This window comes from Cryptomeria japonica, chromosome 11, assembly GCF_030272615.1.
Source record: "Cryptomeria japonica chromosome 11, Sugi_1.0, whole genome shotgun sequence".
NCBI lineage: Eukaryota > Viridiplantae > Streptophyta > Pinopsida > Cupressales > Cupressaceae > Cryptomeria > Cryptomeria japonica.
Genome location: NC_081415.1, coordinates 235,047,594 through 235,119,682, shown reverse-complemented (window position 1 = coordinate 235,119,682; position 72,089 = coordinate 235,047,594). Strand labels below are relative to the sequence as shown.

At 36.1% G+C, this 72,089-nt stretch overlaps 2 protein-coding genes and 1 pseudogene across 2 annotated transcripts; 1 reads left to right on the top strand and 2 right to left on the bottom strand.

Moving 5' to 3' along the window:
• Positions 1 to 43,701: 43,701 nt before the first annotated feature.
• On the bottom strand, positions 43,702 to 45,621 carry LOC131063929 (uncharacterized; annotated as a pseudogene).
• Positions 45,622 to 53,697: 8,076 nt separating this feature from the next.
• On the bottom strand, positions 53,698 to 54,829 carry LOC131063972 (protein EXORDIUM-like 2). Its single transcript, XM_057997978.2, has one exon. The coding sequence runs from the start codon at positions 54,732 to 54,734 to the stop codon at positions 53,787 to 53,789; it is 948 nt and encodes a 315-aa protein (XP_057853961.2). The 5' UTR covers positions 54,735 to 54,829; the 3' UTR covers positions 53,698 to 53,786.
• Positions 54,830 to 61,111: 6,282 nt separating this feature from the next.
• Positions 61,112 to 62,331, top strand: LOC131063971 (protein EXORDIUM-like 2). Its single transcript, XM_057997976.2, is given in 2 exon segments — positions 61,112 to 61,641; positions 61,643 to 62,331. Coding segments are annotated over 2 exon segments (966 nt in total). The 5' UTR covers positions 61,112 to 61,233; the 3' UTR covers positions 62,201 to 62,331.
• Positions 62,332 to 72,089: the final 9,758 nt, after the last annotated feature.

Below are 72,089 nucleotides of genomic sequence, written 5' to 3'. Positions count from 1 at the left end.
TGTAAAGATTGATGGTCATCACCATCATTATTTTCATTAATATTATCCTGGAGAGATGCATGATTCACTTGGTAATTGGCAGTCACATAATCAGCATAACCGGCATACAAATCAAATGGTACATATCCCTTGTATATATCTGTCTCTGTATCAACATTTTCACAATGCTTCCCACTAATCATTCCATCACTACTGCAAGAGACAATTGGCATTAATGACAAAGGTTCTTGACTCTCATTTAACTCTGAAACACATGCATCAACAAAACCATTCGGAACTGCAGAGCTTGATGCACCTAGACACGGAATGATTTGCTGAGACTCACATGGTATTTTACCATTGAAGGTTCTTTGACAAGAAACAATAGGAGACATGAATCTCTTCGAGATTCCAAACTTCAAGTTATTTTCCATATCCCTAACTGTGTTAAAGGCTTCATACAAGGTTTTGGGTTCTTTGTTTCTCAATAGGAAACCCATCTTCTCATCAAATGCACTCATGTAAACATCTAGACATACTTTATCATCGAGTTTATACTTTCTAGAAATTTTGGACAAAGCTTGTGAAAATCTGATGTTAAATGTGGGTACCAATTCATCTTCCCTGATTTGTATATAAGTGAACTCTTTCAGTAAGTCAGAATCACTCACCTTCTCATCGAATTGATCCATGAAATCTGAAATCAATTCTTCCCATGAGGTAATAGAATTCACTGGTAAAAAAGAGAACCAATCTCTTGCATCCTCTTTCAATGACTGAATAAACAATTTCATGCATACATCTTCTTGGCAAATTTCAAACTCTCCTATCAAATCTGAAAATCTTTTAACATGTTGACATGCTGATTCTGATTTCTTCCCACGGAAAATTGGCAAATACTTTCTAATTTCTATAGGTATGGGATTTGGGTAACCCGGAATATCTCTGAAATTTAGAGCAGCATAATGGTTCATGATGAAACTTCTCCTATTATACGGTTGTGACACTTCACTAGGCATGGCTCTATATGGAAATACACAAGACTGAAAATCTTTATTGCTCATTTTTCCTACTCCCACAAATGATTATAAAATCTTGGATAGAAAACTTCAAGCAAGTATCCTTATACTGATCTATTCATAACACTACTTGACATAAAGTTCTTCCACATTTGCATACTACGGAGGATAACATACACTGAATATTTTAGCAACATAGATATGCAAATCAATTTTGAGATCCTCTCTTTCCCTCTAAACTAGTGTTGCTCACTAAATGGGAAAACGACATTACACATTCAAACTTTCAGAAGAGATCTCTTGCATTTGAAACCTCTGAAAAATACCTGGAGATTTGCAGCTATAAGACTTGTAGATCTGGAGATTTACTTCACACTTTAGCACTATCTTTTACATCAGAGTCGCCACCTCTTGCATAGAGGATATTTTGAACAGTAGAACCATTCAATCACAAATTTAATTCTCTTTACTCCTTTGATCTCACTACAACAAACACTCTTCCAAGTTGTTCAATACTGGTATGAACCACAGAGTCGCCACCCAATAAGGAATTGGGGAAAAATTTGCATACAGCTGAAAGAACTTCTTACAACTTTCAACCATGCATTCATTGTTACTCCTTCATAAAATATGATATGAAACACATATCATTCTGCAGATCCAGAACAAGGAACACTTTCTAACTCATAAATTCACTTTCACACTTTGTGCATACATAATGGACAGACTGGCTGGATATGAAATTGATAGAACCAAGGATACACTCAACTTCTGACCTCATCAATCAAACATTTAGATCCATGAACTCCCCAGCAGAGTCACCATTTTTGTTGTTCACCAAAAGTGATAACCCAAGACACCTGCAAATCTATCTATGAGATAGCCAATCTCAATCAATGAAACACTTCAGGGCTGGGACAACATAACATAGGATCCTAATGATCCTCCTGCATTTCAGGTTCTGCTAGACCTAGGGGGGGACACCCTTTTGATGCATTGAATACAACAATCACAAACATAAGACTGCATCAACAATGAGCAGACAAACCATTCCACAAGCTCACAAAATTAGGTAACATGTACAGATGGGCTGGATCTTATACAAATAATAGGTGAAATAAAGCTTTGGAAGGATAGAACATTAACCCCTAAACATAAAGGGAAATAGATTTGTCTTTTAAAATGTATATCTGAGACCATTCCCAAATTTGTCAAAGACTAGTGCCTTGTTCATTAGGCAACAGAGTCACTCACAGAACTACAAATATGAATCATAGATGCAAGTTTGTTTTCCTTAAACAAGATATTCATGCATCAATACCTTATATTAATGCACTATTCAATCCATTCATAAAATTATCAGATCTGGGACACATTCCATTGTTTATGACTGATTATAGAATTTAAACTCTTCATTGAAGAATGCCTACAAACAATCATACAATCTCCTTGAGATGACAAATTATAAGCCTCCTTGAGGATTCAATTCATAACAATTAAATGCATACACAGAGACAATATCATGGGAAGTTACTCATGCCTGACACAAGCAAGACCTGCAACTAAGATCACATTTACAACAATGCATTGCAATCCTCTGTACCCTGAAACAAACCAAAAGCATTTACAAATTTGGGTCCTGAAATTCAGAAAGTGGAAACCATCAAATCTGGAGCATTTTCCAAATTTCTGGAACCCTTACAACTGAGAAGAATTTGGAATAAGAAGGAGAGGGAAGAGAGTCAAATCTACAACTGAAAATTGCCAAGTGTCTCCTCTCTAACTGAATTTTGTTCCCATGGAAACTGCCTCCAAAATATCCCACATTTGTCAAAATTAACCTCATAATCCGATTCCTCACTCCGAGAGCTTTCCGGCGATATATAATACTTTATATTTTGGCCAAAAATTGAGTCCTAGGCGAATTAATTCCCCAATGTGCACCATCATTTAAATTTTTCATTTATTAATATAGTTTAAACTATATAATAAACAATTTTAATTTTAATTTTTGCCTCCATTTGTGCTCTGATGCCTTGCCACGTGGCGACCTCCGATTGGTCAATGGGGTTGACCGGACGCCACCTGGGATGACACCTCATCACTGCCACGTCATCTGCTTTGTCACTGCCAGTTGGCCGCCATGTGTACACCACCTCAGCGCCACATCATCACCACTGGACTGCCACCTATCACGACACGTGGACGGCTCTCATTCACTTTCGCTATTTCACGGGGTTTAAACTACGTGCATCTTCCCTTCGCGAAATAGCGCGCACCGTTGATCCATCTCGAACCTACTCACTCGTTAAGCCGGCCTTCCTCTACAAAATTTTGCCTGTCTGCCTCAGGAAGCATGCCTGCATGGAGTCCACCTAGTCGCCATCCAGTCAACTCCTTTGTCACCTCGATTATGCCTGGGAATGCATTTTTGAAGCATTGTCTGAGACTTTTAATGGCGTTTTCTGTCATTGCTTGGAAATCAATGGTCTTTCCAACCATGCCACACTGCAAGGGAGGATGCTGGAGGTTTCATTGTTGAAGCTTTGTTTTATTTTATTTTTTTTAAAACCTTCATTACCATCCTCAACATGTCTGCCACGCAAAGGGATTAAAACAATAGTCATAGCATTTTTTTTTAAACTTGCCAAAATGCATTTGTTCAAGGACTCATTAAGTTTCCTTTACTTGCCACAGAGGGAGGAGAACCATACACCATTAAGTTGTAATGGCTGAAAGTTTTGTTTTATAACTTAAACGCATTTCCCCATTTACCATGCTGCTTGCTGCACATTGCCATGTTTCAGATGCCTTATGTTTTAAACACTTTGAAAACTTCCATATTCCTTCTCCACCATCCACGCAGGGGGGAGACTTGTGTTTGCATCTGGAGTTTTGCATTCCTTTTCACATGCCACGGTGACTGCGTAGGGAGAAGAAGACTGATATTTTATTTTATTAATGTTTTGAAGCCTTCCAAACTCCTCCAGACATATTCTACGCAGGGAGAGACTTTGGATTTGCTGTAGAAGTCTAATGCATTTCTTATGCCACATTGCCATCAATTTCATGTTACCAGCAAAATGACTGCTGCATAGGAATGGATACTTCATTTTCATGGTTTCTAATCTGCTTCAATAACCGTGCTGAATTCGAAAACACCATCTGTATCTTGGTTGAGTCTAGAATTATGTCCCCATTGAAATCTTGCGGCTTCATTGGCATAGTCTGGGATGCTTCAGTTTTCTACACATCTCACTCTCCACGCAACAGGCAAGGATGAGATTTTGGGAGATTGGAGGGGTGACTGGCAGAGGGGGAAACAATTCTACAATGTTACATTTGTTGTAGAAGATGCTTCCAATGCCTTTTACATGCCACGCTGCCACTCCACACACAGCAAGAATAAATTTGGTATTTTCAGCTTGGAAGTATTTAAATGCCCACTCCAACTCACAGCATAATAGGAATTGAAGATTGATTGTTGCTGGTAATTATACGGTCTGTGTTTTTTCTTTTTCAATTGCCAATGCATAAGTTTTATTCTGAAAATTGTCTATTGCCAGAGTAGAAAAGGACTTCTCTACTCTCTAAAATATACTCTTTCCGAATTGGGAATTGTCTCATTGACCATGCCAATCTCTTCCTCTCCCATACCAAGACTAGAATATTCAACAAGAATTTATAGTAACATTACTATGCACTTCCGTATATTTATGCATCATGAAGTTATGCACTAAGAACATTGTCGCCATAAAAATAAAATGCACAGGCATGAGCCAGGTCGGGCCCCAAAGTGGGTCCGACTAATTTTTTTTTTGTTTTCATGCAACTGACCCCTGGAATGCTTCACGGACCTCAAACACACCTCTGGAATCGATCGGCACCATTTTCGGATCATAAAATTGCATTTTACATCCTTCAGGCAATTACGCCACAATTTTCGCATTTAATCGCGAAGACGTAATTTTCAAACCTGTCAAAACACCTTTCTGGAGCTCGCCATCTGAATGGCATGTACTTTGATATACAAGGATGACATCTACCAAACGGTTTCTCAAGACGAGTCCCGAGCGAAGAGATATTAATTTTTGAAAACGGCCAACTGGCTTTGTCGACACTGCGGACCTGATGAAGTCAATGTTCTGGCAACACATGATGTCTTTCTCAAAAATATCAAATGACCTCCGTAGGCTCTCAAATTCAAAACATAGGTACCTTTAAGTACATATTAAATCTTTGAATTCTGAGTTCGATCACCCGACTGATAGGATGCAAACGGCGCGCTCACCAAAATGGCTACATTAACTGATATAACACTGGAAGTGCGGATAACTGAATTTGATGGCAAAATGAGCTCTTTTGAAAACCGATCAAACAGATTGGTAGAGCCTTGAAATTTGAAACGTAGCTCACCATTTATACCAACATTAGCCCGGAACAAACATTCTGACATGACGCTCACAGGACATTTTTACACTTGTGCAAGCATCACAAACTACAAACGGATTGAGCTTTGAAAACTAAGCAAATGGATTCATAAGGACTTGAAATTTTGCATGTTGACTCACATTTATGCATTAAATTCAATCCATTTTGAAATTATTCATGATAATAAACATGGAAAAAGATATAAACACCCAAAGTAGGCTACTTAATAAAATTTGCACTTGTGCCTAGAATGCACTTTCAGCTCACCCCTCAAAATGGGTACTTGATAAACTTCTCCAAACTGAATTCTGAAAGTTGCAACACACTAAATAGGCCAAATGAAAGGTGTGGGACATGAATCCCGAGGCTTACCCTCTGAAAATCAACTGGCTCCATTTTACCCCCTTTCGAACTAGGCTATTCAAACTAACTTATTTTAATCATTCGGAAATGCCGGGCAAATTTTTGAAATGGGCCTATAAACTTGACTCAGTTTTAATTATTCCCAACACACGGAAGGGGAAAAGAAAAGCCATATCAAAAAAGGGTGAACCACAATCAAAAAAGGATCGGGAGTGGGATATGTCAGTGAGGAATTCTCAAATTAATTGGGCATCAAAGTATCCATTCATTGAACCAGTGGAGAATCCAATTGAAAGCGAGCCTCCAATAGAATGCAGGTGTAAGATTTTCACTTGGAAACATAACAAATAAATTAGGTTGCAACTAAAATTTGACTCCATAGAAAAGCATATGGGTAAAGTTTATGAAAAACAAATGATAGATGGGATTGAAAAATCAGTGATAAGATGGAAAACAAAGGATGAATGTAAGCATGTGAGGAATGCCAAAGAGTATTATTTTCATGAGAAATTACAGATAAAGCCTTCTGAAGTTAAAGGTTCTATTGAAGTTGTTTTTGGAAAAGCAATGCAAATAGAACAACTGGGAAAAGTTGTTCAGTTAAGCGTTGTTTTTCATATTTTGAGCAGAGGGCGTGCTATGACAAATTCCCCATCAATTAGTGGTTTATTACATTTTTTGAAAGTTCCTAACTATCCTAATAGACATTGGTCAGTAAACAGTGGATGGGAATGGGAAAGTTGTCTTGCTGAGGTTGAAAAAGAAGATGTATAGGAAAAAATAAGAGAGTCAAATTTCATTGCATTTTCTTTAGATGAAGTTACGACAGTAGACAATACTTCATGGGTATGCATGCATGTTTATACTATAGAGAATCATACCCGCCAACCTCATCTACTATCTGTTGCTAAAATGAAGGAGAGTGCGACAGCGGAAAATTTATTTCAACTAGTAAAGAGAAGTTTAACTGAATATGGAGGTATGGATGACATGACGGTAGCCAAAAAATTGGTTTGTGTTGGAGCAGATGGAGCTTCAGTAATGCAAGGTCATAGGAACGGTCTTTGTACAAAGATTGAAACTTCATTTGCACCGTACATTATTGCAATTCACTGCATGACTCACAGAATGAATCTAGCTTTTGGAATTGTGAGCAAGTTTTTTTTGGTTTAGAAAATTGAAATTTTAATCAGAGAGCTCTACTCACACTTCTATCGAAGTCCCAAGCGATTTATGGAATTTCAACACTTTGCTGATGGATTACCTGATGGGAACAAGCTTCTCAAGGATAATGATACCAGATGGATCTCTTTGGATGGTCCAGCGCATCGAGTATTTTCAGAATATCCATCCTTGATTTGACTATTTCACACAACTCGCGACGAATCAGATCGACCGAAATTTCTTGAACTTCTTGGTAGGTTAAGTAATTTAGAGACACTCTTAACTTTAGCAGCTCTTCTGCCCATGCTAGAGGAAATGAGGAATATTATGAAGGCTGCCCAAAATAGAGCTCTGTATATTGTAGAATATGCTACGTTGCGTAAGATGACATGCATGACCCTCAACAATCTCTATCGAAATCAACCAACATTATCTAATGAAATTTTTTTTAAGTGGCGGAAACTCACAGATTTGAACAATCCTGATAACTTTTTACAAATCGGTGCAGACGGGGAGGTATGTGCCAATGTACGAGGAGTTGAGATACCAATGCACTTCTATGCCACGGTCGACCCCAAGGAACCAGGAAAGCACCCCAGGAAGAAACTAGCAAGAGTTACAAAGGAAGATTTTGACAAGATTGTTGAGACTATAACTAAATCTGTGAAGAAAATTGCATATGATCTTTCCTCACAAATTAGAAGCAGATTCCCTCTTGACAACCTACTCAAAGCCATGTCTATTGTGTTTCCTCATTATTGGAGCCTCAACAGTGCATCTGATTTTCAAAGTAAGCTACTAACTTTGGTAAAAGAATTTTGCATATCCAAAGAATTTAATGGAGTAAATATAAATGGAATATTAGACAAAAATCATCTTCGAGAGCAATCATCTCATTTTGCATACACTATGAAAGAACAATATGCCAAAATGGAGAACCCCCGTGAAGAGGGATCAATAACAAGGCTTTAGAAATATATAGTTGAGAATGCATCCTTGCGTGATTCAATGCCAGAATATGTGAAGCTTGCTGATTTATGTCTTACCATGATATTGGGTTTGATGGAAGATGAGAGAGTGTTCAGTGCTTTGGGGTTCTTAAAATCAAAGCTAAGAAATAAACTAGACAAAAATTTGGAAAATTGCTTGAGGCTCTATACATCTAGGTATGATGTCCACACTTTCCCTTATGATAGGGCACTGCAAATCTGGAGGTCCAAATGTGAAAGAAGAGGTTTGGGAAACACTTCAAACCAAAGTGTGAGTGGGACTACTAGACCTACTAGCAGCATTGAGATGTAGTTCGACGAAGATATGCAGACTCAGACTCAGAGTGAAGAAACCACAGATGAGAATCAAGAAAGCACTGAATTTAATGAGGATGAATGGCAACTGTAAGAGATTGGTATTTTTTAATCTTATTATTGTATCTCATCATTCATATTACAAAAGCATATTATTTTTTGCAATTAGAATTTAATATTGATTTGTAATTGTATTTTTCAACTTTCTATTTCCAAATTTAAAATAGCATAATAAAAAAAAAAAACATAATGTGTTTATTGATATAGAAATGTTTATTGTTTATTTATACATGTTTGAGTCTCAAATCTGTGTGATACATTTCAGAACCATATGATACAATTCATTCAATAGTAATACACATGTTGAGAACTTAGATTTTCATTAATTATTTCAAAATATAGCCATATGATACAATTCATTCAATAGTAATACACCAATTTGTGTGGTTCTCCATGCCAATTGCAAAAGTGAATACAAAGTTTCAGAACCCTTTGCAAATGACCCTGAATTCCCTTTTATAGAAACAAGAAAGCAACAACAACTCCTATGTGATTCTCCAATGTCCATGCAAAAGTGAATACAAAGTTTTATAACCCTTTGCAAAATTGCAAATGACCCTGAATTCCCTTTTATAGAAACAAGGGAGCAACAACAGCTTCAGGTCTAATTGCAAGTTTGCAACATGTGAACACTGAACATCAAAATCACAAACTCGGCACATATTTATATGGCCATCATAGGTCGTATTAGCAATTTAACATCTGCTACATGTTTGATGTCTCATGTTCAAAAAACAAAGTTCAAAATTAAATATTAATTCACACCATGACAAATTAAACATAGATAATAGCAGTGCCTAAAACCTACTAATCAGAAATAGAGAAATGCATAAATGTTAAAGCAAGGGAGAATTTCAGAAGACAAATTGACAGGCTGAAGTTTTGCAATGTGCATCATAGATTCATAGGCTGGATTAGCAAAATAGCAATAGCGAGTGTTGTTTTTTTCCTATTCATAAAATAGATTAATAGGCTGGATTAGCAAAATAGCAATAGCGAGTGCATCATAGATTCATAGGATGGATTAGCAAAATAGCAAACAGAAAAAACATAAAACCTTGAAATTAAGAATAAAAGAAGAAAATTGTGCAATACATACTATGATTCTTAAGAATTATATGCTAGTTTTTGTAGGGTGCTCCACTCTTCATCTGATGGAAGGTCAATATTCTGTAAACTATGGAAATTCAACTCCAACTTCGTCAACATTTCATATTTAGAAGATTTACGTGACATCACTGTTTCATCCAATACCAAATTTAGAGTTGTAAGTGGTTGGATGAATTCCAAAAAGCTTTTGGGAGCTGTGTCCTTTGGAAGCAAGTCTAAATCAGACTTCATTTTTATCTCCATGATTTTTTTGTAAGCTTCTTCTCCAATGAATTTATTTGATGTGTCAACAGGCTTAGGCAAACTGAGTTTAATCAAATTATTATTTTTTTCTTGCAGCTTCACTATCTTTTTTCCACAACTATCCATAACTTCTGATGTTTCCCTTAGCTTCTGGCATTTTTGAATGATAGATGATGTCTTAACTGTGGCATCAATACAGCTCTTAATTCCCTTGGATGGCAAGTAGTTGTCACTGGAACTATAGACTACTTTCAGAATATTTTTTGCCATTTCCTCTTTTGAATAAACATGTGTGCTCTTCTCATGGTGCTCTTTGATTTTTATAAAAAATTGTCTCATACTTTCAGTCAATTGAAACCATTCACACAACTTCTCACTCCTCTGCATTATTTGCCGCCAAATGTTTTCTTGTATATACTTCGTTGTATTTTTCATATTATCTTTCAATCTATCCTCCAAAGTTTTTATTTTATCATTTGCATTGTGCAGTTTTTCTTTCATTTGTGCACATTTTTTTCTTTCTTCCTCTACTTCCTCTTGCAAATGTTTTTCTTTTTCCTTCCCATGATCCAATAGGTCCTATAATTTTCTCATTTTGGCGGCAGCAGACTCATAACTTTTGTATAATTTTTTAAAACTGGCTTTTTCCTCAACAATTGTTTTACTACTTTTAGCCAGTTTTTCTGTCAGGTCCTTCAATTCTACATCCTTCTTCTCCTACTCTGCAATTTCTACTGCAGAGCCCAAATTTTTTATCCTTTTCTATAAATCATTGCACTTGTTATCTGCTACTTTCCTCCTTGATTTTTTGTTTTCCAAGTCTGCCTGTAACTTTTCTATTTGTTTCTCCAGTTTATTATTTTCTCTCTCCACCTTTAGCAGTGAAGTGTAGACCACTTCATTAGTCCTTTTTGACACACTAATTTTGTCCACATTATGTACTTTGGAAAAATTCACTTGGAGGGTGCTAACTTGAAATTGAGAGGGATCTATCTGACTGTGTGGTGGGTTTTTATCTTTAGATGGGCCCAGGGGCATAACAACCATGAACTCCATCATATCTTTCTGTGGGTCATATGTTGGAAATACCCTATTCCTTGCAGGTTGTTCGTTTACAACTTCAGACATGGAATTCCTATGAAATGCTTTCTTTTTTTCTTTATTTATTTTTGTTGTGTGTTCATATTTTTCATAGTAATCACGAAACTGAAAATATGGGCTTGCTGAAGCAATTGAATGTTTGAAAGGTGATATAGGAATACCATAGGCTCCAGTTCCACTTATTCCTGTGGTTTTAACTAATGCTTGACTAGGATTATCAACAACAGTTCCTAATGCTGTCCCACTCCCACTGACACTTTCATGTGTAGTTTTCATAGTCTTTTGAGGTGTGTGGTCTGAAGCTACAAATGATTGATTTGAAGTGTTAGTGGCACTTGATATAGGATTCTCAATAGTATGAGATTGAGTATCTACCTCTAGTGGCCTCTTGCGAGAGATATTTTGTTGTTTCCCTTGTCCAACACCAAGACAACTAGTATCAGTAGTAGTACCCATGCCAACCCCACCAATCATAGAGGCACTTGATTGAACAATAATAGGAATATTATCCCCAGATTCCCCACCAATGGCAGTGGCACTTGATTCACCACCAATGGGAATACCATGATGTGGTGGTGGTTGTGGATTTGACCTTGAAACAAATGTAGGTGGACCCTAAGGGTAATTAGTAGTACCTATCCGTGATGAATATGAAGAATCAAGTCCAATGACTGGTTTAAGATGACCTTTTAATTTTGACTGTTATGGAAGTTGTACGTGAAGTGGATACCAAATTCCATCTCCTCTGGCACCTAGACCACCACCTTCAAAATCCATTTTTTCCACAAGGTTTGCCCCTTTGCTATATTTTTCTTTCATGGACTCACTGACTCCACCTAATATTTTCAGGATTGTAGTAGTTGTTGGATGGGGCTCAATGGCAACCTCATGCTCATCATCATCACCTTCAATCTTGCCATGCTCCATATCCCACAATTTGCTAAACTTTGCATCCTCGTCGATGCTCTCAAATTCTGCTTGTCTTTGGTTCACCGAGATTCCTCCTCATAGTCCAAAAATCATATATTTTGGTTTGAGTGAAATAATTCTCTTTACATTCATGCAGAATTGTTTTGGGAATAGATTTGTTAGATGGAGTAGCAGATTTTAGGTAGAATTGTAGGACCTCGTATTTTGGATGCCCTGGCCCTCCTCTGTTGTCCTCTCTGTGTGCATTTGCAATGCCATAATTTGTGATGATATTTCTTCAGTTGAAATGCTTTTGTCAGCTGCAATTTTCTCCATCTCTTTTTTAACCTCATCCCATGAGTCCATGTTTCTAGGCTTTTCTAGCAATGGTTTACTTTCATGTTGACATAACGCTGAAGAGTTCCCATTTTTCTTAAGCCTTGCTTGAACTACACTGATTGGATCATACTACCAGAGACCCTCATCACCAAAGTTAAAAACTGTCAAAAAATCATGTGCCACATTGAATGCTTTTCTCTCAAATGTGAACCCTCCACATGAGAAAGGCAAGGAAAGAAATATGCTCTTCTTTTGCTGACCATGGAAGTGCCTATCTATGCTCTCCAATTTCCGTACATACTCTAATGCAAATACCCTGTCTGTCACATGTATTGGAAGTCTGTATGGTTTTACTACCGATCCATAAAACCTTAACATAGTGAATTCTTCCATGAAGAACCAGTCAGCCAATTCTATTTGACTTCTAAGTTGAATGCAATCTCTACAAGACACAGGCAACCTAGGCATTGGAGTGCTTGTAATTTCATTATACATTGGTGCCAAAAAAAAGTCTACAAAATGGTTGTAGTTTTTTCTATTATGACGCATCCTTATCTTTGGGGTCCAATCATATATTGGATACTCTATTCTCTTCCCAGTCTTCTCATCAATCTTATAGCTCACAATTTGAAGCTTGTTGGTCTCGAATATTGCATGATACTTGGATAGGAGGAGATATCACAAGAAGGATGAGAACCTAAATGTCATACAGGAACCTTTTTTGATCATCAATAATTGTTTTTGCATGGATTTTATAATGTGCTCATTAAAATTATCTTACTAGTTGACTTGCACAATGGATATTATAAATCAATTCAAGAAGGCTTGCACCCACTTCCCTATCATTTTCCAATCCCAGGCAAAACGACAGCAAGGAAATAGTATCCCCAACCCATGGAACAAAAATGTTAGAATCATAAGGAGGCCTATGATTCTGATCCAACACAATACCAGTACCAATCTTTATTAGAGCTTTGATAAATGAATCTCTGCGACTTGGATCGAGACTCTCATAATTCCCTGCCAGCTTTTCAAGGTCAATTTGGACGTTTGAGTTTTGGGCTTCAAATCCTAGGTTCAACAAACGAGCAAATTCTCCCTCGTTTATGGATAGAATTTCCTCTTTTGTATTTTTATTGACAATTGCTTTTTTATCTTCATCATAATTTTTGGTGCAGACCATGACAAAATCAGGGCAAGGGAATTCTTGAGGTAACACCATGCTTCCCAATCCAACATCCCACAATGCGATTTTATTTGGTTTTTGTTTTAACATTGGGTTGAAAACAATAAATTTTGCCCTGGATGCATCTGTCACCTTACTAGACAATGTATATCTAATATCTATGATACACTTTTCACCATGGATAGTAGGGTCATAAATATCATGGTATTCATCAGTGAAACCTGGTGCTTTAACCAGTTCGGTTAGGTGCATTTTGTTTTTCACTTGGCTTCTTGTTGAACTACTGCTTCCTGTTTTCCCCATTATTATTCTTCTTAATAATTTAAAATAATGCTAGATAAAAACCTGAAAATGCTAACCCTCAAATTGGACCATGAGATTACCAAAAGCAAAAAAGGTGGGATGTAGGTGTTCTAGAATTTACCCAAAAATTGGAATTTCTAGTTCACTAGATTGGCGCAGATAGTCTCTGTTGCAACTTGCATTCCTCAATCTAGTAGTTGTTTTTGAATCTCCCTCAATTTACAGGTTTGTCCAAGAAATGAAAGACAATTATGATTTGCGAGTCTCTTATTTTGAAAACTCTGAAAAGTAGAAAAGTAAAACCTAAAGGGCAAAATATCTAGAATCATGTTGTAATTTTATTAGTTACTATTAATAACTATTCGATGCCAAAGGAAAAAAAATACATTAATTCAGTATAAATTTCCAGGACATTAAGAATCATGTTGTAATTTTATTAATTATTATTAATAACTATGTTGGGTGAATATTTTGTCACCAGCGTACTAATCACAAAACATAAAATTCACACAATGCTATGCTAAGAAATTAATCTCTCCTCTCATCAAGGGGAGGTTCCCTAAGAAATTTCTCCTCTAATTAACAAGAAATTAAATTGGTGGGTTGGCATTGGGCATATAACTCTCTTTTTTCAAAGTTTATGTATTCTCCCTTCCCCTAGTTACAGTTTCTCTACCTCTTCAGATATTCAAAGAAAAGAACTATTAATCTAATAAACTATATTAAGAGTTACTTTTAAGCAGCACAAAGTCTCCTTTATGGTAACACTGATTTACACTGATCGTTACAAATTAAACAAGTAGAAACTTAGCTTAAAACTCAAAGTCTTTAAGCGTAAATTTCTAATCAATTAAACTACTAATAACCGTAGCAATACAAAGCTTACTACAAGTTACTTCCTTTATCAGCAGATTTCTCAAGCATGCTAAGAGCACAAAGTCTATTGGCAGGATTTGAGAGCTCTTTAACCATGTAGCAATATCTTAAGATCAAATACGTAAAGATAATATGTATTCAATGGACATAGGAACATTAAATAATATAAACAAATTTATTGATACAACACAAAGTTTACAATCAACAAAACCATTTTCTTTATTCATTTGATTGAATTCTTATCACAAAAGATCAAAGTCTAAATTGGGATAAAAATCCAGTAGAGTTTTGCTAAGCATGAAAAAGATGAAAATATTTACAAAAAGGTCCTCCTTATATAGGAAAAGAAGTTGAGAAAAAGGTGGGCACAGTTGACTTATTCAACCGCACAGTCCCATTTTACTACAACTACTACATAAAGAAAACGTGCAGCTGCATAAAAATTTACAACATCTATTGGTGTAGCTGCATGAAGGAAGAGTGTCAAAAGGGGGAACTTCATTCTTGATTCTCTTCTTCGTTGGATTTATGAAAACCTTCGAACTTGGCGAGGATAGCTTTGACCTCTGCTTCGTTTGGCATCAAGGTAGAACTTGTGATGATTTGAACGTGGGATATCACATCTTGGATCTTCACGTGCTTCTTCTTAACATCCTTTAGCATGGATGCGATTACTTCAAAGTTGACTTGAATTTCTAACAATTTATCAAATGTATCAAGCGAGAAGTCTTGTCCTGTGCATTGGTCCATCAAGGAAAGAAATTCTTGGGTGACGACCTCAGCAGTGACGAGATTTTGATCACCATCATACAAATAGAAAGGGAGATCACCTACTTTAGAAAAAATAAGGTCAACCTCATCATCACCTTCTTTCTTTTTGCAATCTAACTTTGCAATCATTAATTTCATTGTCTCTTGTTTATGAGACAATAATGACAAGATCTGAATATACTTCTCTTTTGTGGGAATTGCCTTGTTCTGAACCAAGACATCTATCCTAAAATCCTCCATTTTGCTCCAAAGGGTAGTGCTTTTCACGACTTCCTCAATTTCCTGGGATAAAGAGGTTTTGAGTCCTTGCATCCGACTCTAGACCACTTCATAATCAGACAATAGCTCCACCATTGAACTCAGGAGATGAGAGCCTTCTTACCTTAGCCGCAAGATCCATTTGTCCATTACTCGACCCTTAGCTCCTACTTACTCAATCTTCTTGATAGCTTCAATGTCTATTGATGATCCTATAGGTTCAACCTCCTGAGAAGATTGTGTTACCTTTAAGAGGATGTTGGTTAACTGCTCACACTTCTACTTTAGGATATTTTTCTCATCCCTCTCCTGATCTAGTCTTCTTAACAAAGAATTAAGGGCTATCTGAGAATCTAATTTCACACTTTCATGTGTCTCCACTGCGAGCTCCACAACCTACATGGTATAATCTTCTGATCGTATGCTGCCTTTGTCCTTATCTGACGATGGCACCATAACTTCAGTGTATTTTCTTTTGGAAGCCAGGTCGACTACCACCCGAGATACTGTCTTTGGCTTCTTTGTTCCCTTAGGATTTGGAGGAACCAAAAGTTCAAAGTCAAATTCATTAGGAGATATTACCTATTTCTTCCTTTTAGGGGCCACTACTTCCATCCAAGGGGGTAGTTCTGAATTGGATGATGGAGTAGTGGCTCCTTGCTGATTTGGGGTCGAAGATTTTGGAATAGGTTGACTGGAACTTGGAGTAGTTGCAAGTGTAACTGATGGTGCTGATATTGAAGCATCTAATGGAACATCTGTTGCTGGTACCTCTTCAATTAATGGTGGAAGATTTGAGGGTTTTGTTAGTGTAACTTCAGAGATTACCAATGAAGGGATGGTTGGGACGATGGTAGTAATGACTGGTAAATCTACTGACACCTATTCTGCAAGTGCATCTTGCAAAGTTTCATTAAAGTCCATCATGGTAGATTCAAAAGTAGACGAAGGGATATCATCTAAAGTAGAGAAGTTGGTTATTGTAAAAAATTGACCAGCGGTCTCTGATTGCAGCATGCCCATACTTAGATCTCCATCTTCATGAACATCTTCATCTTCTTGATCAGAATCGGAGTCAGAATCAATAGAGTGAACTACTACTTGTGAAGTGGTTGTCGTATCAACTTCAACTGAATGTGGCACTTCTTCTGTTAGTACTTCCTCTTGTTGAGGAATTTCACCTTCTTCGACCTCTTTACCCTTTCCAGCTTCACTGACAGGTGGTTGTTCTGGCTCTTTTGTTGCTGCCTCCTGTGACACTGATGATGATTCGCCTTGTTTTGACCCTTTAGCTATAAATTTGATTTTATGCCCTTTACCTTTTAATTGTACCACTGGAGCTGAAGATAGTTTTTTGGCGACTCTGCTGGGGAACGACGTGCAACCAGTTTGTCTCTTGGGTTGTAGTGTGTTGTCATTGTAATTTCCACATTGTTGTTTTTCTTCAAATCATAATCTGGTTGATCGACGTTACACTCGTGGGCAACGATTAGCAGGAATTGTTGATCCTACCTTTGAAGTATTGCAGCAATTCAATTTTCCCTTTGTAACACCTCCACAGACGTTTTCTCCTTTGCAACGGACACGAAGTTTTCCTCCATCTGCATGGCGATCTCCCATACCAAGCGAGGCATTAAGTTTGCAAGTCGCAGTTGTTCCATTAGCAAATCTTTTTGTAATACCACCTTATAATCCGTTAAGGATGGCTACTGTTGGTCCTTGGGGTACTTCTTTTGGTCCTCTAAACTTGACCGCACCTCTGCATGAATTACCCTAAGGTACGCAAAAGAATCTACCCAAATTTTTTGGAGATGGTGCTCAACATCTAGACAAACACATTGCTACCTTCTACATCGCTTGTGGAGTTCTTGGTGTTGAACATGAAGATGTTTCAGTAAGATTGTTCATTGAAACTTTGCATGGAGCTACTGCCGATTGGTTTTATCATCTACCCAATGCTTGTATCACTTCTTGGGCATCTCTCAGAACATTGTTTGAGGTGAGATTCAAGTCTGCTAAAGATGATCATGCTTTATTAGCACAATTGACTCAGTTGAAGAAAGAGCCTCAGGAACCCATGCGTGAGTTTGTAGCCAAATTCGACAAGTTACATAATCGTATTCTAGTTACTTCAAGACCTACTGCTGGAAACTTGAAACGTTTTTTCATCAACTCCCAATTGCTAGAGGTTAGTTTCCTTTTGCAGAGGAACAATCCTACAGATTTGGCTGTAGCTCAACAAATGGCCATATCGATTGAAGATGATCTTATCCTTGCTGGCAAGATAAGGAGAGATCCTAACAAGGTTAGGAGTAATCAAGTTGTAGATGCATCTCCTTCTTCAACTAGTTCCGCTAATCCTATGATACAGAAGCTAGCAAATGAGTTTTTGGTGCTTAAGAAGCAGATTTCCTCACAAGGAAATACTTCTTATCGAGACGTCCCAAGAAGGAATTACCCAAACAATGCTTCTAATTACGCTATGCGTAATCAGAATAAATTACCTCTTGCTCCAGAGAGGCTTGTATTGGAAGCACCACCCCAAAGTTCAGCTACTGGATACTATGAAGCTAAACAAAATGATCTTCCTCCCTTTCGTGAAGAAGATGCTAATTCGCATCAAGAAGGTGATGCAGATTTAGCTAGCGACTCTAACATCAGGTTTTTGCAGTACCAAGAAGATGATGCGTCAAATGCATGTGAAGGAGATGTCTTTGCAGTGTTCACATGTTCACAAACACAAGCAGCTCTGCCACCTACCAATGTGAAAAATGATGATTCTGCTTAGATCTAGGATTCTCAACATTTGCCCATTTCTATTGCTAAGCGCAGGACTCCTATACCAAACCCCCAAAAGGACACTTCTATCTTGAAGGACGTCACAAAAGATAAAGGTGTAAGTACTCCTTCAATTGCTGTTAATTTTTTTGCACCTATTATTTCTTCTGCACCTGCATCGAAGACTAGTGTTCCTCATGTTGTCAGTTCTCAAAATGAGAACGCAAGTTCATCTTTAATGAATTCTTTTCAGTCATTTGATATTCTAGATCATGCTAGAAAAACCAAGATACAAATGTCTGAGGTAGAATTTCTGAGATCTAACCCCGATCAATTTGACCGTTTGGTCAAATTTGTTAAAGAAAAAGATATTACCCCTAGCAATCTTCCAAGATCAAACTTGCTTCAAAACAATTTAGTATCTTCCCCTTCTTCTATTGAGAAGATAGAACCATTTTACATCTCTTTGTTAATAAATGGTTACAAGCTTAGCAACTGCGTAATTGATTCCGGGGCATCTGATAATGTTATGCCATCAAAAGTTGCTAATTCCCTTGGTTTAACTTTGACCAAAACATTTGGAAGGTGTTTCTCTATGGATAACAAACAAGTTCCTTTGATTGGTCAAACCAAAGATGCACAGTTTGCCTTTGCTTCATTCCCAGAAAAGAAAATCAAGATGACAGTACTGGTAGTTGACGTACCAACTTCCTATGGGCTATTGTTGGGAAGAAATTTTTGTAGAGATGCTGGGGGTGAGTTAAACATGGATATGACTAAGGCTCGTATCCCAATTAAAGGAGTTGTCCAAAGGTTACTTCCAGAAAAAGAATCAAAATATACCGTTGTCAAATCTGACGATCAACGGGCCCAGATTCTTTTCAAATCATCAGGCATGGGTAATTATTTCATGCATGTTGATGATGGTCTAAAGATGGCTCCTGAGAGTGAAGTTGATACTTCACTCAATTATCTCCTAGTTAATTGTGAAAGTAGTTGTGAAAGTAGTGTTATTGAATTAGAAGGAGCTTCAACTTCACAACAAGAAATTCTCGATTTTGATACCGTCAGCATAGGTAGTCCAGATGATGTTTGGACACTGGAGTTTGACGGCAGCTATTCTTCCACTAGATCAGGAGTCAGTATCGTTTTGATATCTCCCAAGGGTAATCTTTTCCCTTTCTCTCTCAAATTACAGTTCAATAACACAAACAACACCGCTGAGTATGAGTCTCTCCTTCTGGGAATGAATGTTTCTCAGCAGAAGGGAATCAAGAACTTGCATGCTCAAGGGGATGTTGAGTCAATAGTCTGTCAGATCATAAACATATATCAAACAAGGAGTGAAAGGTTGTAGCATTACCACAATCTTGTCTGGGATCTAATAGAAACATTTGATCCTTTTGATATATCTGTGGTTTCCCATGAATTCAATGATAGGGCTGACTCATTAGCAGTATCAGCAACATCTTTGATTCCTCACAAAGATTTTTTAGGATCAACTTATGTTGTTGAATTAGTTTTCTGGCCAAGTATTCCTGACAACTCTGATCATTGGCAGGTGTTCAATGATGATCATCATGTAATAAATTTCTTACAAACTTCTGATAATTTTGATGATCTGTACTTTGAAAGTAGTCACTATCCTTCAAAGGATGCAATTGAAAGTATTGACACAGAAACAGGAGAAAAATTTCTGCAATTAAAAGGAAACAAGATCCCCAAGGGTCTAGTTTCGCTAGAAAAGCTTTTTGACAAGCATGATCGCTATGTTAAGAAGCAGCAAAGATCAACTACAGGGTCAATGGAATATGAACAAATAAACATTGGGACTAAGGACAATCCCTAAATGATTAACATTGGAAAATGTTGCTCACAGGGAGAAAGACAGAAATTTGTTGCATTATTACAGCAGTATGTTGACGTCTTAGCATACTCCTATGAAGATCTAAATTCTTTTCGTCCCGAAGAACTCCGCCATGACATTCCATTGAAACCAGGTATTATGCCTTTCCAACAGAAGCAAAGGAAATATAACCCAAAAATCTCTAACACTATCTTTGCTGAAGTACAAAAGATGTTGAAAGCAAGGATAATCTTCCCCATCCACCATTCTTCTTGGATTGCTAACATTGTACCTGTACGTAAGAAGAATGGTGAAATTTGGATATGTGTATATTTCCTGAAACTTGAATCAGGCATCCTTGAAGGATAATTATCCTCTGCCTGTCATGGATCATGTCCTACAAGTTGTTACTAGAGCAAAGATGATGTCCATGTTGGATGGATTTTTAGGCTATAATCAGGTTGAAGTGTTGGAACAAGATCAGCACAAGACCGCATTTACCATGCCTTGGGGTACCTTTGCATATCGCAAGATGCCTTTTGGGTTAATAAATGCTGGAGAAAATTTCCAACGTGCAATGGATTTGGCTTTCTGAAGTTTTCTTGGTAAGTTCATTGTTGTCTATTTAGATGATTTGGCAGTTTATTCTAAGGAACGTCAAGATCATTTTTCCCATCTACAACAAGTCTTAGAAAAATGCCACTAGCATGGAATCTCTCTCAATCCCAAGAAGTCTTTTTTTGGGGTCACTGAAGGTAAACTGCTTGGGCATATTGTTTTGATGGAAGGTATTAAAATTGATGCGGAAAGGGTAAAAGCAATCTGTGACCTTTCATTGCCGACCAGTTAGACTGTCGTTCATTCTTTCTTCGGAAAAGTTAATTTCCTAGGAAGATTCATTCCCGATTTTGCCGAACAAACTTGTCATATAGTCAATATGATGAAGGGTAATTCCATAAGGAAAGCAAGCTTTTCATCAAATCAAAGAAGCCATGGCAAACGCTCCAGTCTTAGTATGCCCAGATTATACTAAGGAGTTCATTATGTATAGCTATGTGTTAGATCATACTTGTTCAGCTATACTACTCCAAAAAAATAGTGAAGGTGTGGAATCACCTATCGCATTCATGAGCTATCCATTGAAAGCTCATGAGTTGAAATACTCAGAAATGGAGAAGCATGCTTTTGTTGTAGTGAAAGCAGTTAAACATTTCAGGTTCTATATTCTGAATTCACATGTCGTTACTCTTGTTCCCGATGTTGTTGTCAAGTCTATTCTGACACAACAAGAGTTAGGGACTAAAAGGGGCAACTGGGTTGCCAAGATTCAAGAATATGATATGGAAATCAAGCCCACTAAGTTGGTTCATGAGAAAGGTCTATGTCAGTTGATAGCTGACAATAAAACAATAGATGAAGTGGTACTTGAAAAAGAAGGTATTAATCAAGATCTTCCTCATGTTCTATTCGTTAGTACTACTGACGAGTGGTATTCCGACTTGGCGTATCTCTTGACATATGGAGATTGTCTCGCACATCTATCAAGGAAAGAAAAGCAAACTTTAGGGCTCAAAGCAGTGAATTTTGTCCTATGGGATAATGGTTAGGACAAGAAGGGTCTGGACGACAATTTCCTGCGCTGCGTGGACAAACAACAACAAGTAAGGTTACTTCAATCTTTCCATGATCTTGCTTGTGGAGGACATTTTTCTACCCCTGTTACTGCACACAAAATCTTGCATGCTAGGTATTATTGGTCAACATTATTTAAAGATACATACAGTTGGGTTCACAAGTGTGAGCAATGTCAGCAATTTGTTGGCAAGCCTAAACTAGTTGCACTTCCATTAAAGCCAGTAATAATTGAAGAGCCTTTCAAACAGTGGGGATTGGACTTCATTGGACCTGTCAATCCAACATCAAGCGCAGGTCACATATATATCCTCACAGCAATGGATTACTTCACCAAGTGGGTGGAAGCAATTCCAACTAAGCAATCTACCTCAGGGGTGGTTTGTCAGTTTCTAAAGGAGAACATCATCTCAAGGTTTGGTGTTCCTCATAAGATTGTAGCTGATAATGCTTCATGTTTTTTGTTTTATGAGATAATTGATTTTTGCTTTGATAATTCTTTCTCACTCATCTGACTATTATCCATAAGGAAATGGTTAGGCTGAGTCAAGCAACAAGAACCTGGTCACTATCATGAGGAAACTTGTTGATGAGAAACAACGGTTTTGGCATAAAGCTCTTTATGATGCACTATGGGTGGATCGTATAACTCCAAAAAGAGCAATCGACATGTCACCTTTTCAACTTTTGTATGGGTTGAATGCCGAGATTCTGATCACTGTGGAACTTCCAGCACTAAAGCTCACTAAGGCCACTGAAGACAACACATATCAAGATTCACTAGATAAGCGAATTATGTTTCTTTCTCAACTAGAAGAAACAAGGACTGAAGTGGTAGATAGGATTGCTACACACCAAAGCCAAGTGAAGATATTGTTTGATAGGAAAACAACTTCCCGTGGCTTCTCAGTTGGTGATCAAGTCTTGTTATGGGACAAGAGGAGGGAACCAAAAGGCTTGCATGGAAATTTTGATTCCTTGTGGAGAGGTCCATTCACTATTCATGAAGTATGTGGTGAGCATAGCTACTTACTTGCATATACAGATGGTATCCCATTATCGCTACCTCATAGCGGAGAACATTTGAAGCTCTTTACTCAATAGAGAGCAATGTAAAGGAAGTTTTACCTTTTTGTAAAAAATTTATATTCTTTTCTTTTTTAGTTTTTCGTCACTTGACTCTATAGCCCAATGGATACAGGAACTCAAAGTTCTGGATTCTACAAGCTTCAAGTGGTGCAGCTTGTTCCCCAGTCAGAGCCAGCTGTTGTCCTCGATTTCAGTTTGGCCAAAATCGTGAGGCAACCCTACGAAACTGGTCCATTTCGTACCTTATGGTCTTTGGGAGAGCTTAATCGACTTGGTCGGTTAATTCATTTTGTTCTTCGCTTTTCATTTTTATTGTTTTCTTTGCTTCTTAGAATTGCAGTTTAACCTGCAGTTCGGACTTTAAAGTCCGAACTGTAGGGGTCTTTGTAAATCAAATACACTTCGGACTTTAAAGTCCGAAGTGTATTTGAGTTTTGTTGTAGCCAGCAGTTTGTTTTGGATTGCAGTTCGGACTTTAAAGTCCGAACTGCATGAGGTTTTTTGTGTCAGTTACGTGTCGGACTTTAAAGTCCAACATGCAAATACCCCTAGGTTGCATGTCGGACTTTAAAACCCGACATGCAACTGCGGGTTATATTAATTAGCATTTATTGCTAATTAGGGTTTTCTTAAAAGCTTCTTAAAATTTAATCTTTGCGTTTTAATCTCCATTTCTGGTTTGTGTCGCGCGCCTCCACCCCCATTTTCATTACTCACGCCTCGGATTTTTATCAGATCAAAGCGGTAGAGGTTAGTTTTTTGTTTTCCTTTGTTCTTCTTCACTTTTTTTCGTTCTTCTTCCTTTTGTTTGTGCTTGCTTCCTTTTGTTTTGGAGAACAATCGAGTTTCAAAACCTGATTGTTCTCTGGACCCACTTATCTTCCCTACACATCAGATTTGAAAATCTGATATGCTGTTGGAGATCAGTCCCTCTGCATATTAGACTTTAAAGTCCGATATGCGGGATCTTTCCCTCTGCATATCGGACTTCAAAATCCGATATGCAGAGGGGAATCAGTCGGCATATCGGGTTTCAAAACCTGACATGCCAACCAGCTATCCTTCCCCTAAGAAGCACATCAGACTTTAAAGTCCGATGTGCCTCTAAATTTTTCTAGTTAACACATCGGACTTTAAAGTCCAATGTGCTCATTTGAGGTTTTTTCTCAACATATCGAACTTTAAAGTCTGATATGTAAATGTCTTCCCCAGATTAACACTTCGAACTTTAAATTCTGATGTGTTGATATCCTTTCACAAATTTGCACTTCGGACTTTAAAGTCTAATGTGCAAATTTTTGTTGGTAAAGAAGTAGGTCGGACTTTTTTCTCCGACCTGCTGTTTTAGCAGTTTTTACTCCTTGGCCTATTTTGAGTCCCGTTTTTTTGATCCGTTTGAGAAAAAAATGATTTTTGATAATGATGAATGGTTAATCATTAGTGTTGAATGCAGTCATTGTGCACGAATGTCAAAGCTCTCCCACAGTAAGCCTGAGTCTTCCTCAGGACAACCTTCTCCGAGTAAGGCATCATCAAAAAAGATGAAATACAAGTATGATAGGTACTTGAATATGTACCCTGAAAGTTCAGTGGATTCTAACATTAAGGAGATCAGGGACACTAAAATTGGCCACATTGACATGCAAGAGTTTCTTGACCGGGTTAAGAAGGCTCCTGCACACCTGACCAGTTTAATCAAATCTGAGCTGCATAAGTATGCATCTTTCCCAGTGCGGCTCATGATCTTAAATTTGTACTAGCAGTGGCTGATCACTTTGATCCAAGCACAAGACAGGTAAAGGATGATGATTAGAAGGTCATAATGACTCTAGACATCGTATTCTTCAATAGTATTTTCAAAGGCTCATTGGCAGAAGAAGTGGCTGATATTTCTCAAGAGAGTGCTCAAGAGTACTACGAGAAACATGAAGATAAATGCAAAAAGGTGATCAATACTATTTATCTCTCAACTGCTAGATCCTCCCTCACCTCCTGATGGCCTAAGTCTTTCCATAGGAGTGATTTTAATGAAGAATATAATGACATGGTCACCATGTTATCCAGAGTGAGGGGATTAAAAGACTCATTATTTCCAAAGCTGGATGATTTACTATATGAATATAATCAGAAAGGGAGCTGCAAGAATTGATTGGGGAGAACAAATTAGTGATGTGCTTTGCGCCGAACTGAAAGAGGTCAAGGTAGCACTGAAGTTTTATATGACCTCATACCTGGTTTACGCAACTGCCTCTATGAGGCAATATCCAGGCTTGTCAACTAAGGGTGACAGAAGAATAGTGCCTGTTTGGGAATACTATGATCAACTCACTATCAAAAATCAAGGTAATCATTATAGGAGGGTTAATGATGCTTTCTTTGTTGTTTGGAAGTGCATTTTTGATAAAGGCCTATATAAGAGAAGAATATCAGAGGCCGCTTATAGTAGGGTTTCCTACTTTGGGTGTGTCTTCCTTCAATTCCCCACATTTACCTATATCCAGATTGGATGCTTCTCAGGTGAGCCCTTTATTCTTCCAAGGTTTCCTTCAGATAAAATTATCCTTATGGAGCTGTGTAGACAACTGATTAGTGTGCATGAGAAATAATCACAAGCACACAAGACTGGGCTGAAATTCCCAGAGTCAATTGGTAGGTATTCCGTGCTAACTAATCCCAAAGCCAAAAATATGGAGGAGGAGATGAGGTGGAATACCATGAGAAGATTCAAGGCCCAAACTGATTTTGATTTTCGGGGTATAAAGAGCAAGCTCAAAAGGACATACACTCATGTCTATAGGTTTGAAGATGTTTGGGCGGACTGTCAAGATGAGGAGGATATAAGGAGGATGGACTTTAGCTGCCTTACTCTGAAACAAATTGAGAATCTAGATCTAGCTAAGATCCCAATGATTATGGAAGACACATATGACATAGTAGATCCTATTTACTATGAGAAGAAGATTGCTGACTCCCCACTCCCACTTGTGCAATGGTCGAAGAAGGAAAGCAAGTCCATTACTAAAAGGATCTCTCCTATCATAGCAAACACCAATGCTTGGTTGCTAAAGAAGAATCTCAAGATGAAACAGTTTCCCACTAGTTCAGGAGATGATGACAACAACGATGGTCCATTGAGCAAGACAATGACAGCTGAAACTAGAACCAAGAACAGGGCAGACTCACAAGCACTATATTCAGCTCCAGTGGTACAATTAAAAGGTAAAGGGCCTAAAATCAAATTTACAGTTAAAGGGTCAAAACAAGGGGAATCATCATCAGTGTCACAAGAGGCAGTAGCAAAAGAGCCAGAACAACCACCTGTCAGTGAAGATGGAAAGGGTAAAGAGGTCAAAGAAGGTGAAATTCCTCAATAAGAGGAAGTACTGACAGAAGAAGTGCCACATTCAGTTGAAGTTGATACGACAACCACTTCACAAGTAGTAGTTCACTCTATTGATTCTGACTCCGATTCTGATCAAGAAGATGAAGATGTTCATGAAGATAGAGATCTAAGTATGGGCATGCCGCAATCAGAGACCGTTGGTCAATTTTTTACAATAACCAACTTCTCTACTTTAGATGATATCCCTTCATCTACTTTTGAATCTACCATGATGGACTTTAATGAAACTTTACAAGATGCGCTTGCAGAACAGGTGTCGGTAGATTTACCAGTCATTACTACCACCGTCCCAACCATCCCTTCATTGGTAATCTCTGAAGTTACACTGACGACACCCTCAACTCTTCCACCAATAATTGAAGAGGTACCAGCAACAGATGTTCCATTAGATGCTTCAATATCAACACCATCAGTTACACTTGCAACTGCTCCAAGTTCCAGTCAACCCAGGTTGTGGAGCTCGGAGTGGAGACACATGAAAGTGTGAAATTAGATTCTCAAACAACTGTTAATTATTTGTTAAAAAGACCGGATCAAGAGAGGGATGAGAAAAATATCCTGAAGCAAAAGTGTGAGCAGTTAACCAACTTCCTCTTAAAGGTAACACAATCTTCTCAAGAGGTTGAACCTATAGGATCATCAATAGACACTAAAGCTATCAAGAAGATTGAGCAAGTAGGAGCTATGGGCCGAGTAATGGATGAATGGATCTCGCAGCTAAGGTCAGAAGGCTCTCATCTCCTGAGTTCAATGGTGGAGCTATTATCTGATTATGAAGTGGTCCAGAGTCGGATGCAAGGACTCAAAACCTCTTTATCCCAAGAAATTGAGGAAGTTGTGAAAAGCACTACCCTTTGGAGCAAAATGGAGGATTTCAGGATAGATGTCCTGGTTGAGAACAAGGTAATTCCCACAAGAGAGAAGTATATTCAGATCTTGTCATTATTGTCTCATAAACAAAAGACAATGAAATTAATGATTGCAGAGCTAGATCGCGAAAAGAAAGAAGGTGATGACGAGGTTGACCTTATTTTTTCTAAAGTAGGTGATCTCCCTTTCTATTTGTATGATGGTGATCAAAATCTCGTCACTGCTGAGGTCATTACCGAAGAATTTCTTTCCTTGATGGACCAATGCACGGGACAAGACTTCTTGCTTGATACATTTGATAAATTGTTAGAAATTCAAGTCAGCTTTGAAGTACTCGCATCCATGCTAAAGGATGTTAAGAAGAAGCATGTGAAGATCCAAGATGTGATATCCCGCGTTCAAATCATCACAAGTTCTACCTTGATGCCAAACGAAGTAGAGGTCAAAGCTATCCTCGCCAAGTTCGAAGGTTTTCAGAAATCCAACGAAGAAGAGAATCAAGAATGAAGTTCCCCCTTTTGACACTCTTCCTTCATGCAGCTGCACCAATAGATGTTGTAAATTTTTATGTAGTTGTACGTTTTCTTTATGTAGTAGTTGTAGTAAAATGGGACTGTGCGGTTGAATAAGTCAACTGTGCCTACCTTTTTCTCAACTTCTTTTCCTATATAAGGAGGACCTTTTTGTAAATATTTTCATCTTTTTCATGCTTAGCAAAACTCTGCTGGATTTTTATCCCAATTTAGACTTTGAGCTTTTTTGATAAGAATTCAATCAAACGAATAAAGAAAATGGTTTTGTTGATTGCAAACTTTGTGTTGTATCAATAAGTTTGTTTATATTATTTAATGTTCCTATGTCCATTGAATACATATTATCTTTACGTATTTGATCTTAAGATATTGCTACATGGTTAAAGAGCTCTCAAATCCTGCCAATAGACTTTGTGCTCTTAGCATGCTTGAGAAATCTGCTGATAAAGGAAGTAACTTGTAGTAAGCTTTGTATTGTTGTGGTTATTAGTAGTTTAATTGATTAGAAATTTACGCTTAAAGACATTGAGCTTTAAGCTAAGTTTCTACTTGTTTAATTTATAACAATCAGTGTAAATCAATGTTACCATAAAGGAGACTTTGTGCTACTTAAAAGTAACTCTTAGTATAGTTTATTAGATTAATAGTTCTTTTCTTTGAATATCTAAAGAGGTAGAGAAACTGTAACTAGGCAAAGGGAGAATACATAAACTTTGAAAAAAGAGAGTTATATGCCCAATGCCAACACACCAATTTAATTTCTTGTTAATTAGAGGAGAAATTTCATAGGAAACCTCCCCTTGATGAGAGGAGAGATTAATTTATTAGCATAGCATTGTGTGAATTTTATGGTTTGTCATTAGTATGCTGGTGACAAAATATTCACCCAACAAACTATTCGATGCCGAAGGACAAAACATTCACTACTTCAATATAAATTCTGAGGACATCAAATGTAATACGTTCAATTCCAGGTGAAGTTCTCCCAAATGTGTTCACTTCCCACATTCAGGCCAAAATCCACCCTAAGTCGTTGATCTTTGCTCATCCAACGGATGAGGGACCAAGGTACTTGTTGTGACTTTACGGGTCTATTTTTTAATTTTAAACTTCTACCCAAAAAAGTGCTTTATAGAGTTACTTATATTTAATTAAATTTAAAATGTTTCAATTCCGGGCGAAGATCTCCCAAATGTGCTCACTTCCCACATTTGGGCCGAAATCCACCCTAAGTCGTTGATCTTTTCTCATCCAATGGACAAGGGACCAAGGTACCTATTGTGACTTTACGGGTTTGTTTTTTAAGTCTATTTAATAATTTCAAACTTCCGCCCGAAAAAGTGCTTTAATAACTTAATTATATTTAATCAAATTTAAAACGTTTCAATTCCGGGCGAAGTTCTCCCAAATGTGTTCACTTCCCACATTCGGGCTGAGTTCCACCCTAAGTCGTTGATCTTTGCTCATCCAACGGACGATGGTACCTATTGTCAGTTGTCGTGGCTCCCATGACTTCTACGAGTTTTCAGGCACATCACCATACTCATGTCACTTTTTCGGGCAAAGTTCTCAGAAATTTGTTCACTTCCCACATTCACCCTGAAATCCACCCTAAGCCATTGATCTTTGTTCATCCAACGGTTGATGGTACCTATTTTAAGATGTAGTGGGTCCCACGACTTCTGCCATTTTTCTGGCACATCACCATAATCGTGTCACTTTTCGGGTTTGATTTGTAGTCTATTTAATCATTTTAAACCTCCGCCTGAAAAATAATTAAATATAATTTAGTCTATAGACTTAATTATATTTAATTACATTTAAAATGTCCAATTCCGGGTGAAGTTCTCAGAAAGGTGTTCACTTCCCACATTCGGGCTGAAATCCACCCTAGCCGTTGATCTTTGTTCATCCAACGGCCGATGGTACCTATTTTAAGATGTAGTGGGTCCCACGACTTTTGCCATTTTTCTGGCACATCACCATACTCGTGTCACTTTTCTGGTTTGATTTTTCGTCTATTTAATCATTTTAAACCTCCACCCGAAAAAAAGATTTATAGACTTAATTATATTTAATTAAATTTAAAATGTCCAATTCCGAGCGAAGTTCTCAGAAAGGTGTTCACTTCCCACATTCGGGCCGAAATCCACCCTAGCCGTTGATCTTTGTTCATCCAACGGTCGATGGTACCTGTTTTAAGATGATGTGGGTCCCACGACTTCTGCCATTTTTCTGGCACATCACCATACTCATGTTACTTTTCAGGTCTTTTTTTAAAGTTTATTTAATCATTTTAAAATTCCACCTGGAAAAGAGATTTATAGTCTATAGACTATAGACTTAATTCTATTTAATTAAATTTAAAATGTTCAAATCCGGGCAACAGTTTGAGATAACTATTAAATATAATGTTAATATTATTTATAATTAAAGATGTGCTATAGTTTGAGATAACTATTAAATATAATGTTAATATTATTTGTAAAAATTTGAAATTAAAAAATAGTATAAAACATGAAACTTAGTTTCTAGAATAAAACAAATAACTAAATATAAATATAAATTTTGATATACAATTTGAAAGGTAAAAGTTTAATATTAAAAAGAAAACATTCAATATTAAATCTAAAATATATAATTTTCAAAAATAGTTTAAAAATATATATAAAAGTTCAACATAAATTTAGTGTATTAATTTTTAAAAATGTGCAACTGCAGTCCTCAACCTATTCAGGCGAGCAAATTTGGAAAGTACAAATGCCAACGTGGCAATTAATTGTTGTAGAAGGAATTGCCTGCGACATGTTGCAGGAACGGAGGAAGGGGAGGATGGCAGGAAATCTTTTTCCTGATCTCATGGCATTAATGTCTTATCGTGCACATTCATTACCTGGCCTATAAGACGGAGACAGATTTTTTTAGCTTTTGATCTGTGTACCAATTTTTGCTTTGAAGCAGCTGCAGACAAATCTGCAGTTCGTAGAATTGTACCTTATGTAAGACATTTTTTGCAGGAAGTGATTTTGAAATTGCAGGTGACAATGGAGGCCAATTTCACACTTTGAACAGATAACGACTCTTCAGGTTTAAGGAGCAGAAGTTGTGGGCGGCAACTCGACTGATGCTTGCAGAGGAGGTGGCACATATCAGTCACCAGTATCGAACTAACATGGAGGTTTACTCTCTGATTATGGCGTGGGCCTGTGAATTCGAACCGGAGGTGGAAAAGGTAAAAATCACATTGGTCAAATTGATTGATGGGGAGTTTTTGATTAGCCTAGATTCAATCTTGGAGTGGGTGGTGTTGGGAGTTGGCATTCAAATTAAGCAAGGGGACGACCAGGAGGAATTACTTCCTTTTATTCGTGGCCCAGAGGATGAAATCAAATACCAATGCCATGAATGAGCCCGAGTGGGGTGGGAAGCGATGAAACTCTTTGCGAAATTAACAAGGGTGGATGAAGTCCTGAAGGCTTTGCATGTGGTGGCAAGGATGGAGGTTGGTAGGGCATTGAGAGATAGGGCTAAAGAAGGAAGGGCCATACAACTACTGGCAAGCTTGTAGGGCGACCTCGACTTCGGATGCCTAAACTGCATTCCAAAAATGAAAGTTGAAGCGGAAAAAGGGAAAGCCAAAGCATCGACCTCCAAGGAGGGAAGGGACTGGGAGGAGGCGACCTAGGGGGATAGTGAGACTGAGTGAGCAGCCTATCGGCAATGAACTAGTTTTTTTGTCTGCTTGCTATAAGTTGTGGGCAAATTTTGTATCTTCAAACTTTTGAATTAATAGAATGAAAAAACATTTACCGACAAACTTTTATATCTCGATACTTTTGAAATTTTGTATTTTGAATGACTATATAGTATATATTTATAAAATTATAATCAACCATAATCAATGTACAAATAATTAATGGAACGAATTGAATTTTTTTTTTTATAGCATTACATAAAAAAGATCACGGTATTAAATTTATTTCCATTGTTTAACAAATAATTGAAATAACGTAGCTCATATACAAAAAAAATTTGAAAAAAATTAATAAATAAAAATGAAATAGAATTATAGAAAGCATTTTTATATCCATAAGATTGTAAGAGGCAAAGTGAAATAAACTAGAATTTGAAAAATTATCATTAATATTTATGCTTTTGAAATTTACAATTTTTTCGTCTGAGACTTGAGTCCCCCAAAAATTTAAAAGCCAAAATGAGTGAGCCATTGGCAGCCTATTAGGGTTCAACGACATAGGAAAAAAAAACTACAAGGGGGTGGGGCTAGGGCACAGGTAGTGGAATTGTTTACAATTTTGCCCTAAGAGTCTGACCCTCCTTCCATGTAGAATTCTTCGGACATCATAAGCTAAGATAATTCTTCAATGCGCATGTAGTTTGGAAAGTTGTCCAGGAGGAACCATTTCCGGAGGAAGTCCCTGCCAATCCGCGCCCATTTTTTATGACGTGACAGTTGCTCCACATTTAGGTTTAGGAGAAATGGTTTCCTGGCCACTGGCAGTGTTTGGTTAGGGAGGAGAAGCTTGTATAAATCACTCGCCCAAGGGATCCCCACCCCAATTTTTGCAAGAACAACAAGAGTAATGTCATCTCCGAGGAAGTCTTCCTTATAAACCTTCCTCAACAACATCAGCATATCCACCTTGTCTCCTCCTAGGTCCAGAAGAGACACTAAGAAGCACGATGTAAGGTCCGTGTTAACACAGTACCTATTTTCATTTCGCAGAAATTCTTTGCCCAGCACCATTCACACAACCTCATTAGTGAACAACCCAACCTCCTTGCAGACTGATTGGAGGGTTGGGTCTCTAACAGAGCCTAGAAAGGCCCTCTAGTCCTCTGTAGAAATGCTTCTCAAGTGGATGGGAGTGTCCATCTTAAGAAAACAAATTAACAAATTAAACAACCTAAGCAGTGAGCCTATAAACCTAAAATACCATGAGCTCCGACAATTTATCTACCAAATGGCAAAGGCTAATTGAATATGAAAGAAGCAGAGATCGTATATAAATTGTTGAAGCTCTTGATTGTAATAATTTCTTCTTTAACAATATTAACTGCTATAAAAAAAATTAAATCTTTTGTATCTTTGCAAATCCTTCCCATAAATGCACTATTGTGCGAAAATGGAAACAACTTTGAACCAGTACCAAATTGGCAAGTATCACATTGGAAGTCGTGGGGACAGAGTGGATTTCCATAAGTGAATAGATATATATTAAATGAACGAAATTATCGATCGTGATTCGTGACATTTGATACGTGTCTATTGAATCCAATTCCATTCCGGGCACTTTCTGGTGAGCTATGTTCTCTTCAAAAAATTGGGCCGAAATAAAACTCAACGTATTATGTGATGTGATGTGCCTTGTCTATTAATGGCAATGAATTCATGAAATCGCCAATGAATTATATATTGTACCATAAATAACAAAATATTCGCCAAAACAAATTAAATAATTTTCAAGCGGTGGAAAAAAATCGCCAATACATTTAAATAATTTTCAAGCGGTGGATAAAAATTGCCAATACATTTAAATAATTTTTCCTTCGGAGTAAAATTTTTCGCTCATACAATTATATATTTGTTCCTTTTAACAAAAATTATTCGCCTCCCACAATAAATATTTTCCCCATAGAACAAGGTATTATTCACCAAAAAATTATGGCATTTTTGTACCCTAGGAAAAAAATTGCTAATGCAAAATGATATTTTCCTCATTTTAAAAAAAAAATTCACCATCGATATGAAAATTTTCCCCCAAAAATAATGTTTGATTCGCCAGGATTTTACACAGTTGCTCGGGGGGGTTTCTTAAAGTTATCCCTGAATATGAGAAGATCCAAGAAATGATGGTATGTTATCAGCAGTAGTCACCTTTGGCACATCCTCATGTGCATCTCCTCCTGCAAAAAATGAATCCACTATAAAATGGCATTAGAATTCAAGAAAGAACGCTTGAAGGGAAATAAACACATGATAGAAGATAGAGCAAAGGAGGGATCTACCAACAGTGGGCGGGCCAATATGACGTGCACTAGAGGATGTCTGCATGCTACGTGTTGTCGACATTGCAGTCAGCAATACAAGTGAGGGTAACCTCTGATGAGGCGGCAGCGACATTTGCACAGTAACATTGATAGCACCTAAAGAATAATACATTAAATATATCAAACATTAAATATATGAAAAGTGCAAGAATTGTAAACAAGGATGAACCTTTATTTTGAAAATTGACAGTATCAAGTATGATGTGTTTTGGGTACTCAGAGTGATAATCTAAGCAAGCAATAATACAAGAAAATTGTCATCACCTGAAGATCCTGCAACACCCTGATCGTGGGAACGACTTTCATGAGGACAGATAAATTGCTGTAAAAATAATACGTACATATTTTAGTTAATGACATAAAAGAGAATAAAATATAAACCATTATTGAACTTTTGTTATAATTAAAGCTTTCATTACTACTTACTTGCAAGTTTTCTATTGTTCGAAGCAATAATTCCACCCTCTCTCGTATCTCATCAGTAATAGGATGCACGGCTGCCAAAGCAACAATCTCTTTTCTAATTTTTCTAAGAGGCATTTTAAAGAATTTCATAAGGTGTGTGGTATCTTCAGGGTCATCATCGCTTAACCCTAATGATTCCACATCCCTAGAAAGGTGCTCAGGTACTGCAACTCCCTTTCCCTTTCCCCGAACATCCATTTGTGTCAAGAATATCATTAACAATTACAAAATTAGTATAAATCACTAAAAAAAAGAACATAATAATGTAACAGTTTGCTTCTATCTAATTTGTACAATTACAATGAGGTTTACCTGCTCGGTAGAAGTGTCGCAAGCTACATCCCTATCTGCAATATGTGATGGATCCATGTCGGCCTGTGACAAAGAAAAAATATAAAAAACGTTAGCAAAATTAAACCAATAGACTTAGCAAAAAAAACTTCATAATAAAATGGTATATTGGATTCATTAATTGGAGGTTGGTTAATTTAAATTGTATATAGTACGTACCACCCCCATGATATTAAATTTGTTTGTATCTATACGATTCAAACTGTAATCGATTAGAAGCTCTTTGCCTGCACTTATTGATTTTATCGTACATACAAATACATGATTTCCCTCGTGCGCCTCAAATATGCAATTGGGTTGTTTATTAGTTGACCCAGGTCGCATACTATTTATAAAACCTGCAATATTCCCTATTGCTTTTGGCCGACCATCAATGTATACAGCCACTCGTTTACTTTGATCATTATCTTTCTGTTGTATATAATTTGCTGACAGTGCATATCTACGCATACTTTTTTTATATTTAACAATTTGCATCCAATTATTGTAATTGTAACAAGATCCAACAAACTCCATCAATTCAGCAACTCTATTGTAACAAACCTTTATGTCGTCCATGGAAAATAAGCCTAAACCATGTAACGACGAAGGTGTTATGTGATATATCCTATCATTAACACAAAAATCGATGTTTATTGGAGGAAGTTCCTTGGGAACCCATTGTTTCTATAGATGTTTGTACCTCAGGGGCACCTCAATGTCGCATTTGGTCTTATCATCATAAGAACATGACCCCCCTTGAGCAAGGAAAAATTTCATGTGTTTATTGAATTTTCTTCTAATCTTTTGACATCTTGTTGATCTCCCTATTGTAGACCTACTACATGTGTCACTTTCATTTTCTATTCCTGCATTTTCCTCACTCGACGAAGACAGATCTGACAAATACCTATTTGGGGGTACCTGCACTCCATGAAATGAGAGAGTTAATTGGTAACGAGAGAGAAATTTTGCAAATGAGGGTAATGTTGATGAAGAAGTCAGCCCTAAAGTTGATTTTGGGATGAAAACTGGAATAAGTCCAACCAGGGCCTCAAGTGTTGATAACTGTAATAGATTTGCTGCTAATGTTGAGGTTTGAAAAACTAAGGAAGTTTGTTTTCCAAGTAATTTTTTAAAAATAAATTGTTTCTATAGGGTGTATTGACTAGTTATACCTATCCATCCATGAGACTGTGCAGGATTCTCGTCAAAGGGGTTCAAGGTCCTGTACAATGTAAATCAATTATCTTATGTTAGATAAAAATTACATAGTACACAACATGAACAACATGAACTTTGTAGACAAAAAGAGTATTAAATAATATAAAGATGTCATCAAAATCATTGTAAATTTTTTGATTCCTTACCTTTACTTTATGTAGACTATGCAGGATCCTCAACTAAATGGTTGACAATGTATGTAGTCAACGACCTGTTCCCACCAAGGGTAATAACATCACACAGGGACTATACCTGAAATCAACACCATCAATTGAGCATCATAAGCATTACTACATTTGTAAGTTGATAAACAATAAATATATACATATCATAAGCATAAGAAGCATCACATGATGTGACATCATATATGTAATTAAGCATCACAATTAGCATCACATATCATGTGTCATCATAAACATGTAATCCATCACATATGTATCATAAATCACCATCCATCACATAGGTAATAAACAATCCAATTTCCATAAATAAACATAGTTTAAAAAATGTCACATAAATAGTCACTCTCCCCATCTCCATCTCCATATTAAAAGGTGCGTCATGAATTAATTATGTAATGGCATTAGAATTCAAAACCTAATGAATTAATTATGTAAAAAAAATTCTATCAAGAAGTCAATATTAAATAGATAATATACTAATCGCATACCTCATACATTTCATTCTTCATCATCATTAACATCAAGGTCATCATTTCCAACATCATCATCATCATCATCATCATCATCATCATCATCATCATCATCATCATCAACGTCTTCACCATCATCATCACCATCATCACCATCACCATCACCATCACCATCACCATCACCATCACCATCATCATCATCATCATCATCATCTTCTTCTTCTTCTTCTTCTTCTTCTTCTTCTTCTTCTTCTTCATCATCATCATTGAGAAACTGTCGATCATGATCATCATCCACTTCATCTTCTACTTCTTCGGTATCTTCTTCTTCCATCACATTATACTTTATCGGCCTTCCTCTTGGATCATGTCTAACAACAAATGACCAACCCGGTTTATGTGGAACCTCTGAGTAAAATACTTGCTCACATTGGCTTGGAAGAACATAGGGCTCATCCCCAAGTGGTTCAAATGACCTTGTATTTAGCATTATTAAACCATTATCATGTTCAATAACAGTTCTATCAGGATAATTTTTATTCAATCGTAGCCTGTACCATTTGACGATGAACAAAACTAATTTGAAGGAATTAAAGTTACACTCAAGTATATCATCCAAAATGCCATAGTATCGATTTTGAGACTATTGAGGATGTATGTCATTTCTCGATGAAATATTTGTCACCTCAAAGACTGCAGTAATGCCAAAATCATAAGTTTTCTTCATGTCATCCAACTTTTTTATGCAAAATTTATGACCATTGAAGCACATAGCGTTGTGGTGTTTGACCTGCGATATGTCAAACATGTAAATTTTATTGCATTGTGAGTTGATAAACATATGGGTGATTAATAAATTTATATGTACATGTTTATCTCTTAAACCATACACTAAATCAATTTCCCTTTGCGTAACATTGGAATCTCCATTACGATGTTCTTCTTTAACCAATGAAGCCACACCTTCCCATGTTAACATGCATCCAGAATGTTGACAACGTTCAATCCATACCATCATCCAGTCAAGATTGTTTGCAATATACAAATGTAGTGCATCCCACTCTCGACCAACTGTACAAAAAAAAATAGACGTCTTACAATCGATTTATTTTGAAGATTAAGAATTAATTAACTACAATAACATCTTATAATTACCTCACACTTTCCTCAATCTACCTTTCCTCATCAAGTACTCCCCTTTGAATTTGTTAATGGTGTTAGGATCCCAAATGCGATCCACGTGGATCTTTGCTGCAAACTTACAAAGATATTTAGAAATGTACAGCATAGTCTGGTATACCATATATCCCTCCACCATAGAACCCTCGGGATGTGCTCTTTGTTGAACCAAAGCCTTCAAAAATTTCAAGTGCCTCTCAACCATCCACATTGACCTAGTGTGTATAGGTCCACACAATTCAATCTCCTCAACTTGGTGTATGAGGTAGTGTTCTTGTGCATTGAAAAAAGCTAGAGGTAGACACTTTTGCATTTCACACATTAAATGAGGAATTTTTCTCTTCCAATATTTTATATCGTCTTTATGGATTTCTTTACATGACAACCACCTACAAGGTATTCAAGATGCAAAAAAATATATTAAATAACAAGTAAAACAAAACACAAATATAATATCTATACAACGAACTGAACAAATATCACTACTTACCTCATGCATTTTCCAAGATCATATATGACTTGCTTGACATTATTGTCGAAGCCGTCTGGGAGAGATAGAGGTAGAACGTACTGCAATAATTATAAAATTATCTTTTCATTTTTTTGTAACATAATACAATGAAAAGTACACGTATGCGCAGTACTTAAATACATACTAAAAACATAAGAACATGAATTACCTTAATGAAGGTATGACAATCATGCGTTTTCATCCCTGGCCCAAATTCACTTTTCTTTGATATGAGATTGTTTATGTTCGCAGCAAATCCTATGGGAAATCAATTTTTTCGTATGACTTCTTTTATAGCATTGCTTCGCTGGTCCGTTAATAACCAAGGAAGCTCACTTATATTAATCTGGTCTCCATGGCTATTTGATTGAATGGCATTTATCATTGCATGATTGGAATCCTGAATGTCACTACATATTTTGACAATTTTTTCTTTGTCACGCCTTCCATCCAATATTTTCCATACTGTCTCTATTATATTCTTTCCAATATGCATACTATCAAACAAATGAACAATTTGTAACTGCTCGTAGTAGGGCAACCTACTAAATTGTCAGGGATAACTTTTTAGTCCCTTAGGAAGGTGGTCATTTATGCCTTCACGACCTTCATGATCATCAATCACGTCATCAGTAAACAAAACAAAATAGAAAAGATGTTTTATGACAAACCAATAGATGGAATGACATTACCTTGACGATTAATTCTATTATATTTCAACTTCCACATGTGAGGTGTCATTCTTCGTGGCTTTGATGTATTCTCTTCTTTCCCATTGAAAAGATGTTTTTCAGTATTTCGATACTTACGATTTTTGTGGAGAAAGTGCCTCTACTCATCAAACACCTGCTTTCCTAAACTTTTTGAATGATGAGATTTCATCTTTGGACCACAAAGTTTGAAGACCTACAAGATAATGTATAATTGGATTAAATATGATAATTTTTTGAATTATAATATTCATGCACAACTTAAACACTATAACATACCACAAAAATGTGTTAGCCTCGGGGCATCGTGTATTGTCCATAGAAGCATCGCACGGAATTGAAATTGTCTTTGTCCTATTGGTCTAGAGACATCATACATAGTGACACCATTCCATAACTCCAACAAATCATTGATAAGAGGCTCGATATATACATTCATATCTTTAACTTGGTACTTACCTAATCGAATGAACAAAAACATTACATAATTATTATGACCATTTTACTGCAATATTTATAATTAAATTTAGACGACTATATTTAAATGATAAAATACCTGGAACAATCATTGCCAACATTATGTGCTCCCTCTTTATTGATATCCATGGAGGAATGTTATTGTTGATAACAAAAATAGACCACACTGAGTAAACAGATCTCATCTCTCCAAATGGATTGACACCGTCCGCTGCCAATGAAAGCCTGAGATTACGAGGTTCTTCTTTAAAGTGTGGCCACTTTTCCTCTATGTCCATAAATGTTGAACCATCTGCAGGCATTTGAATAATGTCATCTCGACTTCTATTGTGTGCATGGTAATCCATAAATTGTGCCAAGCTAGTGCACTTGAATAATCGTTGCATAGGTGGAATAATGGGAATATAGCGAAGAACCTTGCGAGGAACCCTTTTTGTTATTTGATTTGTTCGATATCTATTGATATGACATTCAGTTCGAAATTCATGTTGTTTGTGATATATAATATGATCATTGGGACAAGCATCTATTGCTTGATACTCCATTCCAATATCTTTCATAATGACAGATAATTCTTGGTATGAGCAAGGTAGAATATTTGATGGTGGTAACAAAAAATCACCTATCAATCTACAGCAAAAAAATAATTTGCTAATATAAAGAAAATTAATGGTACAACATTATTCATAGTTTATTATGACATATATGACATACCTTAACATACGTGACATTGTTATGTTGGATAAACCATTCATAACCTTCAAGTTCACCAACAACAATACAACGGAGAGAAGAGTTGCCTGCGAGCCTTCGTAAAGGGCCTCAAATGCCTTCTCAAGTAGAGGGACATCATGAACAACATCAAGGTCATCTTCATCATCATGATCAGATGCGCGAGTACTAAATGAGTCATGGATCAATGTATTTGTACCATCATCTTCAATTGTGTTTTTTGGCTCATGATCGTCATCTTCCATGGGATCATTATCTTCAGCTTCGATATTCACACCTCCATGTTCATCCACTTCGAAAATCATATTCTCAGGGTTGTGTTGATCCATACCATGTGCTTTGGGGTGCTCGACCTATATAAAATTGATAAACATAAATAAATCGTGATCAGATCTCATCATCACGTGATTTATTATGTATATAAATTGTTAAAATGATATAATGAAAAACTTACCAATGGATGATAATCATGTCCACCTTCAATGTGACCATGCAGCCTACCATGTTTCTTCGTTGTTTTGATTAGAAGTTTTCTAGTCTTTAACCCCTTACAAATTTTGCATGGACAATAACATTTTCCATCACCTTTTCTTTTCAAGTTAGACCACAATCTAGCAATTGTCTCCTTATTTTGTTGTTCGTTGATATTGTCTGACATGGTCTTTCTTCATAGGCAAGAAAATTGGGCTATAGAACTAGTTATATAGAAGTTGAAATGTTAGTTATGAAATCACATTTCAGTATAATATACCGAATCAAATTACTTGAAAATAGAAATTATCATCATTGAACCAAAACCAGCTAACTCTTCTTTTTCATCTCAAAACATATCTAACAAGCACGTTAGAACCATCCACAATAGCTGCACCAACACCACTTATTTAAATCTTCATCGATCAACACAATAGAACTCAAGAACACTCAACAACAACAATCTAGACTAGAAATATATCTTGTGAAGCACCAAATCACGAACCATCTGAAATGAAGATACACATGAACATCCAAAACATTCTCCCAAATATGCAACCAAATATATGATCACACCAAAGCTCATCGAATCAAATACCAAACTCTGCCAACCACTAAACAAAAAGCTTGAACTTCAAACCAGATTAAATGATATGATCATGTAAACTTTTGGATCACTGAAACAATAAGGAATGAAGTATTCCAACATCCTAAATAGATAAACCAACCAGATCAACTCAATGCAATCACCAAAACACCAAACAACTCTGTGCAACACCAAAACATAGGAATATGTTGATATCAATGACAACAACATATCCTAGCAGTAGCAATATCCAACACACTATTCTTCTCTATGACAATGTCCTTTTAAGCTCTTTTGGTGATAGCATTGAAGGCTTAATCTTAAAGAACAAGGGATTGATCTTAAGATGAAAGGACTGCTCTTCCTCATATTTTGAAAATTACCTTCATGATCATCTTGCATAATTACTATGGATGATTTCTCCTTGAAGCCCTTTTAGACCTATATTTCTATTCAACCAATGATAGTCAAATAGACTATTATTTAACTAATATGGGCAACAATATTTTGAGCTTTATATTTGTTCTCATGATTGCAGAATTTGTGATAGTGTCATGATATTGTGAGCATTGCCTTTTGACCATTCATAGAGATATCTTATGGAAAAGTCCACAGTGATGTATATTTTTTTATTGAGGCTGTAAACTTTATTTTGAACCTGGGTATGACTGAGACTCTTTATCACAGAGCTATCTTTGTCTTTCATGGAACCATGACATGACTTCTATGACCTTTAAAAGGCTATTGTCTACTAGATGCACATGTTGTCACTATCCCTTCAATACTATCAAAGGCTTATTTGACTGTCCTTGAAGTATACTAAGGCTACTTTGATGGATTTTTACAATGTTGGTCATGACTATTAAATCTTATGAAGACCCTATTCTGATCACACATCTTTGTCACAACATTCCTTTTGGTTTCTCTTACTATCAAAGGCTTACAATCACTATTTACCTAGCTTATGTTAAGTGCCTTGATGCTTGTATCCTTCTTCAACTTGAGCTTGCATTGTTCTCTCTCAAGGAATTCTCTTCAAACTATTGAAACAACTATGGGTTGCTTGCTCTATCTGTTATCACTCTGACTGAAAATTTTAGTCTTTGTTTGTGATTCTTTGTCTCACTGTCATTATAGTTTGATGCACTATGATACTTGCTTTGGCATCTTTGACAATGACTGCTACCATAATTTTATCCCTTTTAATAGTCAAAAGATTGTTTCTTGAGATATCCTTCAATTCTTCTTCAGTCTCTCAAGAAGCTCGTTGACATTGTCATGAATAAGGTCTTCAGTGACCATTCCATGGCTATACTTAGCATTGATCCTCTATGCATAACTTGTGATGGGTCACTACTCTTAAGGCACATGAATATGTCACTACTCTTAAGGCACACAAATATTTTTTCATCTCTGCACTTGTTGAAAATGTGGCATTGTTCATGTGCTATGATTGTAGTTCTAGGGTAGGTTGTACTAATCATTGTTTAGAAGCCTCCACTTCATGTTATTGGCTACCCTTATGTCCCTTTTCATTGTGACTTTCACTGATATACTACCCTTTCTTATACATTTAATTGTCTTTATGATCTTATGACTGTAAAGAAGCGTTGGGACAGAAAATGTTCATTGCATTATGAGTCCTATGGTTGTAGCTACTCATGATGTCTTGTTATGATGACTTCTATATGTCATGATCTCTATGTTTGGACATCTATGTGTTTGGAACAGTGGCATCAACAATCTGTCTATTAATGATGAGATCTTTGCAGACCTAAGGATTGTATGTCTTAGTGTTTTTATGTGTTAAAATAACAACATTCTTGACATTTATTATTCAATGCCCTCCATAGACTGATTTGGCTTAGAAAATGAAGGTTTTATTTGTCTTTGTCTCTTTGTGCTACTACATAGACTGCATCTTTGTGTTCTCTTCAACGTGATTTAGGGCAATCTTTTTTACATCCTTTCTTCTCATTCTTCGTGATCGTTGTCAACTATCCATAAGCACTATTCTATCTTTATATCACTGAAATGGTGACCTTGGATTGTATAGAAAAGTTTATTTTCCTTTATCTCTACCCTTGGTTGATGTAAAACTCTTCTCTAATGCTTCTTTTCTCCTTATAAATAAGCCCTTTTATTTATACCTTCTTATTTTGTGGCCTCTTATTGATTCATTTCGGCTATTGATTTACTCCCTTATTAGACAAGGGTGTCTTAAGATTGGTCTCTAATTTTGGACCTATAAGTTCTCTTTTGATAATACTATGAACACCTTATTATAATAACACTATAAAAATCATATGAGTGAATATACGTGCCTTGTTTTACCCTTCATGTTGTCCACTATCTTAGATCTTGATGTTGCGATTGTATGACACTTTATTTTCCATGCGTTGAGATTGTACAGAGGCTGTATTTATTGATAATGATTGCTAAGTTAACTACTGCTACAACTGTGAAAAGAATGTTGTTCTCTGTTTTGGAAGGCTGGAATCATGTTTTGCCTTGTATGATTTCTTTTGGCTATTGTGGACAGAGCTATTTACTATTTACTATCCTTAGGCATCATTGCTATGTGCTTTGACCCTTATTGATATGAGTTTCAATGATTGTCACATATCAGTCCTCCATCACTATTATTTTCCCCTTTGAAATTCTCAAGAAATGTCAATGAATGTTCTTTCTCTTAGGCCTTCTATATGACTACCCTAGCCTCTTTGCATCATTTTATTAGGCCTTCAATGAATGTTCTTTCTCTTAGACCTTCTAAAGTGCAATTCCTTTTCTTTTTCCTTCTGATTTTTTCACTGTCACTTTCATCCTCCAAGTCAGATGCCCTCGCCCTTTTCTTTCTTGTTTTTTCATACTCATTGTCATGCTTTGAATTATTTTTCTTTCTTGGTGACTCCTTACTACTCTCTCTGTCAATTTCACTCTCAGAATCTGAGTCTGATGTATCAGAATCTGACAAACCTGATGAACTAGAAGAATTGTCATTAGAGGTAGATTCATCTGACTCAAGAATAGGCTTTTGTTGTTGCATTATAAGCCTTGGCATATTCTTCAAATACTCACGTAAACTCTCAGCGATACCACCAAGACCAATAGAAGTAAAGAAATTGATAGAAAACCGTGAATTTTTGGGATTGTCATTTGGAAAAATTGAATCAAAAGACTCCTGCATTGTTGGATCATTCAACCTTTCATTAAGCAACAATATACCAAGCTGCTCTGCCAGCTCCTGAAAGAGAATCTTTATAAAAATACGGGAAGAGGAAGTAGTTTCTTCCTTTGTCAGACGTATATAAGAAAGACAATGTCATGGAAGAGAATCTATGCCAAGTAAGTGGGAAAAAAACTTTGCAACATTACGTAGTTTATTTGTTTCCAGTCTGTGTATCATGGAATACTGTTGTACAAAACACTTATCAAAAAATTCCTGATAAATTTTATTGATCATACAGAATCTTTGCCCAAGAAGACCATAATAATGAAGGTATGTTCTCTCTTGACTGCAACATTCTAACAACATGATGCATAATTCCATCTCTTGACCAGGTTCAAGCTTGATCTTTAGTAGCTTATGACCAACTTCCTCAAAATTAACACTTGACATGATTGTCAAATAAATTGTGCATCTTAAATTGACCGAGTTTGTCTCTATCTCATCCTGTATTCTCAGTGCTTCCTCACCTTCCTCTTCTTCTTCATCATCATCATCATCATCATCATCATCATCTGAATCATCATCTGAATCATCACCTGAATCATTCTCCCCTTCTACTTCATCTGAAGAAGCATCTCCAAGGATATCTTTCTTCAGTTTTTCATAGGTTGCCTCATGCTCTAAGAAATCAGGATCTGGCTTGAAAACATCCAAACCAACTTCTTGATCAAGTTCATCTTCTAGGAAAACTTCATGTGTTAACTGATCTTCTTTCTCTACAAGGTCCAATTCCGAACGCACAGCTAGATGACCCTCGAACTTAGCTTTGCGAATTGCAAAAAGGCCTTCAATTAAAAACTGTACTCGTTTGTCAATTTCCCCCTCATGGAGAATACCTCTAAATCTTTCAAAAATCCCATAGAGACCTTTGGGTGAAAGGTCTTGCAACAAAGAACCACATTCTTTCACGAACCCAACAACAACCTCTACACTGTCATCTGTGGGGTTCTCTAGTAAAAGGGTGAGAAGTTCCAAGGCAATGATCTCATGTGCAACTTGTTGATTCACTAAATGAGCTATGAATTTGGCTGCTACTATCAACATGTGCTTGTCATTGCATTTGTATGCCCTCTTAAGCTGCAAAATGATTCTTCACAAAAGCAGATTGCCAACTTCAGGAAATTTTGTATTTACCACAACAACCAATGCAGCAAAAACATCTGTAAATCCAGGGGATGCCATTTGGGATTTCATACAAGACCTACAAAATAGACCCCTCCCACAGATGAGATTCTCTGCAAATGACTCTGGAATGATGTTCTTGATGTTAGATGCATTTACCTTGTTTACTAACCCATTGATACTCTTCCGAAGGGCATCCCATGTCATGCACTGGTATTCCACACTGCTCTTGTCTTCCACATCTTTCATCATTTGAGCTAGCTTAAATGGGGGAATGTAAACACCCCCACTTCTTCCAACACCCTTCTCAGCTCCTCTTACAACACCTTCACCATTCCTATTCTGAGATGGAGCATACACAACACCAGAAGTTTTCACTTCCACTGCCTCTTTTTCCCTCTTGTTTCCAGAAGCCCCTTTACCACTTAATTCGTGCTTATTTTTGTACATAAACCCATCAGGAAGCATGAGTTTTTGCATATAAGCTCGCCCAAATATTTTACAGTTAATTTTCATCAAGATTCCCTCAGGAGCTAGCAGATCCTGCTTCCATACTTTAATTATGTTTTCTCAAAGGACAATCCTAAAAATCCATGCATTGCAAACAACTTTTTACACCTTTGTTCCTTGTGGTGGCGTCACAAAGAGTTTACATCAATAAATGAAGAACATGCCAATGTTTTTAATGCAGCAGTAGAAGTCTATCTCTTATTCAATATCTCTAGTGAAACCCCCATGATCTTTTGTTGGAGTAGAATTTGTTATATTCTAGAAAGGGTCTTGTCCTTTGTTGATGGGATATTCATCTACCTCAAGAAATAATTGTTCTTTTCTCCAAAAAGAAGTGGAACTAAATGAAGATCTAACACCATGAAATGAATCCTCAAAAGGATTACTATAGTTAGTTTTGGTAGATAATGATCTGGGTAAAATACTAATGTGGCTTTAGGAAACATTATGTACTAGCTTAGCATACTCTAACAACTTTGGTGCGACATGCTACATCCAATAAAGTCTCCATTGGTATCTCTATTGTGTTTATGATCTCTAGATTTATGATCTCTATAATATAACTAATATGTGATATCTAGATTTATGATCTCTATAATATAACAATCCCATAATTATGTTTCCATGCATCTATACCACAACACAAACATCATGCTAGTGTTCAGCCATAGCAATTGATATCCTAATTATAGAATGTGAAATATGCACATAACTATGAATAAGGATTAAGAAAAACAAAGAAAGATGCTTATTGCAAACATAAATGACTATTGGACAAGAATTGAATTCATTGAAGATAGTTTTGAATATCAAATTCACTTATTTGTGTGCATTTAGTAACTCGTGTACTTGTGGCCAACCATTTATCTCTTTCATAAATTAAACATTTATTAATAACATTAATAAATGGCTGAGTAATTATGTTTTATTTGAAATTGAAAATAAAATATTTTATTTCCTGGGACAGCTCACACTATTCCCTATCATATTTTAGACTCTTGGTTTTGTAAGTAGTGGTTTGATGTCTTTGGAGCTAATCATTGCATTTCTTTAGTTACGTTTGCCAGCGTACTCCCAGCCTATGCCAAAATGGGAGCTTTGGAACAGGGTATGGACATCCATCAAAGCATAAAAGATAGAGGAATTTTGTTAGATGTAGTTGCAACTGCTCTGTTAGACATGTATGCAAAATGTGGAAGCATAGACAAGGCACAGGAACTATTTGACGGATTACCTCAAAGAAATGTGGTTTCCTGGACTGCAATGATTGTCGGATATGCACAAAATGGATTTGTTGAGAAGGCTTTAGAAACTTTCGAGCAAATGCAATCGGCAGGTGTAAAGCCAAATTCCACGACCATTGCTACTATCCTCCCTGCCTGTGCCAAAATGGGAGATTTGGAACAGGGTATGGATATTCATCGAAGCATAAAGGATAGAGGAATTTTGTCAGATGTTGTAGTTGCAATTGCCCTGGTAGACATGTATGCAAAATGTGGAAGCATAGACAAGGCACGTGAACTATTTGATAGAATGCCTGAAAGAAATGTTGTCTCGTGGATTGCAATGATTGTTGGATATGCACAAAATGGATTTGTCGAAAAGGCTTTAGACACTTTCAAGCAAATGAAATTGGCAGGCATAACGCCAAATTCCACAACCTTTGCCAGCATCCTCCTTGCCTGTGCAAAAATGGGAGCTTTGGAACAGGGTATGGACATCCATCAAAGCATAACGGATAGAGGAATTTTGTTAGGTGTTGTACTTGCAAATGCCCTGCTTGACATGTATGCAAAATGTGGAAACATGGACAAGGCTCGTGAATTGTTTGATATGATGCTGCAAAGAGATGTGATCTCATGTGAACAATCAACACGCGCGTGTATGAGAGGAAGGGATTGTTGCGACAAAATTGAACGCTCACTCCTCAATCACAAGTCTATGGTTTTACGAGGAGTGGTTTCCTACAGGGTATTATGCATTCAGGGAACCACACCTTTGACTAGAAGCCATCCAGCCTGAGATTGGATAATCCATATGAATACGAGATTGACCAATTTGCATTAAAAACTAGGGCAATTTGCACAAAAAAGGAATCTCTTGAATGGCATATTTTTTGCAACATGAAATTAAGGTGAAGAATCTACCTCCTACACGGGATTGCAAGCAATGCTGCAAATGCCTTCGACACGGGTTTGATGTTGTTGGGGGTTGAAGTCGCCATGGACGCCTACGCGGGATTGCAATGCACAAATGAATTGCCCTCTTCTTTTTTTTTAAGTAATGGTCGTTGTCGTCAGAATTACGATGAACTCGAGCACTTTTTTGAAAAACAGAAAATTTTCATTGCTAATGCCTTCTTCATCGAAACCAAATGGCAAATTGTCGTCGGAATTACAACGAATTTGGGCATTTTTTCAAAAAAAATCAAATTTGGCCACAATATACCTTCTCCATCAGAAACCTCAATCAGAAATCTAGTCCAAATGTATTAGTGAGTGAAAGCTTTTGTTGAAGAGTGATAAGTGTTAAGATGAAGAGCAGTGTTGAATGTACTTAGAAGGATTTGATCAAGCAAGTATTGTGCTACTCAGAATATATCAAACCATTCTTGTTGTTTTCTAATCATTACAACAAAATCAAATCCCCTAACCGGGTAAGCTCTAACAAGCTTCATTGTACAAATCCTCTAACAAGGTGAGCCATTTGTTTAGATTTTGAAATCCTCCAACGAGGTTACTCCTAATAGGGTAGTACTCTTAACAGGGTATAAGCTTCTAATCAAGCTTTGGGATCTCTAACAAGATTCGCTCCTAACATAGCACTTTGTAGACCTTAACCGATCAATTATGTATTATTGCAGATAGTTAACTTGTGAGTTCCATCTCATCGTGGTTTTTACCTATTTGGGTTTTCCATGTATAAACACTTGTGTTATGGTGGATGCTTTACTTTTTGTGGATGTTGTTATATCATTTTGGATAGCATGTATTTTGTTTAAATGTTTGGTTAAGTTCATCTACCGATTAGTGTTTGAAGTAGTGTTTTATTTGGTGTCACTGATTCACCCCCCACCCCACCCCCCCCCCCCTCTCAGTGCTTTTCAAGTTCATCACAGTCTATACACAATAAATGCAAATGTTGGTTACCAATTAAAAAATGTTTTTTAGGGGCAATAATGTTTCTATGATTGAAAGTTGTTTTCTAAAATTAGGCAAGGAAAAACCAATCTCCCTATGGTTGTGACATTATATTGAAAATTCAATTAATATATTTATGAGCTTAAAAATGTGCTTTAAAACTAGGCTTACACAACTTTGGATAGGATTGGGCAATATTGATGTTTGACACAAACAAGGAACACAATAGTATTAGAAGGATGCAAAAAACTCCTACACAACTGAATCCAGAAGCATATATTAATTTAAAAATAAGTTGTTATCAAATTTCATAAGTGGCAGAATGGTTACAGTGTATGCCTTTGGTTAGCTGTCAAACATGGTCATTTTCTCAACTCTTCCATGACCCCTAGTATGGAGAACTCGTCCAGTATTACAAATTACACACAACCATTTTTCTTACAACAAATAAAAGACCTTTTTTCTTTCTCACAACCATTTTTATTTTTTAAAATCATATGTTGCCTCATTCACTTGTCTTGACCTTATCTAATAGTCAGTTAATGACTTAATAACGACTCTTGAATAAATTTGTGCATATGATGCTCAATATAAAATATTTTTTTAAGGAAATATTCAACTAGAGATATGTTTGTAGTTTGTTCAATGAACCATCATCTATTTTCAAGTTGTAGAGATGAGATCAAAACTATGAAAATGAACCACATAGTGAGTATTTCATTTGTCTCTTCCTTTCCCCTCTATTCCAATGAGTGGGACAACATAGAATTTGAACCAATCAAAGAAACCACAACAACTACTATTCATGTCATATGATGGTTCATATCAATAGCATAATTTCAATCCAACCTCTTTACCAATGTGAGTATCACTTAATGCAATGAGTGGTGAGTTGATCACAAGTGTTAATATAGACCACTTTTCATGAGAAATAGGCCCTCATTGTTCAAGAACCATTAGCATAAATGCCATGCATTTTAAATTATAAAGACCTTGTCCATTTATTCTCTAATTGTTTCCTAATTTTAAGTTGTGCTCAAACTAATGACAAGATTGGTCATCAAAAGAATTTGCACGGTCTAATTCAACCAAAGTCTACACAAAGATAAGTTGGGTAAGAAACAAAGTAGCATTAAATATTAGAGAGGTTAACTTATTTCTTTACAAAGATCAAACAAATTAATTCATCCAAAAAAAAATGAGCATCCCCTTGAAGAAAGGCAAAACACAAAGCTTGAAATATTGAATCATAAAGTGTGCTAGTGGAACAATACCCATGCAACTTTAAGGATCAAACGCTTGAATCCATCCAAAATTATTTAAGCAACCCCTTGAAAGAAGGCAAAACAAAGAGCATGGAATATGTAACCATAAAAAAGTGTGCTTGTGGAACATTGCCCATGCAATTATACTTTTATACATTGTAACTCTTGTGGAAAAACATTAGACTAATTTTGCAAATAATGTAATAAAATGTCATCTTTTATCATTAACAATACCAAATATTTTAAATTTTTATTGTATATTTTATCAATTATAATAACAGATTTTGTATCAGAAACATATTACACAATATTTGATAGGTTCTTTTAAAATTCCAAATCTTGGGGAGCTTCTTTTTAGTATCAATTAACTAGGCTTGTTTTGGGAATATATTCTAAATTTTTGTTCATCATGTCTAGTTTGTTTATGAAAAATTTGAACGAGGGAATTTGATAGGTAGAAGAGAATATTGTATTCAATTAGTGGATGGCCCCCACCATCAAACAACTAGGGTAACAAACAACTGGGTTTCAAAACCCTCATATTTCATGGTAAAAAGATTTATGTAAACAATATTGTATATATTTTAAATTAATTGTATACACAAAAAATACTATATCCAAAAAATATGATAAAATGAATTAATGTATTTTTCATGTATTGTACTTTCTAATATATTAACTTGTATATAGTTTTCTATCGACATAACCCTTGTACCTCATTTCAGTGCAAGTGCTAATTTAGTACATTGTGTGGCAAATCATTCTATCTATATGTGTATGTATATACATACATACAAATAACCTTAACCATATATATACACACATATACATATATATATATATATATATATATATATATATATATATATATATATATATATATATATATATATATATATATATATATATATATATATATATATATATATATATATATATATATATATATATATATATATAAACCATGTATATATGGTTAAGGTCTAATTAGTTTTAAGTTAGTTTTCTTGCCTTGATAGAACCCTTATGAGGATAGATCACATCATGACTCATGGGAAGTACATGTTCAATTCTTTGCATATGAAATTAATGAAAGTGAACCTAGAGATCATCCTTTTTGACTAACATCTCATCACATTTTAGGCTATGATCAATAATGGGTGTCAGAAAATACCCAACATGTAATTCTATTTTAATATATGACACTTCTTTCTTACAAGAGAGTCCTACCCATCTCATTGTGTGGTTTTAGAACCTTCAACTATATCTACCACTCATTTCTAGTTAGATTGAATTGACATTTTTGCTTGAATTGCCACCTTTCTAGAATATTATGGTAAAAAGTGGCAAATAACCAAATTAGGTCAATGGCAATACTACTAAAGAGTTTGTGAGGGTTTTCATTCAACTAGAAATGACCTATTTGACCTCTAAAATTAGACCCTAGTTTTTGGGTTCAAGCATGAAGCTGAATTTAATGAATACCACCACATTAATAGTGCTTGGAGTATATCTAACCTTCACTAGATTGAACTTGGTGAAAAAGCACTTAAAGAACTTTTTACAAATCCATTTACCCCAAGTAGGTGAGGGAACAACTCTCAAGGATATTAAATTTGCTCATTAACAATTCATGTTCATCTAAGATTTACAAAGTCTTTCAAGACATTAAATAAATAATTTTTTCCAAACTTAAGAAAATCATGCGAAGTACTCTCAAAATTGAAAACAATGTTTGAATGTTTCTTCTAATCTTGATAAATTTAATGAGCTTATTACTTTTGTGCTTACACAAATAATCAATGAGAAGTTTAATAACCTTTATAACTTCCCTTGTGAATTCTTCAAAGTTACTAGACATTGTACTACTCATAAGCTGTTGTAACTTTACAAGGAAGCTCTTCTAAATAAAGATTTAGGTAATGACGACAATTGAAAAATATTGAGTTTATAGGTCCAAGGTTTAGGATCTTATATTGATTTACTGCTAGAACTCGTGTCAAAGTAGTTCTCATTGATAAAGACTAGAATCAAAATAAATCTTCACACGATCTTATGGGGGGAGTCTGTGTATGCTAATTCTCATGGGGAAGGACTAGAATCAAAATAAATCTTCACATGATGTGATGGGGAGAGTGTGCATGCCATCTATTGTGTTTAGATATGTAGTATTTTTCACTGTTGTCTTTCGATCTTCTACTACTCTGGCTCGAAAAGTCTGCATTAAATGGTTGCTTAAAAGGTTAGGTACTTTGCAGATCTAGCTGCGTATTCATTTTTGTAAAAGAATGGTCCACCCAGTAAATTCAATACTGACAAATGAACCAAAGGTCTATACTTACAATTTATTCAATTGACCGGGATTCCAATCCTTGCAAAATAACGAGGGTTAAAAATAGCCACCTGGGCTTGAAAATCATGTATGTTAATACTTTGAACTTAGTCGAAACCCTGGCGAGTGAGTGCAGGAGGAAAAACCCCTATCGAAAGCTGCTCGCTCGACTGCAATGCCTCTGCACTGTACCATGAATTCACAGAGCAAATAACGGAGGGATAGCATGCCTGTACCATTTCCATAAGAAGTAACAAAAGGTACTTGCTCTACTCAGTCTTCATTTCACCACCTCTAATTGCCCAATCATCTGTATTCCACAGGCTTGAATACAATCTCATTGCTTGATTCTTAAAATATGCCAGTGTCGAATCCTTACTGTTCTTAGAGACTGTTGCTGGAATTCCATCCATAAAAAACCTGCACAGTGCCAAAGATGACATTCACTGGTTGATTTGAAGTTGCAGGACTATAGAGCAGGGAGTAAGTGTGAAGACTATTGTGGGTTCAAACGAGAACTTTTCTAAAGTCTAGTCAACAGATCCATTTTGTACACATCCTGCAATCATGGCATTCCATTTTTATGAGGCATTTATGTCAAACAGTTCGTGTGCCTTGTCCATGCTTCCACACGTTGCATACATGTCTACCAGAGGATTTGCAAATCTACCATATGCTTTGATGGTTGTCCATACCCTGTTCCAAAGATCCATTTGTCACAGGCTAGGAAGATGCTGGCAAAGGAATTTCGCTTGAAATCTGCCAATTGCATTTGATTGAATGTTTCTAAAGCCTTTATCATCAAATCCACTTTGTGAATCCCCTACAATAAGCGCATTCCATGAGAACACATTCTGTCACACAGTTCATGTGTTTTGTCTATGCTTCAACATTTTGCATACATGTCTATCAGTGTATTTTCCAAATCGCCCCTATCCTTTATGCTTTTATGGATACTTACACCCTGTTCAATATCCCCGTTTTGGCACAGGCTGGGGCAAATGTAAATTAAATTCAGATCCTAATCATTACCCACAAATAACATCTTTAGTTTTGCAGTAAATGCTTTAATTAACTCCTCTACAAAATCCTTACAAATGCGCCTTGAAATACAGCTACGCCGTTTGTGAAAAATAATAAAGAATAATGTTATTAATTAACTTGTATTTACTCAAGAACATTTACAAAAAACATTCGCCACTAAAATGCTTTTCAGACCAGTGTTCTGCAAGACTTAGTAACAGGATCCCACATGGTCGGCAACAGAAATTGGCGCCCATTAAGTCCATGCGCATTATAACTGGCCCCTGTTGTTCTGTCTACCAAGACCTCCCCTGGGTAACCCGGGTACGCCCCTTTTCCGTAAATTCCCGCACAAGCCGACACCGCCTCCAGCGGAGCAGCGGCATCACCTTGAAAATATCCTGTATTAAATGGGTTTGTCACCGCTCCCGCTAAAACAGTAGCAATATTGATGATCATCCCATCGATGCCCACGTCAGCATTGGGGGGCAACAAAGGAGGGGTCTGAGGGCCGTAGAGTGGCTGGTGAAACGGCCACGCACACTGACCAGGGCACTGACTCACTGGGTTTCCTACCCATGCATACGGAAGACGGGACCGTAATGTGTGGTCATGGTATCCACAAGAGCTAACGCAGAACCTCTCCACCGCCACGTCATCAGACGTCAGTACCAAATAAATCCCGTTTGTATGGCTCGCCGGCGGCGGCAGCGCTCTGGATTTGACGGCGCTTTCAACCAGTGCGGCGATGTCCGTCCTCTTCAACAACTTGCCAAGGGAATACGAATCGTCCATCTTCTGCTTCCCCAGCCTTGCAATGCTCAGAACGGCCGCATTGGAAGCGCCGCTCTTGTATTTTTCGGTAGTCTTCCACCAGGTGGAAACAGAAGGCTGCTTGTCTTTCCCCTGCAATTTTGCAGCGAGGGACTGCAAATAGTCCGCCACAATGGACCGCTGAACAGGGCTAAATTTCCCATACCAGATCACATGAACATCAATAATCTTTGTGGAGAGCAAGGGGCCTTTATGATAAGTTAGAACCAGCGGCTGCTCCTCCACTAAAGCCGCATTAGCAACAGCTGCGCACAGTTCTAGAGCAAATACAAGCACTAATACTCGAACACTAAGATACCCCATTTCAGACACTTTTAAACCACAATGTGTATATCAGGTGTAATCTAGATATAGTCTGTAGGTTGAACTCCAAACGAAGCAATGGTGATGTGCTGAGAATTGTTAATGATTTGATCTTATATAGGGGCTTTGATGGTGAACCCTTGTTCTATTTAGTTTGGAAGCTTCCACATTGCTTCTAGAATACGCTCCGCGTGGAATTGCATTATTGGACCTTAGACGCTTCTTCGAGAAGTCTCCAACAAACACGCTACACGTATTTAAAATTGTTCGCCAACTTGTCGGCATCCCGCCGCCTCCCGACTCGAGCTTTAAAAAAATATAACGGTATATTCGGAAAAAACAAAGAGTTGTTTTTAAGTCTCTTGCTTGCATTTAACATTAATTGCCTGCACTCTCTTTAGCAGACAATTACAGCGGCTTATGCAACTTGTATTGTTGCCCCTGCCTTAGATTACAAATTCTGGTTTTGCTTCCATTTTAAATTGACCATCACCTTATTGTTCAATAAAAGATTTGATTTTATGTTTTAAAACGAGTGAACAAAATTATATCGTAATAATGGGGTTGTGATCATCCCACTTATTTTTCTCTCATTTAAGATTCTGTACACAGCATACTTTTTGAAGTCACAAATTGAAAGTGTAAAACAGAGAGTACCTAGTGGTCATCCACTAAAGTAATCATCAACATTTTAGATGTCGCACAATACATTTAAAACATGATCCTCGTCTCTGTTGCCATTAGCTTTTGTGTTGAATATGATTGGTGGGTAATGGCGGCGTTGATCATACCACTGAAATGACTAGGTGAACCCACGCGGGGGGGTTTCTTGGGCGTTGGTATGAGTGAGATCCTGCTATATTTGTTGAATGGTGGCCATGGTCCCCATAATCAAACTTGACCTACTTCTTGTTTGACGGTTTTGCATGTTTGGCCACGTACTCTTTTATGTTTACCATCTCACCCGGTATCGTCCCAGTAATCAGAGCTTCTCCCGGTCAGTTCCCGATACCGAGTAATTTGCCAGCTGTGACAGCAAACCCTTAGCTGGCGTAAAGCGAAATAATAGCGTCTTTCCAGTCACCTGTAAAAACAAATCATATAAGGTGATAACTCTTCTTTAAAATTTACTTTTTAGGTGGCTGGAGTCACAAACAGGTCTGGAATTTGATGGCCACCCCTACCTGTAAAATGAAATTTTTTATGGTTTAGTTGTTTTGATGACTTTCATTTGACATTTTTACAAAAATATAAGTTGTCAAAAAAATTAATTTGTGACAAAATCTTAAATTTTATGTGTTAGGATAAGTTTCTAAATTTATCTTGAAGACAATCTTATTAAAAATATGTGAAAAATTAAATTTACCAAGTTTCTAAATTCATATAAAAATATACAAACTATTCTTAAAAATCAAATTAAAATATTTTAAAATTGATTCAATTATACAAGTTTCCAAATTCATATGAGTAAATAGAAACTATCCTAAAAATATATATTAAAATATTTTTAAAATTAGAAACAATAATATCTTACCATTTTAAAATATTTTAAATAAATTTATATTTTTATAAAAAATATTCTAAAATAATATATATCAATATTACGAATTATAATACTATATAATATATATTATCTATTATAAATTTTTATGGTTTATTAATTATTTGAAATGTCATATATACGTCTTTACAAAAATATAGTCCAAAAGTGAAAAAAACGACCATTTAGCCCAAATGACGTTCACTTGTGTGGTGTGCTGAATATCATAGGGGGAGGATTTTGTAGTAACATTTTCTTTCTCATACTTTTTGTATGGGTATTTTAAATTATTTTCATTATTTTTTAAATTTTTTATTATTTATATAGTTTAGCTTTATAGTTGCTTTTTGATAAGGTTTCTAAAATTGGTTCAAAATCAAAAAGGATAGTTGCTCATTAAATCATGTTTTATTGGTGGAGTGATGTGGCATCACATGATTTGTTACTTTTTAGATTTAAGGAACGCTTTTTTGGGTGATAAGTTGAATATCAATTAAATGCATAAAGTTTTCATAGTCCATGATAAATTATTTTAATAGTTTTTAAATTAGACTACATTATTCATTTTTTCATCGATATTTTGAATCACAGTCCATTATCCATTGTAGCATGAGTAAGCTAGAAAAAAGAAAATCAATATGGTTATTTTTGCATAAGTTGAATAGCATATGATTATTTATGTGCTTCACTAGGAAGTCATCTTGATCAACTCCTATACCCACTATAGGACCCTACTCCACTATTGAACCCTCTCTCATATATGTATTAAAAAACTAACATACATATCTTTCGTAAATAAATATAAATTATGATTAGAGATGTCACTATAGAAGTTTTTATTTAATTTGTGTATATATTATTTAAGTAGAATAGTGGAAAATTTAAAAGAACGTGACATAATTTATATATATTTATTAAAGATACGTATGCTAGTACCATTGGTAGATGGAAAAGAAATTAAGTAATATATTTCAATTATTATTTATTTATAAATTATTAGATATGTCTAATTAATTATAATAAATATTTAATAATTATAAATAAATAATACTATATATTTTACAATTAATAATTAATAATTTACATAAATAATATAATTTAAAAGTAATAGAATTATTCATCATTTAAACATATAACTACATTTTACATATATTAATAAATTTACGGCTTTTAGTTTATTAATAATTTTTAAAATTAACAATTGGTAACTAATTTTAATTAAATAATTTATAATAGTTATTATGTGATTCAATTAGGATTAGTGTTCAATAAGGGTTAAGAGTAGGATTAAGATTTAACTAGGGGTGATTTAGAATTCAATTAGTGTTAGTGTTAGACTTAGGGTTAGGATTACCATTAGAGTTAGAATTAGTGTTGGTTTTAGTGTTGGGTCAAGGTTAAGGTTAAAACTACAATTAGTATATATTTTGGTGTTTGAAATAATGTTAGTGCTAGGTTTAGGGTTAGAGTTTAGAAAGGGTAAGGGTTAGGCTTAGGGTTCAATTTGAGAAATGGTTAGGGTTAGGTTGATGATCAATAAGGGTTAGGTTAAGGGTTAAGATTGTAGTTCAATTAGAGGTGGTTTCAATAAGGGTTCTATTAGGGTTAGGTTCAAGGTTTAATTAGGGTTATGATTTATTGAGGGTTGAGAGTTAGTTTTAGAGTTCAATTAGGACTAGGGTAAGGCTTAAAGTTTAATTAGGGTTAGAGTTATAATTTAATTAGGGTTTGAGTAAAAGTTAAGATTTAATTCATATAAAATTTTGAGTTCAATTAAAGTTATTTTAAAGTTATTGTTATAGTGAGGGTTAAATTAGGGTAAGGGTTATAGAAAGGTTAGGTAATGGTTAGGGTAATTGCTAGGGTTAGGATTTAATTATGGTTATAGTTATAGTTCACTTAGGGTTACTTTTTAGTTAGGGTTAGATTTAAGGTGTAACTTAGGGTTAAAATCAAATTTTAATTAGGGTTAGTGTTTAGTAAGGGTTAAGATTTCAATTATTTTTAGATTTAATTTTATGATTAGTGTTAAGGTTATAGTAAAAATATCAGCATATAGATCTATAATGTTGATCTTTCTAAAGGGTGCTCCATCTGAATTTGATTTCCATCAATGCACTAAAATGAATTGGGAGAATAAGGGATGGAAAATTGAGTCTTTAAGAGGGTTGGGTAATGATGCAGTCAAGGTAGGGCGGTCCAATGAAGGACAACCCCACCTTGCAACCTAAAACATAAACACCATGAATGATAGAGGAATCAGTTTACACAACACAAGATACAACCAGAGAAAACAAGGAAAAGGAGAAATCTTTAAAATTCAACTGCTCCAACCGGATGAATTTCCCGGATGCCCCTACATCAAGTAAAGGGTCTCATGAAAATTCAAATTAGCAAATCATGATTAAGCAGTCCTCCAATATAGGAGATGGGTTATTTGTGGACATATTTGTTACTTACGAGCCTAGACTTTGGAATTTCATCCTAAGGGTCCCTCTAGGTCCCAATACCATATGTGAATTGAGCTACCAATTTTTAACATAACATTTAGACCATTCTAAAAAGAAAATTTTACACATCTTAGGAGAGTCTTGTAGTACAAAAATAACTCAAATAAATGAAAAATTGTGAAAGAGGAAGTCTTTTGAGTATTAAGCATCCATTTTGTAAGTCGCTCCTTAAATAGTGAAAACAACATTTACGTCCTTCTATGTAGTGTTTTTTTAATGTAGCATATTCCACTCCCATGAATGACAAGGTCTCATCTTCAAAAGATCAACATCAAGACATAAATTTCATTTTGTAAAAATCAAGTCCAATGAATTACAAGGTCTGCTAGTTATTGTTATTTCTCTTAAGAGGCTTCTGCAGTAGACTTGAATAGTTATAATTAAAAATTCTACACAATGTTATCTATGTACATGATATTATATCTAATTGTGACAATCTAAAGAACTTAATTATTTTTGTCATTTTTAATATTGTTTGTTTGATTGTTTATTCATTTTGTATCTTGTTTCTTTGATTGTCTTCCTTCATTTTGTTTCATTTGTTTGTAAGTTTATATGTTCAATGGCAAGCATTATTAGCAATAGATAAAGCAATGGAATTGTTTCTTCAAATGAATCTAATTGTTTCCAAAAAAATTAAAAAATTGTTGAATAACACTTATATCTAATTATATAATATAATATAATTATTACAAATTAAAATTTCATATTTGAAATCAAAATATGTATTATTATCTAAATTATTTATACAATATTACAACACATTTAAAATTTATCTTTAATTTTCTATTGACAAAATTGTTGAACTTCGTAATTTAACTAATAATTATTTTATATCATTCTCAAATAATCACTCTATTTTCTTCTTCACAACTTTGTTTTTTAAAATATTGACTCAATAATATGTTTTAAAAAACACAATAAAAGTGTGACAAGGAAATTAGAAAACATGGGACTAGGCTTGGAATTTGACAGTCACCCCTACCTGTCATATCAATCTTTTTGTGACGGTTTGGTCATTTCAATACCTTTCATTTGACGTTTTAAAAAATATATTAATTGTCAAAAAAAAAAAAACTGCAAATTTTTCTAGCCATTTTATTCAAATTTTCTTTTTACTTGTACTTTTTCCTAATTTACTATATAAATTTCTAAATTGACATTGAAAAATCTTGTTTACAAATATATTATATTTTGAAAAGATTCTACATTAATACATATTTATAATAAACATTGTAAGATCTTAAGTTAAAGTATATTATACATTAATATTAGATGATAATCGATTAATAATTACTAGTTTATTAATAATACATGTCAATGTCTTAAATATTATATAAATATATATTATAACAAGTTTCTAAAATTTATATTTAAGAAATTCTTATAATAAATAAAATTGATTAAGAAAATAGAAACTATTTTAAAAATTAGAAACAATTATATTTTATCATTTCAATTATGAGAAGTTTCAATTTAAGACAATCTTATTAAAAATATCTTTAAAAAAATTGATTTTCTAAAAAAATAGAAATTTTTATATTCTACTATTTTAAAATATTCTAAATAAATTTGTATTTTTAATAAATATTTTTAAATTATATATATATATATATATATATATATATTATAAATTAAAATAATAGATAATATATATATATATATATATTATAAATTAAAATAGTATATAATATATATTATCTATAATAATTTATTACGGTTTATTAATAATTTTAATTGTTATAAGGTTTAGAAAAAAAGAACATATCAATGCATACATACGATTTTAAAAACATTTGAGCTGTCATATACAGTCCAAAAGTGAAAAACGGGCCAAATTGACCATCAAATTTCCAGACCTGCATGGGACAATGCCACGAGCGATATCAGTTGTGATTCCCATTATCTAACATATCCAGTTGTTGGCGGCGAAAGCGCACCACGCGGAACGTGTGTTGTCTCTTAAAGGTGGCTTGCTTTGAATGTAGAATGACTTTTTATTTAGTGACATTAGGTAAAACGATTCCATAAAACCGCGAACCGACAAAGTGCCTCCTTGTCTAAAATACCCAGATTTTCTGGCAGCAAAGCATTATCTCGCAACTTTTGTTCCCTCATTTCTTTGAAGCAGCTCTCCTACAACGTGATAAATAAAAAATAATATTATGCGGATGATCTTTGACCAAATGCCGCCACCATGTCAACAACGGAACTTGCGAGGAAACCCCATCATAAATTGCTCAATCATTCCAGCGGTATAAGCTTCCTTTTCAAAGGTTGTTCGCTCTCTCTGCCTATTTAAACCCCATCCTCCTCTTGCTTCTTCCCACACCACACTTCTTCCCTTCATTGTTCATCTTATCTTTCAATCTGTGTTCCAACCCCAATACACACCGCTAAAAATGGCTGTTTTAGTGTCTAAAAGGAGTCCCATTCACTTGCTGTTAATATGTATGGTTGCATTGTCCACTGTGGATGCCGCCGCTCGGCCCCTTTTCACTGGAGAAAGCTCTCCGCTCTGGTAAAAGAAGAGCCTCTTGTTCTCAAATACCACAATGGCCCCCTGCTTACCACAACACCCACTCTCAATCTTCATCTCATCTGGTATGACAATTTCACTTCCGCACAGCGTGCCATTGTGGCCGATTTTGTGCAGTCATTGGGAACGGGAAACGGCAAGCAGGGCTCTCCTTCTATGTTCAGCTGGTGGAAAACAACAGAGGCCTACAGAGGCTCTGCCCCTTCCCAATTAAACCAAGCCCAACCTTTAACCCGAAGGCTGGGGAAGCAGAAGCTGGACGAAGCTTATTCTCTCGGAAAGTCGTTGAAAACAACCGACATTGCTGTCCTGGTGAAGAATGCTTATCCATTCCGGAGCTCTACCGCCGCCTGAGAAGAAGAAAAGCAATGGTGAGGTGGAGTTGTATTTGGTGCTCACATCTGAAGATGTTATGGTGGAGAACTTCTGCAGTAGCTCTTGCGGATTCCATGGCAGCAGCAAAGCAGGCATTGACTACGCGTACGCATGGGTGGGAAACTCAGCAACGCAGTGCCCGGGTCAGTGTGCGTGGCCATTTCATCAGCCAATTTACGGCCCGCAGAGCCCTCCTCTGGTGCCGCCCAATGGCGACGTGGGCATTGACGGAATGATCATCAACATTGCGGCGACGGTTGCGGGCGCAGTGACGAATCTGTTCAAATCGGGATACTTCCAGGGAGACGCCGCCGCTCCATTGGAGGCAGTCTCGGCGTGTCCGGGCATGTACGGAAGTGGGGCTTATCCCGGTTACGCCGGTCAACTATTGGTGGACGAGACAACAGGCGCCTGTTACAACGCCCATGGCGTTAACGGCCGCACATTCCTTCTACCAACAATGTGGGATCCCACATCGCGCTCCTGCAAGACTTTGGTGTAAATTACGCAAACAATTTTTGGAGAGCGCTGTATATAAGTATTTTCACAGGTTGTGGGGAGTTCCGACCTCGGCTGTATTCATTTAATCTTTTAAATTAATAAATTATTCTCTATGGATAATTTTCTTTATTATTTTCTATTTTTTAAGGTTAGAAGTTTTCGAAACTGGTTATATTCTATTACCAGATTTCAAAATGTATAAAATTTTGCCTCTTGCATTTTTTACTTTTAAAGAGTGAAATGTTACATTTACATAATTCTTAGTGGTTCTATTAAAGTACATTAAAAAAATAAAATTCTTTTGAAATGTTGATCCAATATAGACAAGAACAATAAAAGATTGAACATCAAAAAATATTTAGTGTTGATCTAATATATTCAATGCAATTTAATTAAAAAATTTAATGCTTGCGAATTCAAATAATAATTGTTATGTGCAAATTCAAAGTCTTATCATTATCTTTTGTAATTATCAATTATTTCAATTAACTGAAAAGAGAAAAGTGAATTGCCATAAAGTGGCTCAAATAACTTAATGTACATGTGCATCTTAAATGTTTTGGTTATTTGAATATTTGTCAATTTGATTTGATTGTGTAGAGAACATTGTGGGGGTACAACATGTTGGTAGTTACATAATGGATGTATTTATTAATTAATTTTAGATCAAATGATGAGTTTTTCATCACCTCAATTTCTTGGAAGATATGGGTATTTTAGCAAGGAAAGCCTCTTTTTTTTTTGTTTGCTCAAATCAATATTAGTATTGTATAGTTTAAGGATTCATGGCTACACCATGTGTTAGGAGGTCATAATTGTGTTCTATGTCTCTCTTTTGCAACCATTAATGAGCAATTTAAGTTAAGGATTTTGAGTTGTTAATAATGTTTTGATCGCTTTAATTAATAATTTACTTGGTCAAATGATTACATTTGTAATGAAAATATTTGTGAGATCTAACATATGTCTATGGCTTCTACATTTGCAAGGACTATGATTGAAGAAATCTTATGTACAAAGTGAAGCCTATGAAGTAATTATTTTTTGGGTTTAACATAAATTTGATTGTCTGAAAGGTAATACGCAAAATTTTGTAGGTTATCATAAGTAACCACCATAGTATTTTTATAAGAGTCATTTCCATTTTAGATCTAGTCTCATCCCATTAAGACAATCATATAAAAAATATACTCTCGAAGCCTCATGCATGATCATCCCTAATAGCCTTATAATGCCATCACTATGTTTGAAGATTTATCATAGAATTTAAGGAACATAATAGCTTTCAAGAAACCCTTGTCATGAATATAGAAAAATCATTCTTACAAGATGATACATTATATCATGAAGGTCATCATCAAAATAAATATAGTTGTATCCCTCTTCCTTTCCACTTCATGGACTCTTTTAGTCTTTCATAATAAATTAAGGACTGTTATAACACAATCATTGAAAATATTTTAGAGTCTTGTTTCGAGATGGGAGCCTCCTAGATGGTTGCCATGATTTGGAGGATTATTTTATATCCTACGTATTCACCACTTAAGATAAAAAGATACTTGTTTCATTGGAACCCTTAAGATTGATACAAATTAGAACAATGACATCAAAGGAAAGGTATAAAAATCAGCATAATAATTTGTTTGAGATTTCCATGTCAATATTCAAGTGCAACCATTATCCTAAAAATAATGGTTGTTAGGATTGTTATGGGTTGGAGTAATGTGATGCCATGAGCTTGAGGTGATGGAAAAGTAATTGTGAGATTATATTGGTAATAGTAACATGATTATCCTCCAATGCAAGGTCAATATTAATATGGTAATGGATAGTATTAGGGTTTCTTTTAAAGGCAATCTATAAGAGTGCCTAAACACCTAAAGCATTGTCGTTCCCATAAAACCTTGGCATATGGTTGAGAATATTTTATTGTAATTAAAATTGGCCGAAGCATAATGATGAGTCATGTAACCATGAAGGTAACAAGTGTTCTTATTAATAGAATATAATATATAATAATAATGTTGGAAGTGAAGTCCAACGGACTCCTTCATCTTGCTGCCAAAACTCTTGGCTCTTCAACTTCTCCTTGCAAGCTCTTTAAGAGTTGATTGTATTTCATTTGTAGAGTGATTTTCTGGAGCTGTTTACAGCTGTGTATGTGTGTAAACCAGATTGGTTATTAATCTATTGATTCCCTTGCTTCAAGTGTGGACGTAGGCAATTGTCGAACCACGATAAATTTGTGTGTCTCATTTGTTTGTATTGTGTGTTTATAATTTTGTTTTCTCTGTTGTTTTAAATTTGTTTCTTCATTCTAATAACTGGTATTAGAGCGAGATTAGATCATTGTTAAGATTTTGGTGGTTGAAATTTCAGAATCATGGAAGAAGCGAAGATAGAGAAGTTCTCCAGTCAGAGCTTCGGGTTATGGAAGGTGCAGATGGAGTCCTTGCTAATAAAGCAAGACCTTTCACTCGCGCTTGAAGGGAAAGCAAAGAAGCCAGCTGGGATGGCCAATGAAGAATGGGAAAAATTAGACAAGAAGGCAAGAGCGATAATTTTTCTCTCGCTGTCCAACAACGTTCTCTTCAATGTCACGGGTGATGCAACAACAAAAGATGTATCAGATAGACTCACAACCATGTAAGAAATGGCATCGAATACAAATAAAGTGTTTATCATGAAGTGCTTGTACAAACTGAAAATGAAAGAAGGTTGTGCTATGGCAAACCACATCAATGAATTTAATACATTGATTAGTCAAGCAACTTTAGTGGGGATGACACAAGATGATGAGAGCAAGGCTATTCTTTTATTATGTTCTTTGCCAAGCAGCTGTGATGGGGTTGTAACAGCAGTTAACACATCTATATCTGGTAAAAATAAGTTGGTTTTTAATGATGTAGCAACTACTCTTCTCAGCGAGGATTTGAGAATAAAGAATGATGAACCTTCATCCAGTGAAGCCTTAATGGTGGTCAACACCAAAAATAGAGGTAGAAGTCATAATAGAGGCAGAAATAATTACCATAGACGTTCAAAATTGACAAGGAGATAGAAGTCTAGGAACATAAATGGTGAATGTTGGTTTTGTGGCAAAGCTGGTCATGTGAAGAAAGATTATAGAAACTTCAAAAGGGCACAAGAGAGGGTGCGGGATAGCGAAGGAAATACAGTCTATGATAAAGATGATAGTGTTCTAATCCTTTCAACAACCAACACTACTCCAGATTCATGGGTGCTTGATTCTGGTGCCTCCCATCATGCTACCTCATGTCTTAAAGTGTTCATTAACTACCATGAAGGTCATTTTGGAAATGTTTTCTTAGGAGATAACAAAGCTTGTGAAATTATAGGCAAAGGGGATGTATTGCTGCTATTAGAAGATAGTAAAACATGGTTGCTCAAAGATGTTCGCCATGTCCCAAAATTGAAGCAAAATTTGATATCCGTTGGAAAACTCTTTGATTAAGGTCTTAATGTAAATTTTCTCCCAGATACATGGAAGGTAACTCATGGTACCATGCTAATTGCAAATGGTAATAAAGTGGGTAGTCTATACATATTTAAGACTACAAAGCAGATCTTTGGCATCAAAGACTTGGGCATATTAGCAAGAAAGGACTCCATGTTGTGCATACAAGAAATCAGCTTCTAGGCCTCAAACTTGTTGACTTAGCCTTTTGTGAACATTGCCTTTATGGCAAACAAAAGAGAGTCATTTTTTTGAAAGGTGGGCGTGACACAAAGACAACATTGCTGGAGCTTGTATACTCGGATGTTTTTGGGACTACCGAGGTAACCTCTATTGGAGGAGCTAACTATTTTGTCACCTTTCTTGATGATTGTAGAAGAAAAGTATGGATTTATATGCTTTCTAGGAAATCAGAAGTCTTTTCAAAATTTAAAATTTTCAAAGCTTTAGTTGAAAATTAGATTGGGCATAAGATTAAGTGTTTACAAACCGATAATGGTGGAGAATTTTGTTCACATGAATTTGATAATTTTTGTGTTGATAATGGGATTAGAAGAATTAAGGTTGTTCCTTTCACTCCTCAAGAAAACGGTGCAGCTGAGAGGATGAGTAGGACAATTCTTGAAAAGGCACGATGTATGTTATCTAATGCAAGTTTAGGCAAGGAATTTTGGGCAGAAGCGTGTAACACGATGGTGTATTTAATCAATCGAAGTCCCTCATCTAAATTGGATTTTGGTATTCCGGAAGAGGAATGGCAAGGGAGGAGGATTTCATACTCACATCTTCATGTGTTTGGATGCGAAGCCTTCTCGGATATACCCAAGGAGAAGCGAACCAAATTGGATCCAAAGTCACTGAAATGTATTTTTGTGGGGTATGGCGAAGAGAAATTTGGTTTCAGATTGTGGGATCCAGTTCACAAAAAGATTGTTCGCACCAGGGATGTAATTTTCCATGAGACCTCCTTCCCCATGCTACAAGATTCAAATAAATTTGAGAAAGAATATGTCCCTATGTCTTTGTTTCAAAATTTGACTACTAGCGCTCTGCCTCTGGTCTTTCATTCAGTGGGAGCCCCTATGACATCTACCTCAATTGAATACAATTCTCAGACTGAGAATGAAGAAGTGAGTGTTGACAATGGTTACTCTCCATTTAATTCTGAAATTGGGGTTCTGTAGAACAGAGCACATCCTCCCCAAACTAGCACTCATGTCATAGAAAATATGGAAGATCACCCTTACAGTGGGCATTTTGGCTCACGTTATTCCCAATTGGTTGGGCATTCTCCACGGTGGTCTACAACTCCACCGCATCTTGCAAGTTGTGCTCCATTCTCCCCACGACATGCTGTGAAGTCTTCACACACAGCACACCCACCTCTGTCTCCATGACAGCATCTCTCACCTCACTCCTTGCATGACTCACCACCGCTACAGGATTTGTGCGAGCTCCCCGCAGGCCCTCACTCCATGGGCTCTCCACCCCACAGACCCTTCTTGCTCTTTCCCCCGCGTTCACATGTCTCCATGGGGCTTGTGCCACCACCGCATGGCTTCCCTGCCATCGGTGATGTGGTAGCCCCCTCCCATAGACCCCACTCCCTGCTCACTCATCGAACACAAGCAGAGAAAGACGTCTCTACAGGCCCATTCTCTCGTGAATTGCCTAAACCCAATGTGGACAAAAATTCATAGGCCTCTCAAATACCTTGCAGATAAGAAAACAAATAGAGACATTACCACACACATTAACAATGGGAATGATGTTGATTTGCATAAACAGGGAACACATAAATTGAATGATTTTACTACTCAAACAAAGAATCAATTGACAAAATCAACCAGACAGAGGCGACCTCCTACAAAGTTCTCTGACTATGATTTATTGTTTTATGAAGAAGTTGAACCTACTTTGCTAGTCTCAGATCAAACAGAGCCTATAACATACAAAGAAGCTTGTAAAATTGTAGATTGTGATAATTGGCGTGTTGCAATGTGTGAAGAAATGGATGCACTATTGCAAAATCAGACATGGGATTTGGTGCCACTTTCGCTTGATAGAAAGGCATTAAGAAATAACTGGGTGTATAAACTCAAAGATGAAGCCGGTGGTTGCAAAATATTTCGAGAAGGACTAGTTGTAAAGGGATACGCTCAGTAGCAAGACCTCGACTTCAAAGAAATTTTCTCGCCAGTAGTCAAAATGACTACCATCCGAGCAGTATTGGGCTTGGTTGTAGCTTGGGATCTTGAACTTGAATAGCTGGATGTGAAGATGACATTTCTCCATGGCGATCTTAATGAGGAACTATTTATGCATCAACTGGAAGGGTTCATTAAAAAGGGGCAGGAACACCTCTATTACAGATTGAAATGCAGTTTGTATGGGCTTAAGCAAGCCCCCCACCAATGATATCTTAAACTTGACAAATTCATGATTGATCACAAGTTTACTCGCAGCGAGTCTGATCCTTACATCTACTCTAAAAAGCTTCCTAATGGCGAATTTGTCATACTTCTCCTTTATGTGGATGATATGCTAGTGGCCGACACAAGCATGAGGATTGTGAGTGAACTTAAAACTCACTTAGCAAAGGAATTCGCCATGAAAGATTTAGGGGTAGCAATGAAGATTCTAGGAATGACTATTTTTCGGGATAGGAAAAAGAGAGAATTCAAACTATCTCAGCAAGATTACATTAAAGAAGTATTGGATAGATTTGGTATGGTGGATGCTAAGTTTGTTTGCATACCCTTAGCCTCTCATTTTTAGTTGTCTTCTCTATCGTGTCCAAAAACACAAGAATATAAGGAGTTTATGGACAAAATTCCATACAAATCTGCAGTTGGAAGTCTTATATACGCTATGGTGTCTACTCGTCTGGACATTGCTCATGCCATTGGAGTGGTGAGCAGATTTATGGCTAATCTAGGCAAATCACATTGGGAGGCAGTCAAGTATATCTTGCAAAATCTCAAGGGTACTTCTGATTTTTGCTTATGGTTTGGGAAGGAGAAGGCAGTTTTGCAAGGGTTTGCTGATTCTAATTTTGCCGGAGATTCAGACAAAAGAAAGTCTACTTCAAGTTATGCTTTTACATTCATCAGGGCAGTGATTAGTTGGGCTTCAAAATTGCAACATACAGTTGATCAATCAACTATGGAGGCTAAATACATAGCTCTTTCTGAGGGAGCAAAAGAGATGGTATGGTTGCAACTCTTGTTCAGCGAGTTGGGTTTGAAGCAATCATATTTTGCTTTATTTTGTGATAATAGTAGTGCCATCTTTATGACTAAACTTCAGACATCTTAGCCTCAGTCAAAACATGTTGATGTTCGCAGTCATTATGTTCGCCATATGGTCGAAGAAGGCAAGTTTCACGTAGATAAAATTCATACCGACAAGAATTTGGCTAATGTGCTCACTAAAGTAGTTAAGTGGGAGAAGTTCGATTTCTGTCGAGCTTATCTAGGCCTTTCCAATAACTAATAGTAGGACTGAGTGGGGGAATCTACTTGTTGCAATAGTTTGTTGGCCTTCAGTGGGAGATTGTTGGAAGTGAAGTCCAACAGACTCCATCTTGCCGCCAAAACTCTTGGCTCTTCAACTTCTCCTTGCAATCTCTTTAAGAGCTGATTGTATTTCATTTGTAGAGTGTTTTTCTGGAGCTACTTGCAGCTGTGTACGTGTGTAAACCAAATTGGTTATTAATCTATTGATTCCCTTGCTTCAAGGGTGGACGTAGGCAATTGTCGAACCATGATGAATCTGTGTGTCTCATTTGTCTATGTTGTATGTTTATAAATTTATTTTCCCTGTTGTTTTAAATTCGTTTCTTCATCCTAACAAATAATAATATATTTTTTATATATAATAATTAATATAAGTATATTATATATAATAATAAATATAATAATAAATATAATTATATCATATATAATAATAAATATAATTATATTATATATTAATTGTATACAATTTATTATATTTATATGTTAATTTAATTTATTTTGTATACAAATATGTTTTTTTTTATCGGTAATTTTGTAGTATATTGATTCAGAAAAAGATATACAATCATTCAAGGCCATACGAGATTTAAACATCGGCCCAAAATCTAACAGTCCTGACCTACTATGGAGAACATTCAAAGCTAAAAACAAGGAAATAAGAAACCAGTTATGTGCATCTCTACCCTAAAATATTAGAGTTATCCATAAATGTATAGTTTCTTTAAAAACCAGCAGTGGAAGTAAAGGAAAAACAAATACTATAGACCCGTGGCCACTCAGTCGCTATCGCTCGGGTTCTCCTGCTCCTCATCTGCGATATCTGCTAGTGCTTTTCCCTTTGCTGCTTCACTCTTCATTTTCAAGATGCAATCCAAACTCCCAAAATCAGGGTCACCTTCTAGACTAGCTAACAGTTGGATGGCCCACCCTTCCTCAAATTGGTCTCGCAACTGTCTCCCAACCTCCATATGTGCCACCACTTTGAGGGCCTTCAAAACTTCATTTGTTTTGATTAGCTTGATGCGGAGCTTCATGGCTTCCCAGCCAATGCGAGCTCGCTCACGACATTCCTCGTTAATATGATTTTTCGGCCCTCGAACAAAGGGTAATATCTCCTCCTCAACATCTCCCTCCTGAATGCGGATTCCTGTCTGAGGGACAACCCACTTCAAAATGGAGTCAAGGTTGAGCAAATATCCCCCATTTATCAACTTTGTCAGCGTGAGCTTTATTTTCTCTACCTTTGGTTCGAATTTGCATGCTCAGGCCATAATCAAGGAGTACACCTCCATATTCATCCTGTAACGAAAGTAAATGTGTGACAACTCCTCTCCCAGCATTAGGCACGCCGCACTCCACAATTTCTCTTCTTTGTACTTGAAGAGTCCTTGCATTCTTTTATCTAACACCACCCCCAGAAATGGAACCAATTTCTTCTCAGTTCTCAGAGTAAATTTGCCTCCATTGAACCTGCACAAACTGTTAACTCCAAACTCCATAATGCAAATGACATAAAAAACATTTATCAATCAATTTATTGCAGACTCAATACTCCGCTCACAAACCGAAATAGTTATTTCCTCCACCATCGTTTGCGACAGGTCATAAATGCAGAATCAATGATATAAAAGGAATGAGATTTCACAGCAGATTTGTTGCCCTCTGCCATCATCTCTAATAGGTACTCTGCACTCGACAACTTCCTCATTAATTGCAGTGTCTTTGAGAGGGCGTACTTGTCATTATAGGCTGATTGCGTGCATGTTGATTGTTTCATGCTTCTAGGACTGCATTAAATCCACTTCCACACTCTGCCATCTCCCTTCCACCACTTGGCCATTTGGCTTGTCATGTCACATCTGAGGTTGGAAAGTAGGTCTGCCACTGCATTGGCACCTCACCTGACGTGGGAGACTCGAAACTCCTCATAGAGGTTGAGTTTCTCTCGGATGATCTCCACCCAATGAAATAATTTCCATGATGGGGTATTGACCTTAGCAATTATGTTGATGACAACCTGAGAATCTCCTTCTAGGTGCAGCCTTGGGATTTTCATGTTTAAAGCCAATTCAGTTGCCATAAGTGCTGCCTATACCTCTGCTTCATTATTTGTTCCATCCTATAGTTGACGTGCTCCCTTGAAAAGGATGACCTTTTTATCATTTCTCACAACTACTCCCACTCCTGAGGTTCTTGGGTTTCCCCTAGATGCCCCATCGAAGTTTATTTTAACCCATTCCTTGCTCGGTGGTTCCCATGTACCCTCCTCTTTTTCTAAAGGGGGATTAACCCTCAAGGACCCATTAACAAGTTCAAATTTGAGGTAAATAATGGTTTGAAGCAAGGATGTAAGCACTAAAGGCAAGAAGCCCCACTATTTCTCCAAGGTTCTCCTCAAGGTAAGGGTACTCTATTTTTAACACGGTAGAGACGAACCCGTGGGGGTTTGAACCTAGGTTGTAGGCACTACAAGAAAGAAGCCCCACCATTTCACCAAAGGGTCATCCCCTGTATACAAATATGTTAATTATTTAGAACTATTTTATATTTTTATTTAATAATTATTATATAGAATATAATATATAACAAGAATAAGTATAATTATATTATATATAATTTAATTTGTACTATTCAAAATATAAATTATATTTTTATTTTTTCATTTTTCAATTTTTAATGGTAAGAGATGTCATTAAAGGGGATAGCACCCTTATATTAACCTTCAAAAAGTATTATAAAAACGGCTTCAAGGCCTGATAGAAACAACATCCACCTACTTATCTACCCACCCTGAAATACAAAGTCTGATTCTACTGATATTATCTATCTACTCCCCATCCTGATTATCTACCTATCACCTCCACTACATTCTAGAACCAATGTAGAAATAGTAT

Coding starts and splice junctions, on each gene's coding strand:
- LOC131063972 (XM_057997978.2), bottom strand. CDS start 54,734: ATGGGGTATCTTAGTGTTCGAGTATTAGTGCTTGTATTTGCTCTAGAA.